Here is a 72,089-nt window from a genome sequence, read left to right as displayed (position 1 = left end):
ACAGGAGACAATAGTTATATATTAGCACCAGCTCCAAGAAATAAGCTACTATACATTTAACGTTTTCATAATTCGTGGACTTGTGGCTTATGCTTTCACGGATAACAATGTTATTTAAAATATGTTAATGTCACGAGTAACTTCAGTAACGCCCTGTAAAGTCTTCTTCATTTTCCTGAAGGCAATGGGCTTTATAATTATTTCTCTCCATTTTAGTATTCATAATAGCTTTCAAAATATTTTTTCCTGTATGCGAACTACCTTCTCTTAAAGAGTTCTTCGCGCTCCAATCGTAGTCAAATCTCAAACCATCGGACACTCAACATCGACTCAATAGTAATTGAGTATGATTATTGTCCTTTTAGATCCTACTTAATACAAAGTGGATTAAATTAATTGATGTTTCCCCGAAAAATATTTAGTTAGCAAATTTCCTAGCAAATCGTGCAATACCGAAAGAAAAATAACATCCATGAAGAATAAACCTATTGGAAATGCAACCACCAATTGCCCATGAATAGAATTGGGTTCAACACATATCTACGGCATCGCAGTGAATTTGAAAAACCTAAGACTTTAAGTGTTGTTCTTAGAAATATCATTGTCAGCCATATTATACTCTGTGTATTTGAGCCTCATTGTATTTTCCAGTACCTCTGCTGCTACTGCTTCCAGCTCTTCAAAGTCTCTCACTACGATAACCTCCGCAGTGATGCCATCTGTTGGCGTTCCAATGCTTCCTCCAAGCCCCAGCATTGGCATAGTTTGGTGTCGAGGCTCCAGAAGTTCGGCTGATTCGCTCCCTCTGTAAAAATAAATTAACACGTATAATAAACGGGTAGACCGCCGAAAAATGCCCTCCTCCACCCGTATGCATTCAGAGGTATGCGCTATTGTCCCGGTACCTTACATTATACCAGAACGTATATTCCGGAACATATATTTATGTGCATTCCTGTATGTATGTAACGTCCTTCAATTTCTTTAATTTTTTTTTCGCTTATGGATGTTGGAGACTGCAGTCCAATTCGCATGTCGCTTTTCGTTACTCCCTTGTACTCATAGATGGAAAATTAGATTTGTTATCATGGAAATAAGATGCACTTTCAGATTGTTTAAATAAAGATATCTGTGGCTGGGACATAAATCCTGTCTTTATACTTTGTAATGCCATGCTCTATAACAGTATAGAGTTATTTTCTGCAGCCGGAATACTTTCAGAGGCTTACGGAAGCTTAGTGTAGTAGAAGAAATGTACTTACCTAATCCAGTATGGTATGGTTGCATTCTCAGCGTGCACATTCTCCAGACCCGCATTCTCCAGTTCCCCCAGAATATAATCAATGGAATTTTCCAGAGCATCGCTACCGGTGAGCCGTGGTCCGAAAGTATCCACAAAATATCCAAGCGAGTCGTACACCTTTCCAGCATAGTCAGTAACGGCGCCGTCGATAATGCTTTCGGCAATTGAAGCCTTGCCACGGATTTCTTCAATCCATTCTTCAGGCAGATTACACTGAGGATCCGCAAGCAGCGCTGATCGCAAGAATGCGAGAATTAAGACCAATGCTAGTCTATTGAACATCTTGCAGGACGTAGGCAAGTGTAAGCTTTTCAAATTCAGACAGACGTTGGGAATCTCCTTGGCATTATCTAACATCTCAGGTAAGCATCTATTGTCTGTTGAGTGCTTGAGCGTCTGATAAGGGTAGTATAAAATGATAACTTTATGACATAACGTTTTTGTTATCGGTCACAAGTACACAAAGTAAGCGACCATTTGTGCAACTATATAGAAATACATCTTAGATGACTGCGGTGCTCGGCGTATATAATACATGTGGCCTCCATAACCATAAAGTATAAAATAATTCAATATATATCAGGTACATTTCTGTTAGATAGTCCAAATAAACAGTGTCATAACTAATAGGCTAAATAACAGATTAATATAATATTTATTATTGCTTTACCAATGTTCGAAGTGAACAGGGAGACCAACACCCACTTCGAGAATTATTTCTGAAACTCTAAATTTCGATTTCGTTTGCGATCAGGAAGGGAAAATTCCTCCTCTCTGAGAATACATATGTATTGTCATAGTTATGTTTATTATTCATCAATAACTTTCAGTTTTTAAATATAATTTGAAGGCAGGCAAGTTAAAATTATATTTCTGGGATCTGTCAAATATTTGTGAAAACGCGGGAATCCTTGAACCGCAAGTTATTATAAAAACTGTGTTATTTAAATCAAAAATGATTTGCAACTTTTAATAATTATTTATTTACTGATTGATTGAAGTCAAATTTGTTGGCGCTTCAGCAATTAAGCTATTTGCACCCTTCAGATTCTGCTTTATCATTCATTTTTAAAGATGATGACAGTGTTTGAAGTAATGTGTTTAGCTTTTTGAGAAGCACGGGCCTTTTACGCTGTCTCTGAGGAACATTTTAATGTTTCCATATTTTAAAATTTGTTCTGTCTGTTCTCTCGAAGTTTCCTATACAACCTTGCACTTTTAACCTTTCTCAAGAGATCTTTCATATACCCACTTTTTAACTTTTAGGTAGGAATTTTAGATAAAGGGATTCTCCTCGTGTTGTTGTAAGGGTGCAGAACGACCATATGTGCCAACAGACCCAAATATTTTAACTCGTTCATTCATACACATTTCCTGCATTGTTATTGCGACAGCGGATAAAATTAACAGCAGTGAGAAATTGCCGTGTGCATGATTCACGTGCATGTGGCAGCGTCGTTGAGTTATGCCAGCGCCCTTCATTAACTGCATGTACGCTTATTGGACATAGCTTCTCCCAGATAGTATGAACGGGCGTTGGGGCAGCTAACCAGAGTGGATCATTACGGATCGTGCTCAAAAGGGCTGTAAGTCATGATAATACGGTAATTTCCTACCTGGCATGCCTGGAGGAGCGATGAGGTAGGTTAATAATGCAAAGATTTGGATGTTCAAATCTGGAACGGATATTAGAGCGCTCATCAGCTACGAACAGAAAGGCCGCCGGAACAACCGCGGAAAGGATTAAGCGCCAAAGTGAAAATTCCACGCTTAGTGTTTCATTCTTTAGCGCTTCTTTTGTTCTCAGCTGTCCAGTTTGGGTTTAATCCGCTCCACGCTATCTTTCTTTTCAGCTTATTTTACGTCGCTTTTCTACATCTTGGGCTAAGGATGATTGATGAAACGCACCATGGGACAAACCAGGTTTCGAGCCTATGACCTCTTGTTCTAGCACATTACACTATCTCGTCACATAGGCTGTATTCTGGCTGGTCTGAGGTGACAATATCCCAGCCGATAAGGAATAGTTTTTTACCTGTGATGCTCATCACATCACCTCGAGATAGAAAATGTGTGGAAACTTAGCTCCACACGTTCCATGGCACGGTGCAATTCAAAGATCAAGGAATACCTTAACTTTTTTAATTAATCTTTTCGCACTTATTGTTTCTCAGTCATTCCTTTTTTCTTTCACGCTTCTTTTTGTAAGGTAGTAAATCTACATTCCAATATTTATTTCCATTTCTAGTGGGTCTAGTATCACAAAGTATTAGCATGAAGACTAATGCATAAAACGAATAAACCTTATTTACCCATTTTGATAAATACCCAAAGAATTTATCTAAAAAATATTTACCGGTAAATACAAACCCTAGTTGAGAGTGTTACCTTCTGTCCTACATACCAGCATTAGTCGTCACTTCTCTAATCCGCGTTACACCTTTCTTTACTTTTCGTGACTGCTGCCGGCAGGAGCTACCATCTATCTACCCAAGCATCATCATGTTCAACTACATCGGCACGAATGGCAAGAAACTCCTCACCAGCAGGGTCACCGTGATGGGGAAAAGAGATAAAATCCTCTTCAAGTTAAAATTTTCCTCGGGTGAAACTGCAGGAAACGTATTTGGGAGTGCACTTCGAACTCGACATCGCCTGTCTGTTTAACTCTGAAAACCAAATAATCTATTTAAAAAGACAATCCATGCATAGATGCGAAGCCGCAGTCAATGGCTTACTAGAGAATAGAGTACTGGTAGCGTATCTGACTTACTACACCTTAACCTCTTAGTTTTTTTCGTTTTGTTTTATTGCTTTGCTGTTATTTTTTGGAACGCACTCCAATTTCGCAAAATTTTAATAACAAATTCTGGGCACATATGAACGATTGCGAAAGTACTCGGTTGTGCATGCAAGATGACAGAAACCGCAAGAAGCTTTAAGTACATGTAACATCAAAACTTATGGTAGCCAGCACGGATGCTCTCCTAATAATACATAATTATGCTCTGTATGTACAGGGTTATTCATATGTCAGTGTCACATTTGGGGAACATCGTGTGTGTGATGTATGAGACGTGCGAGTCCGAATCATGTACGTGTGGAATCAGAAACTCTCTAAGTTTGTGTCACGTGAACAGCGCATGTTGTGGTGACGCGGTTGGTCGCTAGGCGGCAGCAGTGTACAATATGGCGTTCTCAAGTAACGAGAGAGCATTTTGCGTGATACATTGTTTCGGTGGCCGCCAAGATCCCCAGACTTCACACCTTGTGATTTCTTTCTCTGGGGATATGTGAAGGACAGGGTGTTCATTCCACCGCTTCCAGCTGATTTGAACGACCTCCGAGTTCGCATTACAGCAGCGATAGCAACGATAGATCGTGACATGCTGGTGCGGGTGTGGGCAGAATTGGACTATCGCCTGGATGTCTCCAGTGTAACCAAAGGTGCACACATTGAGCACTTGTAAGGTATGACAAACAAACTTTTTGAGATTGTTTTTCTTTTTTTATATCATTCATGCTGATATGTCATGTACTTATTTCACAATAAAACTCCGAAATGTGACATTGACTTATGAATAACCCTGTATATATTGGTATGTTATAAAAATTGTCCCCTGCAATGGTCTAAGCTGCTGACGACATACGTGTGGTCTCCGAGCTACTCCAAACGGTGTACAATTGCACATGATATTTTGAAGGACTCGAAAAGTGTTGCACAGTCTGTTACACTTCATTGCATAGAGTTCCACCTTCATATTACACTCCTCTGTACCAATGCCAGCACGATATGAGATTATTTGGAGGCAAAGGGGATTTTAAATGTTTAGGTAGCACTTTTTGCTTGCTAGGGGACGATAAAGGGGCAGAATTACCGACAATGGCGACGTCGTTTCTCTTGTACCGTCACTGGCTTGTACACTGTCTAGAGTGTATTGTACAGAGCAGTGTACAAATGGTTTATTCAGTTCTTTTCATGTAAATATTAAAATATGCCGTGATGCCTTTTTAATATGCAGTCTGTATGAATGATTTAATATTAAATTTATTTGGGAAATAGTCCAGTCACGTTACCAACAAGAAATGAATGTACAAACTAGGACATTTTGTGCGTGACTAAAATATCGAACATTTACATTTATCATGTTCTAAATTTAAGTTCACTTAAACCTTTTTTCGGCCAGAAATCATTTCCTGGGAAGGCATCAATTCTGGGTAAACCCTTGCACCTGCCGATCTGTTCAAATGACAATGAGGCCAGGAAGTGAGAATGAACATGTCCCTCCTCTCTAGAAAATACGCCAATAGCTAGGATTTCTAGTTCAGTTAACTAGCTCACTCTTGGAGTAAGAGTTTCTTTGAATAGCAGGTTTTTTATTTGCCTGGTAGAAATGTAGGGTACAGAGGTTGACTGGTGGAATAAATAATTCCACCCCTGATTTTGAATCTGATACTGTTATTGTAGTATAGCAAGCACTCCATTTTCAATAATAGAAACAGTACGTATAAATTTTGGGAGTAAATGAGTTTTATTCTGATTTCTGGAAGTACACTGTCATGGTGAATACTTGTACAAAGAATATTTTCGCAGAAGAGATTAACGTTGCAATCTTCGCTTACGGTTTCCGTTCCTTTGGAATGGTAAAAGACAAATCAGCTATTACATAAGCCACGACAGCGTTAACAGCGAGATTCAGATCGAGGTCCCTCGGCGTCTCCAGCGTCAGCATGTCGCCATTGGTGTGATGGAACCAGAAGTAGCGCTCGTTTTGGGTTTGAAGGGTGGCCGCTGGAACGCCTCTGTCCGAGAACACCTCAACGTCCGACCCTGCATTGCCTTCGTACCAGTCCATACTCGTGGCGTTGATGGGCGCTAGGAGGTCGAGCACCTCCTGCACCACGCAGGCTGCCTCCTCCGTGCCGTAGAAGCCCAGTCCGAGGGGTGTGAACGTGCCACTGTCCGACTGCAGAGCGAACACGAAGTCGTCCACCTCCTGCTCGTGGTCTTTGATGTACTCCAGCGCCCCCTTGATGACCTGCTCGTCCCCCGTCCATACGATGGCTCTGATCGTCCTCTTGGGCCTCAGTCCGAGGCTTTTCAGCAGAGCGAGGCTGTGCCACGACACGAAGGAACCTCCCGCGTCGTCATCGGCGCCTGTGCCCACGTCCCAACTGTCCAGGTGGCCAGAGACTACCACTACCTGTTCGGGGTTCGTGGTCCCTTGCAATTCGGCCACCGTGTTTCTAGATACGAATGGTGGCAGATTCTGAGCCTCCATCTTAAGTTTCACCACGACTGTTTGTCCTGCAAAGAAAGGATGCTCACTATTACAATGTGTACGTTTAGGGTAAAACTCAATACTTAAATATTACCTGACGATTTAGGCAAGTGTGCATTCGATTAGAATAGGCAATAAATCTAGAATAGATAATACATTTTTAAGGTAGGTTTCGTTATTGAGGGTAGAACGAACTAATTATGTTGTATTGTTTCCTTGAACGTTGAGTTATTATGATATAAATGAGTTACAGTCGACCACGGCAAAAGGTTCTGCGTGGAACCGCGTGTCCTGTGCATTGCACTTCCGCGTGGAGGGTAGAGTGGAAGATGTTACCTTATGGTCCGAGTTGAACGGAAGGAGGGGGAAATGCGCTAAGGCTAATAGGAGATTGTTCTTTTGTTTGTGGTCTCCCTATAGTTTCGTTGGAGAGAATGTTACCAATTTTCGCCTCGGTGGCTGGACATCTTGAGCTACAGTGTCACGATTTCAGCACCGGAGGCCATGGAGTCGAATCGCGTCCTGGGAGTTCCTCTGATCAATTTATCTTGAAGTAAATAGATATAAAACAAAAACAGGTTACCAAAGTATTCAGAAGTCACAACTATTACTATAATGCGTCCCAGGAGTCTGTGGAGAAATCGAACGAAAACAAGTCCTCTGCGCAAGTAATGACTCGAGAGGGCTTGACCAATGAACGCGTGAGAAGGATAGGGATTCCTCGGAGGGGGCAACGTGACTGCAGCTACCAGCCGTTTGAAACAGCACGCGATGCTTTGCTGCGCCTATTTGCTTCCTCTTCGTCTCTACCGTTATGTGCGGTGTTGGTCCTCAGATTCCTTGGACGGAAAAAAATGTTTATCTATACTGCTACGAGTGCACGTAATTATATATGGAGAATATTTCACATCACTTACTGGCATTGTTTCTCACCTCTGTTATACATCCTGTGCAACATTGCTGCATCCTCCACAGTAATAGCTGCTGCTGGAATTTGAGCCACGTCTTCTGCGTACCGCAGGGCTCCAGCGTGTGGACTGGCAATGGAAAAACCCGTTACTGATCTGACGAGAGCCGCAACTACTCCTAGTTCAGCTGCCCTGCTAGCACCATTGTAGCGGTAGGTGACCGCTTGGGTGTAATTTTCAAATTCGTAGTCGAAAAGCACTATCTTGCCCTGAACCTACAGGAGACAATAGTTATATATTAGCACCAGCTCCAAGAAATAAGCTACTATACATTTAACGTTTTCATAATTCGTGGACTTGTGGCTTATGCTTTCACGGATAACAATGTTATTTAAAATATGTTAATGTCACGAGTAACTTCAGTAACGCCCTGTAAAGTCTTCTTCATTTTCCTGAAGGCAATGGGCTTTATAATTATTTCTCTCCATTTTAGTATTCATAATAGCTTTCAAAATATTTTTTCCTGTATGCGAACTACCTTCTCTTAAAGAGTTCTTCGCGCTCCAATCGTAGTCAAATCTCAAACCATCGGACACTCAACATCGACTCAATAGTAATTGAGTATGATTATTGTCCTTTTAGATCCTACTTAATACAAAGTGGATTAAATTAATTGATGTTTCCCCGAAAAATATTTAGTTAGCAAATTTCCTAGCAAATCGTGCAATACCGAAAGAAAAATAACATCCATGAAGAATAAACCTATTGGAAATGCAACCACCAATTGCCCATGAATAGAATTGGGTTCAACACATATCTACGGCATCGCAGTGAATTTGAAAAACCTAAGACTTTAAGTGTTGTTCTTAGAAATATCATTGTCAGCCATATTATACTCTGTGTATTTGAGCCTCATTGTATTTTCCAGTACCTCTGCTGCTACTGCTTCCAGCTCTTCAAAGTCTCTCACTACGATAACCTCCGCAGTGATGCCATCTGTTGGCGTTCCAATGCTTCCTCCAAGCCCCAGCATTGGCATAGTTTGGTGTCGAGGCTCCAGAAGTTCGGCTGATTCGCTCCCTCTGTAAAAATAAATTAACACGTATAATAAACGGGTAGACCGCCGAAAAATGCCCTCCTCCACCCGTATGCATTCAGAGGTATGCGCTATTGTCCCGGTACCTTACATTATACCAGAACGTATATTCCGGAACATATATTTATGTGCATTCCTGTATGTATGTAACGTCCTTCAATTTCTTTAATTTTTTTTTCGCTTATGGATGTTGGAGACTGCAGTCCAATTCGCATGTCGCTTTTCGTTACTCCCTTGTACTCATAGATGGAAAATTAGATTTGTTATCATGGAAATAAGATGCACTTTCAGATTGTTTAAATAAAGATATCTGTGGCTGGGACATAAATCCTGTCTTTATACTTTGTAATGCCATGCTCTATAACAGTATAGAGTTATTTTCTGCAGCCGGAATACTTTCAGAGGCTTACGGAAGCTTAGTGTAGTAGAAGAAATGTACTTACCTAATCCAGTATGGTATGGTTGCATTCTCAGCGTGCACATTCTCCAGACCCGCATTCTCCAGTTCCCCCAGAATATAATCAATGGAATTTTCCAGAGCATCGCTACCGGTGAGCCGTGGTCCGAAAGTATCCACAAAATATCCAAGCGAGTCGTACACCTTTCCAGCATAGTCAGTAACGGCGCCGTCGATAATGCTTTCGGCAATTGAAGCCTTGCCACGGATTTCTTCAATCCATTCTTCAGGCAGATTACACTGAGGATCCGCAAGCAGCGCTGATCGCAAGAATGCGAGAATTAAGACCAATGCTAGTCTATTGAACATCTTGCTGGACGTAGTATTCGACAATAGTTGGAGATCTTCAGGTTGATATCTAATGACTCAGATAAGCAAATATTGTTTGGTCAGTGCTCAAGTGTGCGATAAGGGAAGTTTGTGTGATGAATTCAAATAGTCATTGTCATTACTTTTTGCTCGGCAACCGCAAGCTCTTTGATAAGTGGTGTGAAGTTCATATGATATTTGGGGCAAGATATACAACCTTTTGTATAAATATATAATGACACATTACTGTTAATTCAAAACTATTCACATAGTAACAGTGTAAATGCAGGCAACAAAAACTGTTCTCAAAATAAGTTGTTTACAGAAGGAAGTCCGCTTTGTTTACACATTTCTTTAGTTGTCATCGCCTTCCTCTTGTGCTGTTCTATCCAAATCAGCCACTAATATTATCTAATAAACGGATTGGTGTGTTAGAGAAAGAAAGCTTACAAATTTTTTTTATGTATTCTGTATATATATCTCCCTATTCACTGATAACATTGTTCTTATCCGAGTGTGAATATTGAGAGACAAAAGGCTATTCATCCCCTCTTGAGGTACTTAGGGAAATTGCCTTAGTCCACTCACTCCCAAAGTCGAGTACCATGCTTATCTGTAGAGAACGGATTTTTATGAAATTTCATATTCTCTATTTTTTACCGGAGATCTGTACCTACGTTCTGTATTCAAAGTTATGAGATGTACGAGAAAACAAAATTTCTTGTCCCCAATTATTTCATTAAATTTCGTTTTTACAAAATAAATATTCTCTCTATTTTTGCGATTGCGACTGGCCTGCAACGAGCCATGGAAACGTCGGGCCTTAGGCGAGTTTCCCTTCTATCCCCCTCCCCTCCCTAGAGTCGCTCTGGCCATACACAAATTCTGCATTGTTGCTCCGATTCTGGCTGATAAAATGAACAGCAATGAGGAATTTTCTAGCGTCCTGATGTAGGTCCTCATCATTTATCTGTATTCATGTGTGTTCATGCAGAAAAACCATTTGAAAATAAACGTATCTCTTCATGACAAATGTTAGTCTGCCGTACTGCCTGCCTTCATGAGTCGAAATGTTAATTGTATTCAGCTGATTCCTTGAAATAGAATGATAGAAACCAAAGTGTCATTTCAAACTAAACGTTTTATGACAAATATTGGTCTGTAGTGTGAGCTTCACCACAATTTTTTGTAAGCTGGGTTAGGTAATTGATAAAACTTGAATAGTACAAATAATAACATCAAAGATAATCATCATCATGGTTGCGACGGGTTCGATACCCGGTAGAGGCACATAGTGGTTCAGATTTAACTTTAAACTGTAGTTTCAGTCCCGATTAGACTTACTGTGCATAAAGTGAATTTAAAACACCAAATCAACCAACCAATCATCATTGCGATTGTAATTATACAATGGTAACTGGGCCTATTAATGCAAATGTAATATTATCCTTGCGAATACTTCTACTCGATCCACCAAATGAGTAAAAATCTGACACAGTTTTTTCATCATTTTTTTACACTTCATACAGTTAATGCAATATAATGCATTTGTTATGAATTTTTACACATCTAGTTTAAACAAAACATCTAAAAAATATTGTCAATTTATGTCAATTTTGACAAATTAAATCATACGTATTAGCAATTATTTTTATAATGAAGAACATGTCTGAATATGAATTAATGTCTGGATTAAAAAGAATGAATTGTCCCGACGTCTGGTAGCCTTGATTCAATGGTTCTTATACAGCTAAGTTACCAAATATTGCAGACTACAGACTTGTGGTGGACCCTGCCTCTCTCCATAAACAACCGATTCATTTATGCAAGAGCAAAACCAAAATTCTCGCAAAATCTGAAAGATTGCCTGTTATATTCATCGGTTTTTATAGTTTCACATTCAACATTTCTTAGTTCGAGGGTGGGGGGGCATGCCCCCACTCTTGGGTACGGGCCTGGCACAATCGTTAAGGGCATCCGGACAGTTCCCACGGAGCTCTTCCCAAGCTCTTTCCCCCGTGGCAGTGTTGCAAACTTAGCTCTCTTGTAGCCAGATGTGGCTCTTTCGTGCACTCGTTTGGCTGTGAACTGGGGCGCCTGACCCCTGCCCCACCATGATGCCATCACTGGTTCCAGCCCACATAGACCAACTTTTGTCATGATTATACGTTTTGCACGTGACGTGATATTGTTATATTGGCTGCGTCGCCCGAAGTCTTCTTATATCCCCAGCTATTTTTCTTTATGCCGCCGTGTTGACGTGAAATTGACATAATATTGTTATCAGGGAATCCATTATTTTCGGCTTCATACGACCATCAGTGGATTATTGAGATGGGAGATACCGCCGGATCTAGATGCTGAAAACTAAGAATGAATTGTCATCAATTTAAAATTAACGTTAATAGCAGCACCCCACTACATTAGGGGAAAGGCGGGCAGTATGGCCCGGCGGGGAGTACGGCCCATTGAGTTTTTCAGGATTTGACGTCAGGTAGCAGCAACGTACAATACTGCTTACGTGATGCCAGTGTCTGTCCGCCATGTGCAAAGAGTAGTGAATTCAGGCGGTGTGGCCCATACTGAAGTCGGGCGGTATGGGCCAAATAATGACAGGATTTTATTTCAGGGGCCGATGCCAAAGTTGAAGAAGAAGCCTGAAGGTGAAGGCCATGGGGAATGGTCTGCAGATGATATGAAATTAGAGAACAAAATGTCGGTTCGGACCTCGGCAGAACGGCATAATATACCAAAAACTACTTTACGCAGAAAACTTGATAGTGTTAAAACTATACCACGGGTAGAAATACAGAAGGTTGATCCGTCTATATGTGTCCGATTTTAAACCTTCACCCCTGCTCACAGAATCGACCGATCTGAATGATTCAAATAGCAGGAGAAAGCCAAAGGCCTCTAGTATCGCGCCAAGTTCGTGTGTGTGTGGTGTGTGCATCATGGTTCCCAAGGTGAACCGATTTTGGGAATGCTACGTCGTAGCACTTTTCCACCCCAAGTTTTCAGTGACACAGATTCAAAAACAGTGCTGGGAAAATGGATGTGCATTGGGGTTAACGACCATCAAGAACATAATTAATCGACAGAAACACCACGACGTTCCAGCACTTCGTTCACCCACAAAGGGGAGTAGAAAGCGACCGTGTACTGCGGTGACTCCACCTGTAGCTCGGAAGATGTGCCGAATGGCCCTACAGGAAAACCCTCCTACGCAACGTGTGATGCCAAGACGAGTGCACGTGGCACAGTCAACTGTGAACTGCAACCTACGTGACAAATTAAAGCTCCTGATGGTGTTTAAAAATCGTGGGCATTTCCTCACTGCGGCCCATCGGAGGGAGAGAAAGACTCAATGAAGGCGTCTCTACGAACGCCATCTATCCGGGGAAAAGTGGAAGTTTGTTGCCACACTCGATGAAGCATGGATTTATCTATCAGGTTGTGGCAAAATTCGAGCCGTAACGTACACCCCACGAGACGCAAAAACCCGTCCTGACTTCATCCGTCGGTGCAAAACAAGTTTCGCGAAGGGATTTCTGGTTGTCGCGGGATACTGCTATGACAGCAAGTTAACGATTCGGCTGGTGCCTAAAAACTGCAAAATCAACTCCTCATTTTATCAGCAACACATCCTCACACCAATTTATACAGACGATCTGCCCCGTTTGTATGGAAATGCAATAAATCAAGTCAGTGTGCAAATGGATAAGGCCTCATCAGATACATCTCGTTGTACACAGAGATTTCTGCAACAAATGGCGGCAGACACAGGCATCCAAGCTATTCCCTTCCAGGGCATACCAGTGAAGTCACCTGATGCCAGTCCAATTGATTTTTGCGGGTTTGGCCTATAGAAAAGAGCACTTGCATCTCGTCGTGTCACCACTGTTCATGGCCTCTGGAAAGCCTGCCAGGAGGAGTGGCTCAAGATTCCCGTTCCTGTACTTCAACGGAGCCTCCTACAATGGAAGTTACGGTGCAGGGCAATTGCCAGGACCCATGGTGCTCACATGGAGGGCAATCGATGGTGGTCCCGTGGTTTTTCCTAAAGTAGGTGAGACGTCAAAATCGGACACATATAGACGGATCAACCTTCTGTAAAACCTTAACTGGGTGGTTTTAATGTACAAGAACAAGCTTGTCACGCATATGAAAAACTTGGATGCTCGGTTAATACCATTGTCGAGAAATGAATTCTTAAAACTCACCTTTTGATTTTGCAGAATGTTTGAAACTGCCACATCAATTCAATAAAGAATAGATAACAGCAGGTAAAGATTTTTATTTAGCGTTCATGAAGAGGCAGCCTGGATATAGCCTATAGGAAACCTGAGTCCACTAGTCTAATTACTATTAATAAATAGTAATTAAAAGTTAAAACACTTTATTACCAACTATGTAAACTATCAAGTGATTAAATGAAACAATTTTGTGCCCAAAAATATGTTTCGTTTCACTTAATTGCTCTTTTTAAATTGTGAGCCATACCACCTGATACTAAAAAGTTTATCATAAATGCTAAAACGTTTATCATAAATGCAGATATAAACTAAAAGTGTGACTAATCATTTATTTCACAAATAAAAAATATTTTTTCAATACATATGTAAAACAAATACTTCAAAAAATGGTATTGCTCAATTTTACATGATTAACTTAGTTTTTATAGACTTTATATGATATTATCCTTAAGAGGGCCATACCGACCGTCGTTCCCCTACCCTAGGAAGCACTTTATCCAGTCTTCCTAAATCTAGGTCCTTGAAAGTCAGTTTTAATTCCATTTAAGGTGAAATTTAGCTCTTTTATGCGCATCAGGGTTGGCAACACTGCCAGGATAGCCGTAGGAGTCAAGGAGAAATGCATTGGGCTTATGGGAGTATTATTTGATTTGTTCTCTTGGGAATATCGAACTTCCGATGGAATAGAAAAATATATCAATGGGAAGAAGGCAGTTTGAAGATGCATTTCACCAGCGGAAATGTCGAAACTTCCATTTGATTAGCCGTGACTTGATGTTGAAGTCGGTTCCCCATAAGGAATACATGGGATTCCGAAAATTCTTATTCATCATGTTTTTCAATCATCGTGTCCAGCTTTGAGCCATTATTTTGAAATTCGAACAAAAAAGGGATATTTGGAAAGTTGTATTTTTTGATTGGCTTCATTTTTTTATACAGGGTGACTGGTAATTAGATGTATTCCCTGAAAGGGGTTGAAGTAGAGACAATTTGCAATAAATTTGACCATATGATACCTCGTCCGAAAATTAGTAGTTTTCGAGATAATCGAATTTCTATTATTATTTTAAAAAATGACAATTTTCCACATAAAAAGATGAATTGAGAAAAAACTGCTCATTGTATGGAACTTATTTGAGCGTTTTCTGATAGCTAACAAATAAGTGGTTCGTTGAAAAAAAAAGTTTTTTCCAAATAACAATCACATGTAAGTACCGGGTGGGTCTAAACTTACAAGTGATGATAAAAAATGCACTCTTAGTTTACTTGGCAACGTATTAATAACAAAAATGGTATGACACGAAGCGTACAAATTACTTAAATTACTTCCTTGTGTCATCTGCTATCCAACAAGGTACAAATGTTGCTAACAGTCATATTTGTGTACAGTGTCTCTCAAAAGTTTTAGGACAACGACATTTTAAACTAGGCAACCCAATTTACACAAGGCGTTGGTGGGTTGCGTGTAGAGTTAGGCTAAATTTCAGGGTTGCCACATGCACAATAGATGTTTGTGAAATACGCGAAAGAAAGAAATCCAAGTATCATTGTATAAAAGTAGAAAAAAAAATATCAGTATTACATTTGTGGCAAATGAGAAATACTTTCTGAAAGAAAGAAAATCGATTTTCTAGTATTTCATAGCTGATGAGTCTACACAAAAGAAAAGATGAGAGATGAAACAGAAGGGGACAACAGAGAGGAGAAGAGGGAAAGCAAAAGGGGAAGAGGAAAAGCAAAGGAGGGAAGAAAGTGAAGGACAGAAGTGGATAGGAGAAGTAATGAGGAGAAAGGCAAAATATGCGAGAAGAGATGAGGAAAATGGAGCAAAGAGGAGAGAAGAGAGGAAGGCAATCAGGATGAGAAAAGAGGAGAAGAAGAGTTTGGAAAGGGGAGAAGGAGACGAGAAGAGGGGAGTGGAGAATAGAGTGAAAGAGAGAAGAAAAATTATCGTCACATTATTTAAGAAGCCAAAATCCTAATTTTATCTAATGTAAACAGAAATATTTCCTGAAGGTGTGGGGGGGGGGGCTCGGGCCCCCTGATTTCCACTTTGGATTCGCGCTATTAACAGTAACAGGGTTATAGAACATTCTTCGTCTTGCATCGATAATTATTTCTCCTTTAAGTATCGTCACATTATTAAAAAAAACAAGAACCTAATATTATCTAATAATTGTGTACTGCTTCAAAGGCATTGACAAATATTAATGAAATAACTATTTATGTTTGTGGCAATTCAGGACATACTAATTTTATCCCCTTTCCCACTCGAGTTCAATGCGAGGATACCTCCGCAAATATCGAATGAAAAGCTTTCATCATGTGCAATTCTCCATTCAATGTTTTCGCCGATTCGTACTACCATCGTTTTCTTTGTTACAAACAAGTATTCATTGCTCATTACATGTAGGAGAAGAGTTTGATCTACATTTCACATTGGTCAGCTGCTTCTACCTGCTTTCAGAAGCGCAAGCTTGTAGGGTAGTGGATACCGTTAAGGATTGTCAACCTGACGGTCGTGGGTTCAAACCCCTCCGGTGGCATAAAATTTTCATAAGTTTTAGACATATCCCATTGTGCTCATTGTCCACGCCGAGTGAAACGTAATGATTCAGTTTGGAATTAACGATGGGGGGAGGGGAAATAACAAAATCTCCATTTCAACGAACCGAGAAGTGGAGAAAAATTGGATAATTCTTATAAATATTAAAATTACATTCATGTTTTTAGTGGTATAATCGCAGGTAAAATCAAAGATCTTACGTCGAAGATATTGACTTGCTCTGACCCAACCAAAAGGCATTTCGCACCCATCTAATACATTCTCCAATACATTTTAAAATGTTATTGAATGTTTCATGTCGATAATTTGATCAATGCATCAATTCTTGACGCCGAGACGATATTTGCTACAACTACATCTTCCCTCCTCTCGTCTCCAGTCTTTTCTGTTCTTCTCTTCTCCTTCTCCTCTCCCCATCCTTCTCCTCTGCTTTATCTCATATCGCCCTCCCTCCATTTCTCCCCTCTTGTCTCCATCCCACTCTTCTCCACTCCTCTTATCTCCTCTCCTGTCTTATATTTCCGACTCCACTGCACTCTTCTCCTCTTCTTTTCGTTCTTCTCTTCTTCTCTCTTTCACTCTATTCTCCACTCCCCTCTTCTCGTCTCCTTCTCTCCTTTCCAAACTCTTCTTCTCCTCTTCTCTCATCCTGATTGCCTTCCTCTCTTCTCTCCTCTTTGCTCCATTTTCCTCATCTCTTCTCGCATATTTTGCCTTTCTCCTCATTACTTCTCCTATCCACTTCTGTCCTTCACTTTCTTCCCTCCTTTGCTTTTCCTCTTCCCCTTTTGCTTTCCCTCTTCTCCTCTCTGTTGTCCCCTTCTGTTTCATCTCTCATCTTTTCTTTTGTGTAGACTCATCAGCTATGAAATACTAGAAAATCGATTTTCTTTCTTTCAGAAAGTATTTCTCATTTGCCACAAATGTAATACTGATATTTTGTTTCTACTTTTATACAATGATACTTGGATTTCTTTCTTTCGCGTATTTCACAAACATCTATTGTGCATGTGGCAACCCTGAAATTTAGCCTAACTCTACACGCAACCCACCAACGCCTTGTGTAAATTGGGTTGCCTAGTTTAAAATGTCGTTGTCCTAAAACTTTTGAGAGACACTGTACAAGAAATAATAATTCATTCATCTTCATGTGAATGGAATCAATGAACAATACAATTAAAGAACATTACACGTCTTGCTCAAAGTGGGCACCTCCCAGTGACGTGCACTGAGGAGTAGCTAGTCTAGCAGAGATAGATCAATCAATCTCACATCTCGAATTATATTCAAATCACAATATTTATTGTCTTGTTAAAGCCACCACAGCTCATACGCAACACTTCCTTTTCCACGCGCTTCTCGTCCATCGGTGTTCTCCGCGGGCAAAGCTGGCCGGATGCCCTAGCTCGCTCTTCTTCCGCCTGACCAGTTTCCAGGTAGAAACGGCCGGCCCAAGGAAAACGAAGATTTCTACCTCTACCTCTCTTGTCCCCTCGCCCCCCGCTGAAATGGTTGAAAGCCCGTGCTTTCAGGTCCCCCAGTCTATCTCCTATAGGACAGATAGGGGATTGGTTTCTCATAGATTTTTTGTAAATCCTGTAAAGAACTCAGGGTAAAATTTTCTGCAGTACTTATGTTCTCTGTATTTACACAACCTTTTACACGTTGTACAATATGTGCGTATGTATAATATGGGATGTAGTTTTATTATTTATGAAATGGGAACGTGTTATGTGCAGACAATGATGTTATGCTTTCTTTCTTTTTTTTCTTTTACAAATATGGAATATATAATGATTAAATTACAAATATATGCTCAGGCTCTCTCTGACTCTCGTTTTAGTAGTGTTTTATTTAAATATACTACTCTTGGTCTCTAACAGTCATAAATACGGATGTATTTATTTGGGCAAGAGAACGCGTGTTCATATTGTTGTTGGTTTGGTTTATTTTACTTCGCTTTTCTGCCACATTTGGTTATCGCGAAAATGAGGATTGAGTGATAATATGATGAAATTGGTTAAGGGACCTCATATGAACAATCCAGGCCAGGATTCGAACCCGTGATGAGTGCGCATTCTTGTCCTATGTGTTGCAGTGAATAATGAAATAATTTGGAATAAAAAATGTATCTCAGAACTCAAAAAGTCAAATGAATAACATTGAAGAAACTACAAAAGAGTGTGTTGTGTTTTGTTACCTGTCACCAAATCAACCAAGCGTGGGGGAGTGGTTATCATAGCGCGCTACGATAACCCTTCATCAATTTCATCGTATCTTCGCAATTAACCAAATGTGACAAAAAAGCGACGCTAAGTAACAAAAATGAAATCAAATCATTGATTGATTGCTCAATTTGGTTCATTTTACTTCGCTTTTCCGCCACCTTTGGTACAACAAAATAGATGAAGGAACACACACAAAGAACACAAATGGCCAATCCGAGATTCGAACCCAGGATCTCTGGCTTAGAGTCAAATCAAATAGTTTTTTACTTTCGAATGTGGGTGGGGGTTACGTGTACTTTTTTCTGGTACTCATTCATAATTTTGTAATCTTTTCCTGTTATTGACATTCTTCTTTTTTGTAGGAATACTGGCCCTAAAGGGAGGAGGGGTGTGACCCCCCCTTGAGCACGCCACTGACTGCTACCTCAAGTGTCGACGTCACCGCACGTCACTGGCACCTCCGTTACGAATGCAGGCACGCAGGTTTTTACGGACATTTGGTCTCTTAACTCGTGATGCGATGGTGACCTTGATGTGTTGACCAGATGTTAAGATCCTCTCCCTGAGTTCTTCTTGCGAGTTTACCGGTGTCTTGTCATGTGGCTCCAAATGTAAAAGTTGCAAGGAATTGCAATCGGGGGATCGAGCCGGCCAGGGAATCGAGCCGCCTCAGCCAATCCATTTCTTTAGGTAATTTTCATCCAGTCACTGTCGCACGCCCAGGCAGAAGTATGGATGGGCGTCATCATCAATCATTTTATCGAGCCATTTTTCCTGCCCCAAATCTTAAATGGCATCACTTATGAACATTTTTTGAGGAACGGGATGGCAATGTTGTTGGAGGATGTGCCTCTAGCTGCAAGACGTGTCATGATTTATCAGCATAATGACTGCCCAGCTCGATCTCCGATCGATTTGACGCCTTGCGACTTTTACATTTGGAGCCACATGACAAGACACCGGTAAACTCGCAAGAAGAGCTCAGGGAGAGGATCTTAACAGCTGGTCGACACATCAAGGACACCATCACGTCACGAGTTAAGAGACCAAATGTCCGTAAAAACCTGCGTGCCTGCATTCGTAACGGAGGTGCCCACTTTGAGCAAGACGTGTAATGTTCTTTAATTGCATTGTTCATTGATTCCATTCACATGAAGATGAATGAAGTATTATTGCTTGTACACAAATGTGAATATTAGCAACATTTGTACCTTGTTGGATAGCAGATGTCACAAGGAAGTAATTTAAGTAATTTGTACGCTTCGTGTCATACCATTTTTGTTATTAATACGTTGCCAAGTAAACTAAGAGTTTTATCATCACTTGTAAGTTTAGACCCACCCGTTACTTACATGTGATTGTTATTTGGAAAAAACTTTTTTTTTCAACGAACCACTTATTTGTTAGCTATCAGAAAACGCTGAAATAAGTTCCATACAATGAGCAGTTTTTTCTCAATTCATCTTTTTATGTGGAAAATTGTCATTTTTTAAAAGAACAATAGAAATTCGATTATCTCGAAAACTACTAATTTTCGGACGGGGTATCATATGGTCAAATTTATTGCAAATTGTCTCTACTTCAACCCCTTTCAGGGAATACATCTAATTACCAGTCACCCTGTATATTGAAGTAGGTCATGAGAAATTAATATTGTGCAATTTTGAGACCTTGAAAAAAATTTCCCTCCCCTATAGAAAATGTCGAAGTTCAAGGTTACTTTTCACTGTTCACTTTTCATGAAAAGTGAAACATAAGTAAGTTCGAAGTGCTGTATCTTTGGAAATCAACAACATCCCAAACTTTGGTTTTGATTTAATATGAGACTTTTTGCATATATACATTCAATTGTTTTGATGGGACATTGTTGCTTTCCATTGTTATGCGGCAACAAAGAGGGTCCAAAATGTAGTTTTTTCCTGTTTTCGGCCCTTAATATCTTGGTTAAGCAACAGTACCCCCAAAGATTTGTTTACTGGCCATTGAAGCTCACTGTTATGACAGCTACCTGATACAGCACATTACTGGGATATTGATGCTGTTAGCAGATATAACTCTTTGAATACTCAAAGATTACGAAATCCGCATCTTTAGAATTAGGCCTATCTCAAAACAGCATGAAAGGTAAAAATACACTAAAGTATGCCAACTTGTAGGTGAATATATGTACTAACACACGAAAATGAGAAAACTTTGGGGCCTCGTCCCATTTTCGAGAAATAGAAGTTTTAAAATATCAAAAAGTGGACCAACCCTTTCTCCTACTTTTTTCAGTTTTAAATGGAACAGACCATATCTTGACAAGTTGTGGGACAGTTTTCGTTTTTCTTTCTCTGATGGAGAGCTTAGTGGTAGCGTCGCAGCCTAGTAATTAAGGGGTCCCGGATTTGAGGCAAGGTTGAGATACAAGTTGTTCTGATCTCACGGTTACTACGCGTCCTGGAAATCCTGGAATTTGAAAATATTCCTTCCAGGCATGGAAATGTTATGAAATTTCAAATTTTTCCAAGCTATAATTGGAATTTTGGAGATTGTCCTGGAAATTCCTTTGCCCCGTTTTATTTGTATGAATTACAATAAGTTTTCATTTAAAACAGGCCAGTGTCATGACAATGGTTTATTTACTTATGTCAAGTTGCTGTGTACTGTAGTCATAGTTTTGTGATAAGTTTTATTTTTGTGATTGAAGTTTTATTTTTGTGATTGAAGTTTTAATTTTGTGATTCTAATTTTTTGTATTATTTTGTATCACTCAGAGGTAGAAAATATGATGATAATAATAATGGTTAAAAAAAAGGATTTGCTATCCTAAATATTCCAAGTTTTCTAAGGATATTATTCTTGTATATTTATAATACAAGATGGTAATTTTTTATAAACTTATATATATATATACTTGTGTTTATTTTTTCTACCTTTGTATTTTTTCTGTATTATTGTAAAAATTAAATAACCTTCATTATACTAAGAAATGAAAGGTGTGGAAAGGAGCAGGTCTAGGGGAGTTGGGAGCCTGCATTAAAAAAAATTAGAATTTTTAGTAAATAAAGAAAATATGTAATGGTGTGTATTTTGCCATGGTTACTTTCTACACTTGTCCTGGACCAATTGTAGAAAATCCTTGAAAAGTCCTGGAAATGTCCTGGAAAAAATTGCATAATTTTGTGTAGGAACACTGAAACTGCAAGTCCCCCAGTCCCGATTAAATAAAGTGGGCTTAAAAACAAACTCTGAATACAGTGGCGTACCAAGGACCTTCGAAAGGGGGAGAGGGACTATACATTTTTAGTGGGCAGCCATCTATTTGCGATCTTTTCCTGCCTTTGACATTCTTTTTTATTCCCCCCCCCCTTTTATCCACGCCACTGTCTATATTACAATAGGAGTATGTTTGTAAACGATTCTGTATTATTGTATCAAATAAAGCATAACTTTCTTGGTATAGATAACTAAAGATTAAAAAAATAATTCAGGTAAGTCTAAGAGCGGACCTTCGTGATGGAGCGGTTACCACAGCAATCCACGACGCCAGGCGTCCCGGGTTCAAATCCCGGGCTGGGGATTATTGATTGTTCTTTGTCAATGTCACGTCATCGATTTCATAATATCATCACTCACCCTCATTGCCATGATTAGTAAAAAGTAACAGATAGGCGACGTAAAATAAGCCAATATCAGGCCTCCTTGATGGCACAGTGGTAGCGTCGTCGCCTTGTAATCAAGGGATCCCGGGTTCGATACCCGGTGGAGGCACAAGTGGTTCGGATCCCACTTCAAACTGTAGGTCCAGTCTCCAGATTAGCCTTACTGTGTATAAAGTGGACTTAAAAACACCAAATCAACCATAACCCAATATCAGGCAATCAGTCTCAAATAGGCTTAGCAAAGGTAGGCTTAGGATACTTCCATCATCTTTAATATTGTTACTGCAAATAACCAACGTGCTTTTTTTATCATCATGGCAATTCTTTTAAAGACATTTTAAAACATCAGACACAAATTTATATTTTCGGGTGCTTCAGCTTTCAAGCATAATGAGGTATTCCAGATTTGCTTGGTTTTCTTTGAATTACCTTGTTATTCAGCGATTCGTTGAAATGGAAATGGAGTGATAGTTGATATAAGATCCGAGAAGGCAGGCAGGCGTCGCGGATTCATATTCTGAATTATGTTTGTATTTTATATGTATCTGCGTCGTTGCGTCCAATCCCGACAAGCCTCTGTACATGGAGCGCATTTGTTGAGTACCAATAGCATGATTAACTGATTCTGCATGTGCTCATTTCCTCCCTAAATCTGTTTCGACGCTGATACATGTCATTATAAAATGTACGACGATATTCGAATTCGCTATTTGGTTATTTGGCCGCGTTCGTTTCACAACAAACAAATCGTTCCATTACTGATTCCGGAAATTAGTTTGTGTGCTAGTTCGTCTGCAACTTGACGTTTGCAGCTTGCTTTGCCATCTGTCGGGAGCACGTTGAACTAGTTGCTAGACCCTTGTGTTTTGTGAAACAAATTGCTCACCAGATGGCAGCTTTGTTCGGAACTGCGTGGGACATTTCTTTACAGAATCGGGGGTGAAAACAAGAATATGTATCGTCTTATTATTAAGAAATACTTAACAAAAAGTTTTAAATTAGTGATGGCTGAGATAAAGTAATATAATAATTTCAATGCAAAAAGTTTATTGAACGGAAAAATCTACAACATTGTATATCTTCTTGTTTCGTTAGCGCCACAATAAATTCATACACAAGAAGAACAACCTGATTAGCTTTTAATTGACGTTCTGTGTTTCGATTACTGGAATGTGTAAAATAAAATAGTAAAAGTTCAATTTTCAGCAGAACGAGGAAATCACATATCTATGTGCAAGAAATGTGATAACAATTCGCGAAAGGGGTGTAAGGGGTACCTTCCACGTAGGCGCCCAAAAGTCAACCTCACTTCCACGTAGTGCACCCTGGACTGAAGACTAACGAGGCTCTGGCGACTGGCGTTATGGCCAGTATAATTTTTTGTGTTGTCCTGTTTTTTGTCCTTATGTGTGCTGAGTGCTCGTTTACAGCCTCAGCTTTTAACAGAAGTCACAAGATTTTAAGATTTTTAGTTGTGCAACGTTAGAGTTGTTATTTGTAATGATAAGGGACTGGCCCCCGTATAATGTGAAGGGTGCAAAATAGCCTAAGTGCTGACGCACCCAAAATTTTAAATTCAAATTCAAAAAAATAATTCGCGAAAAAAATGCCGACTTTCGTGGCGGAATGATTAGCACAGCGCGCTACGACGCCGGGGTTCTGGGTTCGATTTCAGGCTTGGGCATAGGTGAGTGTCCGTTCATCAATTTCATCATATATCATCGCTCATCCTCATCGTCGCTATTAGCCAAAACCGGCAGAAAAGCAACGTAAAATAAGCTCAGTCAATAAATACGCGTAAAAATAACAATCTCATCAAGTAATGGAACAGTGATATTCGGGAAAGATTTATGTGAGGAAATGGAAGGTTACCACTAAACCCTTAGGAAGGCCTTCTCATTTTTTTTTTACTTTTAATTAATTATTGTTACGTATTATTGAATCCTGTTACGAAATCATTGATCCAGGAAGGGATTCCCTAGCAACTCCTCTTAAAAGCAAAAATTTCCCCCATACACTCCATAGCTTGCAACACCCCTCCACAAATCAAATTTACTTCCCCTACTAACTTAAGAGGATAACGTCGTTCGACAAAACTGTAACAGTTCAAAAAATATTTTGAAAATTTCTAATAGTAAATTTCGAAACTTACAGCAGTATTATCACAATAAACTTCAAGTACGATATTACTTGTATAGTCATTTACATTCATGCACACAGTACCGTCACTGTTTCTTAACGTCGCGATTAGCGAAAAGAGGCAGAAAAGCGACTAAATAAGAAACATCAACTGAAACCACCCACAGACATTCACTATGTCACTGCCTAATCTTAACACAAGAAATCGAAGTTTGAAAGGTATCTACACAACAGCAATCATACGTGAAAAATGCGGAACTGAATTAATACCTTCAACCAGAATTTTTCTCTGATTCGTACAAGGTCCGCCCATAAAGAAACAGAACTGTCAAAATAAAATGAACCAAACCAAATAAAAAGGTACCGTATTCTGGCAACACTGCAAAGAGCTATATCTAAAATTCCCGTCAGTGCATGTTTCAACCGGTTACAGGCAGTCGGTATCGAAGCAAGCGTGTGTCAGATGCAGGTCGTGTGTAGGCGGCGTACAAAATATGCGCACCAAGATGGAACAACGTTACAGCATAAAGGTTTTTTATAAATTGGGTAAATCGTTTACCGAAACGTTACAGATAATACGGGCAGTGTATGGTGATGCAGCATTATCAAAAATACAGAGTGCGCAGTGGAAAGGCAGTGCTCGCCCGTAAAGAAAAAAGCACGGATGTCGAAATCGAAGACAAAAGTGCTGCTGATAGCATTTTTTGGATCCACCATTGTCCCTGAAAACCAGACAATCAATCAGTGGTATTACAAGGAAGTGTTTGGTCGACTCAAAAACAGGATGAAGCGGGTTAGGAAGGACCTCTGTGATTCTGGCAAATGGTTTCTGTTACACGATAATGCTCGGCCTCATACCGCATTGTCTGTACAACAATACCTTGCTAAGCATTCAGTGAAAGTGATCAATCACCCTCCATATTCTCCGGACTTATCGCCTGCTGATTTTTTCCCTTTATCCCAAGCTTAAGATGGCTATGAAAGGGCGAAGATTTGACGACGTCGCGGACATTAAATTAAGTGTTACGCGTATTTTGCGAACACTTACTGTCAATGACTATCAACAGTGTTTCCAAGACCTGAACAAACGCTGGTCAAAGTGTATTGCCTCCTCTGGTGATTATTTTGAAGGTGATAAAGTCATTTGAATGTTTTCTTTCCTAAAAAAAAAGTTCGGGTTTTTTATGGGCGAACCTTGTAGGGTTCAAATATGCCAATCTGACCTTCGTGTCGTATTTGTCAGAGTAACGCAGTATAAAGCTATAGGTTGAAATCCTGGTTAAAACATGAATGTACTTCTCAATGTATCACTTCTTCATTTATCCTTATCGTTGCAATGAACGCAAGTGGTAAAAATAAAATAAGCATAACATAACGGGACATTTAAATGTCACTACGTGCCACACCGGGTATCGAACACGGAACACAACCTAGATCGTACTGTTATTCCTGTTCCCTTGAAATCAGGAGATCTCAGGTTCGATCCCGGTGATGAGTTTTGTACCTGTGGGTTGTGTCCCAGTTTAGAATGTAGATCCCAAGTTGAAACCCTGGGTAGGGAATAGGCATCATTGTGTTTTCTACTCATCAATTTCATTAGTTCATCTTTCCTTGTCAATGTCGCGATAAATTAAAAATATATAAAAGCGACGTAGAGTATAGATAGAATGAAAGTAAACTTTACTGTCGGATTAAAAATGATGCATACCCCAGTTTGCACTCCAATTAAAAATTAACCAGTAGACCTACATAGAAACGAGTTACATCAAAATTTAGCTTCTTCATTTCTGCGTTAATCTATGCTAACCAAACTGTTTTCGAGTATGGCTGCTACTTTTTATTATCGTGAGAAAAAAAAATCGTTTTTTTAGTTTGGAAACGATCGCTCGCTTTGAAATTATATCAATAAAAAACGAAGTATGATCGTGATGAAATTTTAGTGCGGTGCAGGCAGAAAGGTTTCAACAAAATTCTTAATTTTCAGACTTCTTAAACACAGCGATGTCCACTGAAACCGTGGAATCTGCGGGCTGTCACGTGTCACTGCGAGCCAGTGCATGAAGTGTTGCCAAGTTCCACGTACACCTTAACTGCGTTGAATAAAAATCTGTACGAAATCGGTTTCGCAATCTGATTTGACAATTATAATGTATTTTAAAAACAGATCCAAAGAACTTCAGAACAAGACCATATTTGTAGGACTGCCCAATACTAAGAAAACTTGTTTCGCAAAATTGATGAGAACCTTCATTTGACAAATTTCAAAAATCTGAAAATTAAGAATTGTGTTTAAAACCTTTTTGCCTGCACGATACTAAAATTTCATCGCGATCGGATCACTCGTTTTTTTATTTATAGAATTTCAAAGAGAGTTTGCAAAACTTTAAAAAACGGCACTTTTTTTGTTCTCACGACGATAAAATATAGAAGTCATACTCTAAAAGAAATGGGTAGCACAGATTAACGCAGAATTGAATAAGCTAAATTTTGATTTAACTCGTTTTTATGTAGGTCTATTGGTTAATTTTTATTGGAGTCCAAACTGGGGTATCTATAATAATTTGTAATCCGACAGTAGGCGCAGTCACGATTAGTCTACGAGAGCATAAAGTGAACAAAAACAAGCGTTGGCAAACCTCTGCTTTGTAGGTAATTGTTCATTGTTCGTTCTACTTGTTCCCACTTGTCAAGTTTAAGCTTAAATTGCTTAACTGGGAAAAATGCAATTAAAGCCGAAATAACATATTTACACTGTTGTTTTAAACTTACAAGCCCAGTGTTGAAAAGAACACAGCGGCAATACCACACCACGAAGCAGACATTTTATCTACCTCTTATCAGATAACGTCATCAAGAGACATAGCTACATTTGACACATTGTCAGAGCGGGGTGAAGTGGATGAGAACTTTTCAAGAAATATCAAACACGGCGTAAATTATTTTCAAATAAATATTTTATTGTTTCAGAAGTACATAAAACTGATTGAACACAGTACAGAAACAAGTCAATTGATTCAAATTTATATTCAACAGAAAATATTATTTAGCTTTCAGCCTATCCTAGAAGGCGAAGCTTGAATTCATGGTTCAGCAGAACTGAAATATAAGCAAATGCATTAAATTAACTACTAACTATTATGTTACATTCTCTTTCATAGGCATAGATTCTACTCCAAATGTGAGATCGCAATGACACATTTGGACTATAACATAATGTCAGCTTAAAGCATAAAACATGAAAATTTTCAAAAGAACCTTCAGGTAGTTTTACGAAAAAAGACGAATTAACATAAAGATAGCCAAAAATATAAAATAAATTTGTCAAAACAAACATAAAAGAAAACACTTACCAAATACTCCTCATTAATCATAATCAAAGAAGGACTTCAAGACATCCAACACTTCATCCCATTTGAAGCTGGGTTTCTCATTGTCCTCGTTGCTCTTCTCCTTCTTCTCACTAGGTGCTGATTCAATTTTTTCTGAAGATTTACTTTTCTCCTTTCCTGCCTCCTCTTTCTTGCTCGTTTCTGATTTCTTAGAATCTTTTTCTTCTTCCTTGGTCTTATTCTGTGTCTCGGAATTCTTCTCATTCTTCTTCACTTCATCAGTGCTTCCAGTTTTTGGTGCTTTGTCCTCTCCGGGTTGTTTTTCTTTAGGAGTTTCGGTCGTTTCTTTACTGCTTTGATTATCTTCGGTTTTCTTCTCTTTGGGAGTTTCCTTCGGTTCTGTACTCTTGCTGTCTTGAAGTCCTGCTTTCTTCTCTTCTGAAGTTTTCTTTGACTCGTTGCTCTTCTCCTTCTTGTCAGTAGATGTTGATTCCGTTTTTTCTGAAGATTTACTTTTCTCCTTTCCTGGCTCCTCTTGCTTGCTCGTTTCTGATTTCTTAGAATCTTTTTCTTCTTCCTTGGTCTTATTCTGTGTCTCGGAATTCTTCTCATTCTTCTTCACTTCATCAGTGCTTTCACTTTTTGGTGCTTTGTCCTCTCCGGGTTGTTTTTCTTTAGGAGTTTCGGTCGTTTCTTTACTGCTTTGATCATCTTCGGTTTTCTTCTCTTTGGGAGTTTCCTTCGGTTCTGTACTCTTGCTGTCTTGAGGTCCTGATTTCTTCTCTTCTGAAGTTTTCTTTGACTCGTTGCTCTTCTCCTTCTTGTCACTAGGTGTTGATTCAGGTTTTTCTGAAGGTTTACTTTTCTCCTTTCCTGTCTCCTCTTTCTTACTCGTTTCTGATTTCTTAGAATCTTTTTCTTCTTCCTTGGTCTTCTTCTGTGTCTTGGAAGACTTCTCATTCTTCTTCACTTCATCAGTGCTTTCACTTTTTGGTGCTTTGTCCTCTCCGGGTTGTTTTTCTTTAGGTGTTTCGGTCGTTTCTTCACTGCTTTTATTTTCTTCGGTTTTCTTCTCTTTGGGAGTTTCCTTCGATTCTGTACTCTTGCTGTCTTGAGGACCTGATTTCTTCTCTTCTGAACTTTCGTTTGACTCGTTGCTCTTCTCCTTCTTGTCACTAGGTGTTGATTCAGGTTTTTCTGAAGGTTTACTTTTCTCCTTTTCTGTCTCCTCTTTCTTACTCGTTTCTGATTTCTTAGAATCTTTTTCTTCTTCCTTGGTCTTCTTCTGTGTCTTGGAAGACTTCTCATTCTTCTTCACTTCATCAGTGCTTTCACTTTTTGGTGCTTTGTCCTCTCCGGGTTGTTTTTCTTTAGGCGTTTCAGTCGTTTCTTTACTGCTTTTATCATCTTCGGTTTTCTTCTCTTTGGGAGTTTCCTTCGATTCTGTACTCTTGCTGTCTTGAGGTCCTGATTTCTTCTCTTCTGAAGTTTTCTTTGACTCGTTGCTCTTCTCCTTCTTGTCACTAGGTGTTGATTCAGGTTTTTCTGAAGGTTTACTTTTCTCCTTTCCTGTCTCCTCTTTCTTACTCGTTTCTGATTTCTTAGAATCTTTTTCTTCTTCCTTGGTCTTCTTCTGTGTCTTGGAAGACTTCTCATTCTTCTTCACTTCATCAGTGCTTTCACTTTTTGGTGCTTTGTCCTCTCCGGGTTGTTTTTCTTTAGGTGTTTCGGTCGTTTCTTCACTGCTTTTATTTTCTTCGGTTTTCTTCTCTTTGGGAGTTTCCTTCGATTCTGTACCCTTGCTGTCTTGAGGACCTGATTTCTTCTCTTCTGAACTTTCGTTTGACTCGTTGCTCTTCTCCTTCTTGTCACTAGGTGTTGATTCAGGTTTTTCTGAAGGTTTACTTTTCTCCTTTTCTGTCTCCTCTTTCTTACTCGTTTCTGATTTCTTAGAATCTTTTTCTTCTTCCTTGGTCTTCTTCTGTGTCTTGGAAGACTTCTCATTCTTCTTCACTTCATCAGTGCTTTCACTTTTTGGTGCTTTGTCCTTTCCGGGTTGTTTTTCTTTAGGTGTTTCGGTCGTTTCTTCACTGCTTTTATTTTCTTCGGTTTTCTTCTCTTTGGGAGTTTCCTTCGATTCTGTACCCTTGCTGTCTTGAGGTCCTGATTTCTTCTCTTCTGAACTTTCGTTTGACTCGTTGCTCTTCTCCTTCTTGTCACTAGGTGTTGATTCAGGTTTTTCTGAAGGTTTACTTTTCTCCTTTTCTGTCTCCTCTTTCTTACTCGTTTCTGATTTCTTAGAATCTTTTTCTTCTTCCTTGGTCTTCTTCTGTGTCTTGGAAGACTTCTCATTCTTCTTCACTTCATCAGTGCTTTCACTTTTTGGTGCTTTGTCCTCTCCGGGTTGTTTTTCTTTAGGCGTTTCAGTCGTTTCTTTACTGCTTTTATCATCTTCGGTTTTCTTCTCTTTGGGAGTTTCCTTCGATTCTGTACTCTTGCTGTCTTGAGGTCCTGATTTCTTCTCTTCTGAACTTTCGTTTGACTCGTTGCTCTTCTCCTTCTTGTCACTAGGTGTTGATTCAGGTTTTTCTGAAGGTTTACTTTTCTCCTTTTCTGTCTCCTCTTTCTTACTCGTTTCTGATTTCTTAGAATCTTTTTCTTCTTCCTTGGTCTTCTTCTGTGTCTTGGAAGACTTCTCATTCCTCTTCACTTCATCAGTGCTTTCACTTTTTGGTGCTTTGTCCTCTCCGGGTTGTTTTTCTTTAGGTGTTTCGGTCGTTTCTTCACTGCTTTTATTTTCTTCGGTTTTCTTCTCTTTGGGAGTTTCCTTCGATTCTGTACCCTTGCTGTCTTGAGGTCCTGATTTCTTCTCTTCTGAACTTTCGTTTGACTCGTTGCTCTTCTCCTTCTTGTCACTAGGTGTTGATTCAGGTTTTTCTGAAGGTTTACTTTTCTCCTTTTCTGTCTCCTCTTTCTTACTCGTTTCTGATTTCTTAGAATCTTTTTCTTCTTCCTTGGTCTTCTTCTGTGTCTTGGAAGACTTCTCATTCTTCTTCACTTCATCAGTGCTTTCACTTTTTGGTGCTTTGTCCTCTCCGGGTTGTTTTTCTTTAGGTGTTTCGGTCGTTTCTTCACTGCTTTTATTTTCTTCGGTTTTCTTCTCTTTGGGAGTTTCCTTCGATTCTGTACTCTTGCTGTCTTGAGGACCTGATTTCTTCTCTTCTGAACTTTCGTTTGACTCGTTGCTCTTCTCCTTCTTGTCACTAGGTGTTGATTCAGGTTTTTCTGAAGGTTTACTTTTCTCCTTTTCTGTCTCCTCTTTCTTACTCGTTTCTGATTTCTTAGAATCTTTTTCTTCTTCCTTGGTCTTCTTCTGTGTCTTGGAAGACTTCTCATTCTTCTTCACTTCATCAGTGCTTTCACTTTTTGGTGCTTTGTCCTCTCCGGGTTGTTTTTCTTTAGGCGTTTCAGTCGTTTCTTTACTGCTTTTATCATCTTCGGTTTTCTTCTCTTTGGGAGTTTCCTTCGATTCTGTACTCTTGCTGTCTTGAGGTCCTGATTTCTTCTCTTCTGAACTTTCGTTTGACTCGTTGCTCTTCTCCTTCTTGTCACTAGGTGTTGATTCAGGTTTTTCTGAAGGTTTACTTTTCTCCTTTCCTGTCTCCTCTTTCTTACTCGTTTCTGATTTCTTAGAATCTTTATCTTCTTCCTTGGTCTTCTTCTGTGTCTTGGAAGACTTCTCATTCCTCTTCACTTCATCAGTGCTTTCACTTTTTGGTGCTTTGTCCTCTCCGGGTTGTTTTTCTTTAGGTGTTTCGGTCGTTTCTTCACTGCTTTTATTTTCTTCGGTTTTCTTCTCTTTGGGAGTTTCCTTCGATTCTGTACCCTTGCTGTCTTGAGGTCCTGATTTCTTCTCTTCTGAACTTTCGTTTGACTCGTTGCTCTTCTCCTTCTTGTCACTAGGTGTTGATTCAGGTTTTTCTGAAGGTTTACTTTTCTCCTTTTCTGTCTCCTCTTTCTTACTCGTTTCTGATTTCTTAGAATCTTTTTCTTCTTCCTTGGTCTTCTTCTGTGTCTTGGAAGACTTCTCATTCTTCTTCACTTCATAAGTGCTTTCACTTTTTGGTGCTTTGTCCTCTCCGGGTTGTTTTTCTTTAGGTGTTTCGGTCGTTTCTTCACTGCTTTTATTTTCTTCGGTTTTCTTCTCTTTGGGAGTTTCCTTCGATTCTGTACTCTTGCTGTCTTGAGGACCTGATTTCTTCTCTTCTGAACTTTCGTTTGACTCGTTGCTCTTCTCCTTCTTGTCACTAGGTGTTGATTCAGGTTTTTCTGAAGGTTTAATTTTCTCCTTTTCTGTCTCCTCTTTCTTACTCGTTTCTGATTTCTTAGAATCTTTTTCTTCTTCCTTGGTCTTCTTCTGTGTCTTGGAAGACTTCTCATTCTTCTTCACTTCATCAGTGCTTTCACTTTTTGGTGCTTTGTCCTCTCCGGGTTGTTTTTCTTTAGGTGTTTCGGTCGTTTCTTCACTGCTTTTATTTTCTTCGGTTTTCTTCTCTTTGGGAGTTTCCTTCGATTCTGTACCCTTGCTGTCTTGAGGTCCTGATTTCTTCTCTTCTGAACTTTCGTTTGACTCGTTGCTCTTCTCCTTCTTGTCACTAGGTGTTGATTCAGGTTTTTCTGAAGGTTTACTTTTCTCCTTTTCTGTCTCCTCTTTCTTACTCGTTTCTGATTTCTTAGAATCTTTTTCTTCTTCCTTGGTCTTCTTCTGTGTCTTGGAAGACTTCTCATTCTTCTTCAGTTCATCAGTGCTTTCACTTTTTGGTGCTTTGTCCTCTCCGGGTTGTTTTTCTTTAGGTGTTTCGGTCGTTTCTTCACTGCTTTTATTTTCTTCGGTTTTCTTCTCTTTGGGAGTTTCCTTCGATTCTGTACTCTTGCTGTCTTGAGGACCTGATTTCTTCTCTTCTGAACTTTCGTTTGACTCGTTGCTCTTCTCCTTCTTGTCACTAGGTGTTGATTCAGGTTTTTCTGAAGGTTTACTTTTCTCCTTTTCTGTCTCCTCTTTCTTACTCGTTTCTGATTTCTTAGAATCTTTTTCTTCTTCCTTGGTCTTCTTCTGTGTCTTGGAAGACTTCTCATTCTTCTTCACTTCATCAGTGCTTTCACTTTTTGGTGCTTTGTCCTCTCCGGGTTGTTTTTCTTTAGGCGTGTCAGTCGTTTCTTTACTGCTTTTATCATCTTCGGTTTTCTTCTCTTTGGGAGTTTCCTTCGATTCTGTACTCTTGCTGTCTTGAGGTCCTGATTTCTTCTCTTCTGAACTTTCGTTTGACTCGTTGCTCTTCTCCTTCTTGTCACTAGGTGTTGATTCAGGTTTTTCTGAAGGTTTACTTTTCTCCTTTCCTGTCTCCTCTTTCTTACTCGTTTCTGATTTCTTAGAATCTTTTTCTTCTTCCTTGGTCTTCTTCTGTGTCTTGGAAGAGTTCTCATTCTTCTTCACTTCATCAGTGCTTTCACTTTTTGGTGCTTTGTCCTCTCCGGGTTGTTTTTCTTTAGGTGTTTCGGTCGTTTCTTCACTGCTTTTATTTTCTTCGGTTTTCTTCTCTTTGGGAGTTTCCTTCGATTCTGTACTCTTGCTGTCTTGAGGTCCTGATTTCTTCTCTTCTGAACTTTCGTTTGACTCGTTGCTCTTCTCCTTCTTGTCACTAGGTGTTGATTCAGGTTTTTCTGAAGGTTTACTTGTCTCCTTTTCTGTCTCCTCTTTCTTACTCGTTTCTGATTTCTTAGAATCTTTTTCTTCTTCCTTGGTCTTCTTCTGTGTCTTGGAAGACTTCTCATTCTTCTTCACTTCATCAGTGCTTTCACTTTTTGGTGCTTTGTCCTTTCCGGGTTGTTTTTCTTTAGGTGTTTCGGTCGTTTCTTCACTGCTTTTATTTTCTTCGGTTTTCTTCTCTTTGGGATTTTCCTTCGATTCTGTACCCTTGCTGTCTTGAGGTCCTGATTTCTTCTCTTCTGAACTTTCGTTTGACTCGTTGCTCTTCTCCTTCTTGTCACTAGGTGTTGATTCAGGTTTTTCTGAAAGTTTACTTTTCTCCTTTTCTGTCTCCTCTTTCTTAATCGTTTCTGATTTCTTAGAATCTTTTTCTTCTTCCTTGGTCTTCTTCTGTGTCTTGGAAGACTTCTCATTCTTCTTCACTTCATCAGTGCTTTCACTTTTTGGTGCTTTGTCCTCTCCGGGTTGTTTTTCTTTAGGTGTTTCGGTCGTTTCTTCACTGCTTTTATTTTCTTCGGTTTTCTTCTCTTTGGGAGTTTCCTTCGATTCTGTACTCTTGCTGTCTTGAGGTCCTGCTTTCTTCTCTTCTGAAGTTTTCTTTGACTCGTTGCTCTTCTCCTTCTTGTCACTAGGTGTTGATTCAGGTTTTTCTGAAGGTTTACTTTTCTCCTTTTCTGTCTCCTCTTTCTTACTCGTTTCTGATTTCTTAGAATCTTTTTCTTCTTCCTTGGTCTTCTTCTGTGTCTTGGAAGACTTCTCATTCTTCTTTACTTCATCAGTGCTTTCACTTTTTGGTGCTTTGTCCTCTCCGGGTTGTTTTTCTTTAGGTGTTTCGGTCGTTTCTTCACTGCTTTTATTTTCTTCGGTTTTCTTCTCTTTGGGAGTTTCCTTCGATTCTGTACTCTTGCTGTCTTGAGGTCCTGATTTCTTCTCTTCTGAACTTTCGTTTGACTCGTTGCTCTTCTCCTTCTTGTCACTAGGTGTTGATTCAGGTTTTTCTGAAGGTTTACTTTTCTCCTTTTCTGTCTCCTCTTTCTTACTCGTTTCTGATTTCTTAGAATCTTTTTCTTCTTCCTTGGTCTTCTTCTGTGTCTTGGAAGACTTCTCATTCTTCTTCACTCCATCAGTGCTTTCACTTTTTGGTGCTTTGTCCTCTCCGGGTTGTTTTTCTTTAGGCGTTTCGGTCGTTTCTTTACTGCTTTTATCATCTTCGGTTTTCTTCTCTTTGGGAGTTTCCTTCGACTCTGTACTCTTGCTGTCTTGAGGTCCTGATTTCTTCTCTTCTGAACTTTCGTTTGACTCGTTGCTCTTCTCCTTCTTGTCACTAGGTGTTGATTCAGGTTTTTCTGAAGGTTTACTTTTCTCCTTTTCTGTCTCCTCTTTCTTACTCGTTTCTGATTTCTTAGAATCTTTTTCTTCTTCCTTGGTCTTCTTCTGTGTCTTGGAAGACTTCTCATTCTTCTTCACTTCATCAGTGCTTTCACTTTTTGGTGCTTTGTCCTCTCCGGGTTGTTTTTCTTTAGGCGTTTCGGTCGTTTCTTTACTGCTTTTATCATCTTCGGTTTTCTTATCTTTGGGAGTTTCCTTCGATTCTGTACTCTTGCTGTCTTGAGGTCCTGATTTCTTCTCTTCTGAACTTTCGTTTGACTCGTTGCTCTTCTCCTTCTTGTCACTAGGTGTTGATTCAGGTTTTTCTGAAGGTTTACTTTTCTCCTTTTCTGTCTCCTCTTTCTTACTCGTTTCTGATTTCTTAGAATCTTTTTCTTCTTTCTTGGTCTTCTTCTGTGTCTTGGAAGACTTCTCATTCTTCTTCACTTCATCAGTGCTTTCACTTTTTGGTGCTTTGTCCTCTCCGGGTTGTTTTTCATTAGGTGTTTCGGTCGTTTCTTCACTGCTTTTATTTTCTTCGGTTTTCTTCTCTTTGGGATTTTCCTTCGATTCTGTACTCTTGCTGTCTTGAGGTCCTGATTTCTTCTCTTCTGAACTTTCGTTTGACTCGTTGCTCTTCTCCTTCTTGTCACTAGGTGTTGATTCAGGTTTTTCTGAAGGTTTACTTTTCTCCTTTTCTGTCTCCTCTTTCTTACTCGTTTCTGATTTCTTAGAATCTTTTACTTCTTCCTTGGTCTTCTTCTGTGTCTTGGAAGACTTCTCATTCTTCTTCACTTCATCAGTGCTTTCACTTTTTGGTGCTTTGTCCTCTCCGGGTTGTTTTTCTTTAGGTGTTTCGGTCGTTTCTTCACTGCTTTTATTTTCTTCGGTTTTCTTCTCTTTGGGAGTTTCCTTCGATTCTGTACTCTTGCTGTCTTGAGGTTCTGATTTCTTCTCTTCTGAACTTTCGTTTGACTCGTTGCTCTTCTCCTTCTTGTCACTAGGTGTTGTTTCAGGTTTTTCTGAAGGTTTACTTTTCTCCTTTCCTGTCTCCTCTTTCTTACTCGTTTCTGATTTCTTAGAATCTTTTTCTTCTTCCTTGGTCGTCTTCTGTGTCTTGGAAGACTTCTCATTCTTCTTCACTTCATCAGTGCTTTCACTTTTTGGTGCTTTGTCCTCTCCGGGTTGTTTTTCTTTAGGTGTTTCGGTCGTTTCTTCACTGCTTTTATTTTCTTCGGTTTTCTTCTCTTTGGGAGTTTCCTTCGATTCTGTACTCTTGCTGTCTTGAGGTCCTGATTTCTTCTCTTCTGAACTTTCGTTTGACTCGTTGCTCTTCTCCTTCTTGTCACTAGGTGTTGATTCAGGTTTTTCTGAAGGTTTACTTTTCTCCTTTTCTGTCTCCTCTTTCTTACTCGTTTCTGATTTCTTAGAATCTTTTTCTTCTTCCTTGGTCTTCTTCTGTGTCTTGGAAGACTTCTCATTCTTCTTCACTTCATCAGTGCTTTCACTTTTTGGTGCTTTGTCCTCTCCGGGTTGTTTTTCTTTAGGTGTTTCGGTCGTTTCTTCACTGATTTTATTTTCTTCGGTTTTCTTCTCTTTGGGAGTTTCCTTCGATTCTGTACTCTTGCTGTCTTGAGGTCCTGCTTTCTTCTCTTCTGAAGTTTTCTTTGACTCGTTGCTCTTCTCTTTCTTGTCACTAGGTGTTGATTCAGGTTTTTCTGAAGGTTTACTTTTCTCCTTTTCTGTCTCCTCTTTCTTACTCGTTTCTGATTTCTTAGAATCTTTATCTTCTTCCTTGGTCTTCTTCTGTGTCTTGGAAGACTTCTCATTCCTCTTCACTTCATCAGTGCTTTCACTTTTTGGTGCTTTGTCCTCTCCGGGTTGTTTTTCTTTAGGTGTTTCGGTCGTTTCTTCACTGCTTTTATTTTCTTCGGTTTTCTTCTCTTTGGGAGTTTCCTTCGATTCTGTACTCTTGCTGTCTTGAGGACCTGATTTCTTCTCTTCTGAACTTTCGTTTGACTCGTTGCTCTTCTCCTTCTTGTCACTAGGTGTTGATTCAGGTTTTTCTGAAGGTTTACTTTTCTCCTTTTCTGTCTCCTCTTTCTTACTCGTTTCTGATTTCTTAGAATCTTTTTCTTCTTCCTTGGTCTTCTTCTGTGTCTTGGAAGACTTCTCATTCTTCTTCACTTCATCATTGCTTTCACTTTTTGGTGCTTTGTCCTCTCCGGGTTGTTTTTCTTTAGGCGTTTCTGTCGTTTCTTCACTGCTTTTATGATCTTCGGTTTTCTTCTCTTTGGGAGTTTCCTTCGATTCTGTACTCTTGCTGTCTTGAGGTCCTGATTTCTTCTCTTCTGAACTTTCGTTTGACTCGTTGCTCTTCTCCTTCTTGTCACTAGGTGTTGATTCAGGTTTTTCTGAAGGTTTACTTTTCTCCTTTTCTGTCTCCTCTTTCTTACTCGTTTCTGATTTCTTAGAATCTTTTTCTTCTTCCTTGGTCTTCTTCTGTGTCTTGGAAGACTTCTCATTCTTCTTCACTTCATCAGTGCTTTCACTTTTTGGTGCTTTGTCCTCTCCGGATTGTTTTTCTTTAGGCGTTTCCGTCGTTTCTTTACTGCTTTTATCATTTTCGGTTTTCTTCTCTTTGGAAGTTTCCTTCGATTCTGTACTCTTGCTGTCTTGAGGTCCTGCTTTCTTCTCTTCTGAAGATTTCTTTGACTCGTTGCTCTTCTCCTTCTTGTCACTAGGTGTTGATTCAGGTTTTTCTGAAGGTTTACTTTTCTCCTTTTCTGTCTCCTCTTTCTTACTCGTTTCTGATTTCTTAGAATCTTTTTCTTCTTCCTTGGTCTTCTTCTGTGTCTTGGAAGACTTCTCATTCTTCTTCACTTCATCAGTGCTTTCACTTTTTGGTGCTTTGTCCTCTCCGGGTTGTTTTTCTTTAGGTGTTTCAGTCGTTTCTTCACTGCTTTTATTTTCTTCGGTTTTCTTCTCTTTGGGAGTTTCCTTCGATTCTGTACTCTTGCTGTCTTGAGGTCCTGCTTTCTTCTCTTCTGAAGTTTTCTTTGACTCGTTGCTCTTCTCCTTCTTGTCACTAGGTGTTGATTCAGGTTTTTCTGAAGGTTTACTTTTCTCCTTTTCTGTCTCCTCTTTCTTACTCGTTTCTGATTTCTTAGAATCTTTTTCTTCTTCCTTGGTCTTCTTCTGTGTCTTGGAAGACTTCTCATTCTTCTTCACTTCATCAGTGCTTTCACTTTTTGGTGCTTTGTCCTCTCCGGGTTGTTTTTCTTTAGGTGTTTCAGTCGTTTCTTCACTGCTTTTATTTTCTTCGGTTTTCTTCTCTTTGGGAGTTTCCTTCGATTCTGTACTCTTGCTGTCTTGAGGTCCTGCTTTCTTCTCTTCTGAAGTTTTCTTTGACTCGTTGCTCTTCTCTTTCTTGTCACTAGGTGTTGATTCAGGTTTTTCTGAAGGTTTACTTTTCTCCTTTTCTGTCTCCTCTTTCTTACTCGTTTCTGATTTCTTAGAATCTTTTTCTTCTTCCTTGGTCTTCTTCTGTGTCTTGGAAGACTTCTCATTCTTCTTCACTTCATCAGTGCTTTCACTTTTTGGTGCTTTGTCCTCTCCGGGTTGTTTTTCTTTAGGTGTTTCGGTCGTTTCTTCACTGCTTTTATTTTCTTCGGTTTTCTTCTCTTTGGGAGTTTCCTTCGATTCTGTACTCTTGCTGTCTTGAGGTTCTGATTTCTTCTCTTCTGAACTTTCGTTTGACTCGTTGCTCTTCTCCTTCTTGTCACTAGGTGTTGATTCAGGTTTTTCTGAAGGTTTACTTTTCTCCTTTTCTGTCTCCTCTTTCTTACTCGTTTCTGATTTCTTAGAATCTTTTTCTTCTTCCTTGGTCTTCTTCTGTGTCTTGGAAGACTTCTCATTCTTCTTCACTTCATCAGTGCTTTCACTTTTTGGTGCTTTGTCCTCTCCGGATTGTTTTTCTTTAGGTGTTTCGGTCGTTTCTTTACTGCTTTTATCATCTTCGGTTTTCTTATCTTTGGGAGTTTCCTTCGATTCTGTACCCTTGCTGTCTTGAGGTCCTGATTTCTTCTCTTCTGAACTTTCGTTTGACTCGTTGCTCTTCTCCTTCTTGTCACTAGGTGTTGATTCAGGTTTTTCTGAAGGTTTACTTTTCTCCTTTTCTGTCTCCTCTTTCTTACTCGTTTCTGATTTCTTAGAATCTTTTTCTTCTTCCTTGGTCTTCTTCTGTGTCTTGGAAGACTTCTCATTCTTCTTCACTTCATCAGTGCTTTCACTTTTTGGTGCTTTGTCCTCTCCGGGTTGTTTTTCTTTAGGTGTTTCGGTCGTTTCTTTACTGCTTTTATCATCTTCGGTTTTCTTATCTTTGGGAGTTTCCTTCGATTCTGTACTCTTGCTGTCTTGAGGTCCTGATTTCTTCTCTTCTGAACTTTCGTTTGACTCGTTGCTCTTCTCCTTCTTGTCACTAGGTGTTGATTCAGGCTTTTGTGGAGGTTTACTTTTCTCCTTTCCTATCTCATCTTTCTTGCTCGTTTCTGGTTGCAGACAACATTTCTTTAGTTCTTCTATTTGCTTCATTAGTTTTTCTATTGTTTTAGCTTGGCTTTCATTTTGATTAATCCCTTTGTTATATTCATCAAGGTCTATGTTATGGCTTTTCTCTATTTGAACGTTTGCTAGTTGGGCTGGTTTTGATTTGGCCCCTGGTGAAATCTGTGTGGAAAGGTGAGGAAGAGTGGTTTGTTAAAGATATTTTGGAACAGTTTAAGAATATGCGTGTTCATGTTTTGTAAGTTATTTTTGAAATTATGTAAGAGTTTAATGTGGACTGCGAAAGTGTGAGGATGACCTATGAGGAGGATTAAGATTTAAAAAGATATGTTAAAGACCCAGGACCCATAAATTACATCTGCATACCAACTGTTCGGGAGCAAATGGCGTCTCTTTAAACACTGATGACTGGGAATTTTCAGAATCATTCGAAAAGAGACCCTGGATTGAAATGGTTGCAGAAGAAGACAATGATATGCTTCAGTCTTCCGCAGATTATATTATGGAAGTATATGATTTCTGTTCCCAGAATTCACTTTCAGATATTATTGCAACTCATTTGCAGATGATGATGTTCTCGTTTGAAAAGCATTATCCTGAACATGAAGATCCCCGAAGGATAAGTATGTGGATTGTTAACCCTTTTGTTGAATCCAAAGAGACAGCCCTTAACCATGAAGAAACCCTTCGACTTATTAAATTATCATAAAGTACTGGAAAGTGCTTTCAATTCTTGAGTAATCAGTATGCGAATTAAATGTTTTGCTTCCCGGAGGGGGGGGGGGGGTATGCCCACACAGTGCTGTATTTATGATTTCATTTTCGGGGCCGGGAGGGGAGGTTTTTTAGGTATGCAATTTTGTACGTTTATCCAGTTAGTAAACTCTACTATTGCCTTCCAGTTCTAAGTACCTAGGACATTAAATCTTATGATAATATTTGAAACGTAATTTGGAAGCCAGTATATTTACATTCTAAAAATAAGAAAACCCAAACATGAGAAAACTTGACCACATATCTATTGCACGTTGAACTCAATGACGACGTGCGGCGAGAAATGTGATATACGTACCTCCAACAAATAAAGCTGACGAAATCAGCTCTTCTTGCAATGGCTGTAGGCTTTCGTCGATTATTTGACAATGGACAGATGCTTTACTCTGGGAACTTTCTCTAAAACCTCTGCACCCGACAATGAGCTATTTAAAAAGGTAACTATTTAGCTAATATTAAAAATTTCAGATCAGAAAGTGAAATGTCAATAAAGATTCCAAGAAATTAATTTAATGATGTTTGCCTCATGAAACTACATTGTTGCATTAGTCCAATGATAAATGTAATTTTTATATTTGTTAGTTTTTATAATATATAATTAAATATATAATATATACAAATATAATATATTTTATACATAATTAATTATTGATACTTATGTTAGAATGTACTTTAAAAATGGAAAAGGATTTATGAATAAATTTGTTGAGACCGGGCCCCGTCTTGTAAAAACAAAATATTTTACCACCCCGCGACCTCACAAAGGTTGAGAACTATAGTCTCAATTTCATCACAAACTGATCCAAAAACGCTTCCCTCCTATCCCCGTATGATGTTATCTCCCTCTGTAGGATTAGGCGTCTTATGCCTTCTTCCTCAAGACAATGGAAGCTTGTTTCTTGGGGTCTTGTACATACACCTTTACTTCTCCTCGTGTTGCAGTTGGGGAATGAATTTACTAGGGTCCTCCTTTCCCCTTTGTGCACCTGACGGCGGCACGCTTGGCGGCCGCCAGGACGCCAACTCCCGTCAAACGGCGTGCGATATCTCCGCTATGGAAACCGCTAGCTTCGAAATGACTTCAAGTTCTCAGAATTATGGTTACATGAGCACGTGAACTGTCACGGGGGATTTTGGAAAGGTTATCCTTGTGCATCCACACCTTTTTGGGCATGTTTTTAGGAAATTTCGCGTAGCTTTGGTAACAAGACACGCTAAAAGGGCACTTAAGTTTCCTAACAGTTCGTGGCGCCAGAGTGCCATATGAAACACATGGCTGTGAGCATAACTTGTGGATTTCTTTCTTAAACCCATTCCATTTCAGTAACTTAGCGATCTCAGTTCAGTCGTATTTTTAAAGTGGTTATATGTTATAAGTGTTCTTGCGATTTTCTATTGTTTTGTAAAGTGTTTGTTAGGTGTTAAGTGTTTGTAAAGTGTTATTTGCGTTTTTGCCATAGTTTTAATAATGGCACATACGTACACATTACAACAAAAAGTTTTTATATACGATTCGTATGTGATTACAAATTCTTGTGGGGACGTTCGTAAACGATTTTCAACAGAATTCCCAGGTGTACCTGTTCCACACAGAAATACCGTGCGAAACGTTGTGAACACATTCAGGGAAACAGGATCTATTCTCGATAGGACGCGAACGGTAAAACTACGTGTACTTACCGAGGATAAATTGTACGATGTCGGAGAAAGATTAGAACATACTTCTCAAAAATCCCTCCGACGACTTGCGCAGGAAACAGGAATTTCCGTAACAACAGCATGGCGAGCTACCAAATTTTTAAAACTGAAACTGTTCAAGGTCACTGTTGTTCAGGAACTGCTACCACGCGATAACCAGAGTCGGGTAAATTTCTGTAACTGGATTTTGGTTGAATGTTAATGGTGGAGTAATCGATCCACGTTTAATATTCTTCTCTGACGAAGCATGGTTCCATTTAAAGGGCCATGTTGCGTCACAGAATAACAGGTATTGGAGCTCAGAAAAACCCGATTTTATATATAAAAAAACTTCTTTGCATGACCAGAAAATCGTGTTTGGTGCGCAGTAAATGCATACAGAGCCCATGTTTTATGAAAATACCATAAATGCGCAGAGATACAGGGACGACATACTCACACCATTCTTCGAACAACTAACTGATATTGAATGCCAGTCAAAGTTTTTCCAACAAGACTCTGCCACCTCACACACAGCACAGGAGTCGTTGGATTTCATTTAGGAAATATTTGAAAACCGGGTTATTAGCAAAGGATTGTGGCCCCCATGGTACCCTGATCTCACCGTATGCAATTTTTATCTACGGGGAAATAGAAAAATAAAGTCTATGCAACATACCCCCACACATTAGAAGAACTGAAGGAGAATATCAGGAGAGAAACTGAAGCAATTTCAGAAGCTGAACTGTTGCGTGTTAATTGAAATTTCCTGAAAAGATGCCAGAAATGTGTGGATGCAGGACACAATTTCCAGCATCTCTTGTGACACGGTACGTGCTTATTTTGATTATAATTGTAATTGACACTTTAATGTTTGTAACTGTATTTGTTGCAGGAATGAATTTGCAATAATTATCATAACATAGTAGGTCATTACAGTAAAAATTGGCATATCTGAGAGTCCAACCTGCCACCTTCCAAAATATTTTTCTCAATTATTAAGGGCCGTGCCCTCCCATCCCTACGCTTTGACGCCGGTATTGCCATGAAGCCAGAAGTACACACAGCGTAAAGAAATGATTGTAGTTTAGTGAAAGCTTATTCCATGCCAAATCAACTGATAAAAAATATTTTTGAACCTTAAGAATTCAGATTTTTTAGATATTTTGTTTATACATGGCACCTATCAAGAAGACAAAAACTGCAAAATTTCAGATTTTTTTCGGCTCTTAGTTTTTAAGTTATTAACTTTCAAAAAAGCAAAAATCTCAAAATTTGACGACATTTTGAAATCTTTAAGCAGCTGTAGATCAAGAACTATTTGACCTAGAGAGCTCAAATTGGAGTCATTCTCTTCTGCTTTTAATGAGCTTTAATTTGAAATACTACTTGACTGTGGTATTTCATTTTTTTATTTTTTAAGAAACTTAAAAGGTTTTTTAAAAAATCTCAAAAACACAATTTTTAATTTATTTTTAAAAAATATATGATTTGAAGACATGAATTGACTATTTGTGTGCAAAATTTCATAATGGGATGGCAATGGGTTCCTATGGAAATTAATTTTTTGTATTGTAATGTGTGCGAAATATTCTAAATTTGTTGACTTCCTTGTTATAACCACAACTATATGCTGAGTGGTTGATGTTGAAGTCTTCATGTTAGTCTATTTTATAATTTTTGGACTACAAATAACATGAAAATACCTAAAATTTATCACTTTTAATATCAGGTAAGAAAATTGAAAAATATACGAGGGGAAGTCATTAAATAACAGGGATTTTATTCTAAACTTCATGGAGATTTAGGCACAAGGAAAATTTGTGTTTCGGCACTGAAAAAGGTTCCTTAGCAACACGCCATAAAGGTGTCGTGACAATCGAGAAGTATGCGCCTGCACATGGCTGCTCCACTGTTGACTTGAATCGTAGAATAGCTACGAAGTGTTATTCGTTTTTTGTGGTCAGATTAAGTGAAACCTTCTGAAGTCTAGAGCTGAATGACAATTTTTAAGTCAGGGGAGAGTATATGAATGTGTGGAAAGATTTAAAGACGGAAGACGAAATGTCGGCGATGAACACCGGAGTGGGAGGCCAGTTTGCGTGGCAACTGAGGCAGTGAAACAGCAGATCGATCAGCGAATTCGTTAATTTAGTACACACTCCACTGACTTAAGCCCCTATCACACGGAACTGGATTTCCAGTAGGAATGCTCTAGTTGACACTGGACTGGCTACCCATTTGCTAGTTTTCGCCTCACATGGTACTTGTTACACCGTACTTGTCGATAGTCTTTCGTTCCCATGATGGCGGCCGCGCGAGATGTAAACAACGTATCACCTCACATTTTTAAAACACGATAATTGTTCAACCGAGAGGAATTACGCTTCGTATGAAATGGTTTTAGGTATAGAAGCATGGCGCTGATTAAATATATACTTTACAACATTTACTATACACGTATGGAATAATATTTTAACTTTTTCAATTGTAAACACCGTACACTCACCATAGACGGTGTAACTCGACATGCCTTTCGTGCTGTATGCACTCGGAAACCACAGACAAAAAACGCTACTTTGCAAACTCACAGATTATCTTCACATGGCCAAACTTTGCTCTGATTGGCTGTTCCACAGAATCTAGTCGAAGAATGTTAGTACCATTTAGATCATGTCCTGTTCCTCAAAAGCAGTCAGCCAGGCGGCCATGATTTCTACCTAGAAAGTCAGTTCAGCGCCAACTAGGGCATGCCTACTAGAAATCCAGTTCCGTGTGATAGGGGCCTTAAACAATTGTCTCCGTACTGAAACTTCATTCTGCTGAAGATTTCAGCATAGGCATGCGCAGACCCTCTGATTGGTGGGGGAAGCCATGATGAAAGTTCATTTGGAGAAAGAAAAACTCATTTCATCTCATTGTTTTATTGTACTGATGGGTATGGAACAGGGACGTAGGTCCGGGACCACTGAAAAAAAAATCTGCATTTGAAGAATACACACTTCCATGTCACCGATGTTCTTTACCTCCTCTATTATTCCCCCTAATTTACATATGGACATGGTTTCATACAGCAGATTCAAAACAACTGCACATAATATGTTCATTTCTAACAGTGATGGCCATTAGAGGGGCGGTTGCTCCCTCACTTTTTGCCCTTAAACTAACTCTAGCCTCTTAATGCTAAGCCTTGTCTGCAAAGGAAAAGGTAAACTGTCCTTGCCCCTCCCCACTTTGTTACACAATCGCTGCTACCGATTTCTAATGTATGGGCAATTTATTCTTGGAAACACATAGGTAGCAAAACTCACAAATAAACTGTATGCGAGTGTTAATAACAAGAACTTTGCTAGAAAACGAAGTTGGATAGTTCAATTACATAGGAAATAATGCATCTTACGTAGTTGCTTGGTAATTTCATCGGCTTGAAAATACTTAATTATGTAAAGAGCATAATGTCGTTTAATAACGATGATAAGATTCCTCTGCACTAAATTCCTAAGCAAGAGTATTAGAGGGGACTACTGCCCCCTCTTGCCCACCCGTGCGTACGCCTATGGATTTCAGAACGCTTCAATTCCTCTGACCACAAAAAAACGAATAACACTTCGTAGCTCTTCTACGGTTCAAGTCAACAATGGAGCAGCCATGTGCAGGCGCATACTTCTCGATTGTCACGACACATTTATGGCGTGTTGCTAAGGAACCTTTTTCAGTGCCGAAACACAAATTTTCCTTGTGTCTAAATCTCCATGAAGTTTAGAATAAAATCTCTGTTATTTAATGACTTCCCCTCGTATATTTTTCAATTTGCTTACCTGATATTAAAAGTGATAAAGTTTAGGTATTTTCATGTTACGAGGGCCGCACTGAAAGTTTCAGGAATTAGGTACTGGCAACTATGCAATCTGTTAGATTTTGTTATATTTATAAACTGTGATATTTGTCGACTGTAAATATAAGGACTGGTGTAACACGGATTCTTTTTCGTTTAAGGATAGAAGTTTGAAGTGAGGTGTTTGTAAAAAAAAATGGAATTAGCAAGAGAGAACTTACGTGCCATGATTTATTATGATTTTCGGCAAGTTTTAACACAGCATCAGTGTGTTACTCGAATGATCGAAACTTTTCACGAAGATGCCCTATCAAAGACGACAATTTATCGCTGGTTCCAAGAATTCAGATGTGGCCGGGTTAGCCTTAGTGATGAAATTCGTGAAGGCCGCCCATCGACAGCCATTGTGCCAGAAAACATTGATGCAGTTCGTGAACTAATCAACAGTGATCGACACGTGATTTATCGCGAAATTCAGGGTTCCTTAGGTATTGGCATGAGTCAAATACAAACAATTTTGCACAATCATTTAGGTGTGAAAAAGCTTTGTGCCCGTTGGATCCCACACAATTTAACAAAAGCACAAAAAGACGACCGTGTGAAGTGGTGCAAGGCTATGATCAAACGGTTCAAGTCGCGATCACCAAATCTTGTGTTTAACATCGTCACAGGCGATGAATCATGGATTTACTCTTATGAACCTGAAACAAAGCGACAATCTGCTGTGTGGGTGTTCCAGGATGAGCCTAAATCAACGAAAATTGTTCGTGCACGCAGTGTGTCGAAAAAAATGGTTGCCTCTTTTTTCGGCAAATCAGGTCACATTGCGACTGTTGCACTACAGAATCATAAAACACTTAATGCAGAATGGTATACCACAATTTGCCTGCCACAAGTACTCCACGTGCTCAGAACTTCAAACCCCAATCGTCGAATCATTCTGCATCACGACAATGCCAGCTCGCACACAGCATGTGACACAAGGAACTTTCTGGATCATGAACAAGTTGAACTCATGACTCATCCAGCTTATTCACCTGACTTAGCCCCATGTGATTTTTTTGTTCCCAACAATCAAGAACAAGTTGCGTGGTCAGCGATTTTCATCCCGAAGAGGCTATCGAAGCATACGAAATGCATGTCTCGCAGGTACTAACTTCAGACTGGCATAACTGTTTCAACAATTAGTTCGATCACATGAAACAATGCATTGCTGTAAAGGGTGAATATTTTGAAAAACAATAAAAAATTGATGTACTTTCATTCTTCTTCTTTATGTCATTTTCCCGAAACTTTCAGTGCGGCCCTCGTATTTGTAGTTCGAAAATTATAAAATAGACTAACATTTTGACTTCAACATCAACCACTCAGCATATAGTTGTGGTTATAACATGGAAGTCAACAAATTTAGCAAATTTCGCACTTATTACAATACAAAAAATTAATTTCCATAGAAACCCATTGCCATTCCATTATGAGTTTTGCACACAAATAGTCAATTAATGTCTTCAAATCATATATTTTTAAAAAAGAAATTAAAAATTGTGTTTTTGAGATTTTCGAAAAAAAACATTTTTTTAAGTTTCTTAAAAATTAAAAAAATTAAATACCACAGTCAAGTAGTATTTCAAATTAAAGCTCATTAAAAGCAGAAGAGAATGACTCCAATTTGAGCTCTCTAGGTTGCTCTTTAATTTTGCCTTAGAATATGCTGTTAGGAAGGTAAAAGAAACTAAAGAAGGACTAAAATTAAATGGTGTGACTCAGTTGTTAGCATATGCAGATGATGTAGACTTACTGGGGGATGATGTGAATACAATTAAGAATAATGCTAAAATATTTTTCAAAACTGCTAAAGAGATAGGTTTGGAAGTTAACAAAGAGAAAACTAAATATATGCTTACAGGCCGAAACCAAGTGTTAGGTAATAATCAAAATCTAATTATTGATAACAACTCGTTTGAACCAGTTTCCAAATTCAAATACTTAGGAGTAATATTAACAAATGAAAATGATATTAAAGAGGAAATAAAAAGTAGACTTAATTCAGGAAATGCATGTTACTTCTCTCTTCATAAACTTTTGTCTTCTCGTTTAATATCTAAGAAACTAAAAGTTAAAATATACAAAACCGTAATTTTGCCTGTAGTATTATATGGATGTGAAACTTTGTCAATTACATTGAAAGAGGAACATAAATTGAGTGTATTTGAAAATAAGATCCTTAGGAAAATCTTTGGACCTGAAAGGGATGAGGAGACAGGTGAGTGGAGAAGGTTACATAATTTAGAACTACATAATTTGTATTCATGTCCAGACATTATTAGAATAATTAAATCAAGAAGACTTAGGTGGGCAGGCCATGTGACACGAATGGGAGAGGAAAGAGTAGTTTACAGGATTCTTGTTGGGAAACCTGATGGTAAGAGACCTGTAGGAAGGCCAAGACGAAGATGGAGGGACAACGTTGAGATGGACCTAAGGGAAATCGGTAGGGATGGAAAAGAGTATATAGAAGTTGCTCAAGATAGGAGGCCTGTGTTGCTGCAGCCATGAACCTTCAGGTTTAAGAAGGCTAGAGAGTTAGTTAGGTCAAATAGTTTTTGATCTACAGCTGTTTAAAGATTTCAAAATGTCATCAAATTTTGGGATTTTTGATTTTTTGAAAGTCAATAACTCAAAAACTAAGAGCCGAAAAAATCTGAAATTTGGCAGTTTTCGTCAACTTTACTGGTATTACCACTGCACTAAAAATTATTAATTTCGGAGATGTCAAGGTTCAGACCCCGGTTGATTTGGAATGGAATGACCCGAAACAAAAGTAGGGGACAGTGCCAGTGGCGCCAACTTAAATGAACCGGTGGGGCTCGAACCCACACAATAATTTGCCTGTTATATTTTTTTTTAGAAATAAAGTCTCTGCGATTAAGAAAAGTTTTCATTGTTATAGACTGAAATAATTCTCGTAAGTTTAATTACTAACTGTTTTCAAAATGTTACATATTTTTTATATAAGATTTTTCAGTGTCCTATATTATTTACACTATCCACGGTCATCACTATTACAATTCTAAGGGAGGTTAAATAAGGGCTTTTAAACAGGATGAGGCTTGATAGGCACTAAAAACTCGCAGAATAAGCAGTCAAATAAGAACAAAATACAAAATAGGTACTAATTGTTGTGTACATCGGAATACGACGCCAGGGGTCCCAGTTTCGATTCCTGGCCTAGGCATGGATGTTTGTGAGTGTTCATTCATCAATTTCATCATGTCATCACTCATGTTCATCTTCGCAAATTAGCAAAAAGTGGCACAAAAAGCGAAGTAAAATAAATTAAATCAAATCAAACTAAACGTGCTGAACATTTTTCACAATTTTCATGGATTAGGCACTGAAAAAGCTGTTATCTTCGAAAGAAGCACTTGTGACTAAAACAGTCACAAAAGAACACTATAACTACGTATGAAACATGAATACCACTCACTCAGTCACATAGTGGTTCTGGTAATTTACAATGCATTACAGAGAACAACGATAAATTGCGAGGGAAGCGGTCAAGGAAAGTTTTGGATCCAATTTTTTTGCAGGCTGTAATCAATATTGATTTAATAAGGCGCAAATGATTTCACGGGACGCCAAAGCATTCTCTCCTTTACAACGTTTGTGCCTTCCCGATGGTGTAGTGGTAACATCGTCGCCTTGTGATCAAGGAGTTCCATACCCGGTGGAGGCACACTTTAAACTGTAGGTCCAGTCCCGATTAGACTTACTGTGCATAAAGTGGACTTAAAACACCAACTCAATCAATTAATGAATGAATACCACTCAGAAATGTCACGAGACGGATTTTAAACATAAACGCGAACATTATCTGGCCAAGGAACAAGAAAAGGCATTTTATGAGAAATCGTTAGCCTATTATTGCATAAAATTTAAAACAAATCTTCGGGATCAGCACATAAATTTCCTAAACCCGTGCCAAAAAAGAGTGGATCCACGAGGACAACATTTCCAACATCCCCCTTGGCAATTAACGTGTTTATTTTGAATGTAATTGTAACCATAATTCTGAGAACTTGAAGTCATTTCGAAGTCAGCTGTTTCCATAGCGGAGATATCGCACGCGATTTAACGGGAGTTGGCGTCCGGGCGGCCGCCAAGCGTGCCGCCGTCAGGTGCACAAAGGGAAAAGAACGACCATTCACCAAACCACGGTTGCACGATAAAACGACATCAAATGACCACAGGGATTCAAGCTGGTTGATGGCATGGATTGCACTTTGTCTTTGTTCTCTAGTGTATATTGTAGATTTCAATGCCGGCGGTCATGTTGTATTCAGTACGGTGATAAGAAGTTCTCGATGTTTTAATTAATTTGTAAAAAAATATAGTGGACTGGATCTTGGGTTTCCCAAATCAATGCAACCTATTCTCGGTTACCTGTTTGGCAAATTGTTGCAGGAAGGAGGGGAGGAGTGACGCCGATAACCACACAAACATGTCTTCCACCTGCCCCTAGCCTGAACAAGATCAGTCTATAATTGACCATCCTAACCTACCCTCCCTGCCAGTCTAAAACGAAGAACTGTAAAGGTTTTTATTAGAAAACTGTGGCTACATGATGTTCTAGAATGTGTCCGAGTTTCATTCATAAGCTCTAAGAATATAAGTCTACACAGAATATAACTCTACATTGATGCATATAACATGATGCGTGGGTTCAGATTCCACAATGAAGATCCCCTCAATAGTATATTTTTACTTTGGAAATATACTACTAGACCAACAATACAAACAAAACCCTGCTTAACATGAGCTCATCCTACAGATACTGTAATACGAATAATTTTCATCAAAAATTCTTCTCAGACCAAGAAACAACGTACCAAAAATCCAGAAATGTCCAGGGCTGATATGTACATTGTTCTGGTTTTGTTATTTTGTTGTACACCGAAACATATCGACATGCAAAATCACCCGCAATACCGTAGGTACAGTGGTATCTATGATGAGTATTACCATGCAAATTATCCATGACTATTTTTATTAATTCTTACATCCTATGTATGCTGGTGCAGAAGTTGTCAACAGCTTGTTTTGAGTATTCTTTTAATTCTTGAAGATCTTATTGGGTCAAGTAAAGTGCACGAACATGGTGATGGACAAATTTGCATGGTAATACTCATGGATCCCACTGTACGAAACATTGAAAATACCGAAAGTATGGTTTATGGATTGATTCAGTGTTTATGTCCACTTTTTGCAGAGAAAAGCAAATCAAGACTGGACCTACAGTTTCAAGGGGGACCCGAATCAGTGAACAATGTGCCTCCAGCAGGTACCGAACCCAGAACCACTTGATTACAAAGCTACGACGTTACCACTACCGAAGATGTGGATATAACAAGCCGACCGTCATGGTGGAGTGGTTACACAGCGCGCTAGGGTACCAGGGGTCCCGGGTTCGAATCCTGGCCTGGGCACGGGTGTTCTTTGTGAGCGTCCCTCCATCAATTTCCTCATCATCTCTGATTTCCATCGCCGCAAACCTCTCCATCTTGCACCGCAACAGACAAAAATATTTGTAATTACATGGACATTTACTGCAATATCACATTGCTTATCGGTTTCGGATTCCGCGGTAAACTCTAGGTCAGGGTCCGATATCACTGCAGATTGGTGGGGGGGAAGGAGCAGACACACACACACACACAATATATTATATGGACTGTACTTCATTCAAAATTCGATTGCAAATTGAAGATTTTAATTTTTCTACTAATGCAATGAACGGTGATTTGTGGGGCAAAAATTAAGAGACATTAAGAAGATAATAGTTTCCTCATAAAATTAACATTTAAATGCCATTACATTTGTTATTTATAAATGTATATACTTTGCGTTAGCTGACGAAAGGTAATGAGAAATGTAGAAGAATTGACAAGCCGGACTAATTTCTGTGTTCTGGGTTGTAGTGGCCTCAGTGTCCTTAGATTGATTGATTGATTTGGTGTTTTAAATCCACGTTATGCACTGTAAGGCTAATCGGGACTGGACCTACAGGTTAAAGTAGAATCCGAACCACTATGTTCCTCCACCGGGTATCGAACCCGGGACCCCTTGATTACAAGGCGACGACGCTACCACTGCACCATCAGGGAGGCCCCAGTGTCCTTAGAGATGAAGCTCTTTGTTGTTCGTTCTTTTTGTGCGTTTTCGATATTGTTCCAGTAAAGTTTATTCAACTTCAAAAATAATTGTTTACCTTTGTTGTTTGAACAAAGACTCTCCCCCCGGAAAAGTTTGGTGGGGGAAAGACTCTCCCCTGTCCCCCCCGGGATATCGCACCCTGCTCTAGGTCCAGTCGTGATTAGTCTATCTTAGCATAAGGTGCACTAGAAATTGGCTAAAGAATAAATCGAAAATGTTGTGCTTGACCTTCGAATTATTAAGTAAACATTGCCAGCAGCAAGACGGAGTATGTTTGGTTGTAGAAATTCGTTACGGGCCACAACATCTTCCGGAAACGAATTTAATTGAATTGAGATTTTAAGTCCACTTTACGCACAGATATACCAATCGGGACTGGACCTCCACTCTGCAATGTGTCTCCACAGGGTAACGAACCCGGGATTTTCTTGATTACAGGCAAGGCAACGACGTTACCACTGCGCCATCGGGAGGCCCTCTTTCGGGAATGAGTTGGTATACTGTCTAAGAGACATGCTATGTGGGGTTTTCCTTTAGATTGAGGAAACAAAATATGGTTCTCTCTCTCTCTCTCGTTCTTCCCCCCCTAGCTAGACACACCAGTGGCGTAGCGCAGTTTTCTGTACCCCGCGCAAGTAAAATATGAGGCCGCTTATTGAAAAGAAATTTACGAGAATATTATAACTAGAGACCGGATGTTTAGGCACTAAAAACATATAAAATAGGCAGGCAAATAAGCACTTATAATTTTCAAAATAGGCAGTAAAATAGGCATTAAAATACAAATAGGCAATAAAAAAGGCAATGAAATTTAACTCAAAGTAATGAAGATAGACATACAAAAAGAAATAGGTGTTTAAATGATATAGAAACATACATTCTTTATAGTTGCTTAAAATAAACTAGGAGCTCATCATTAGAGACAGCAGTCCAATATTGTACTTAATAAATCACTGCAAACAGGAGTCACGTCAGCCCAAAATTTTCCATTGTATAATGGCTACACACAATAGTCTGACAAAAGAAATTGTTGGCTACTTCCAACCAGTACGCAAATTATTTAAATATACACTTTATCACTGCACACGGGGTTATTTCAGTTAAAAAAATTACACTATATATTCCACACAGCAGTTCGAACTAAGAAACTGTTTAAATGCATTTCAAGTTTGTACTGTACGGTTTGGCAGTCTCTGAATAAGAAACACTAATTGTGGTTGCACATCACAACAAGGTATTTCTTCAGGTGATCAACCGACAAGTTATGTCTGCAATCAGACAACACATTTTTTAGAATTGAAAGAGATCTTTCGACCTCCACAGATGTTACCGGAGCATACTTAAAGCACGCGAGAACATGTGGATCTAACTCAGTTTGTATATTTTCACCTTTCAGAACTTGTTGAATTGCCCTTAATTTGTCCAAGTCCTTATTAGCTGCAATAACTCGCTAACTGTTATTTTTAAATTTCTTGGAAGCATCGGAAACTAATACTGGAACAGGAAATTGTATGCACAGAGTTCAGTCTGTCCCAATGTTAAAGAAAATGCCTAAAATAGGCAATATCTGGCATTTATGAAATAATATAGGCAATATCGTATGAAATAGGCAAAATAGGCAAAGTTAAATTGCCTTTAAATGAAGCTAATCCCTCCCCCCTGGCCTTCGCAACATTCGTTTTCATCATATCTCTAACAGGAAAGAATAGGCATTTTGCCTAACATCCGGTCTCTAATTATAACGTATACACCATTGAGGACGTCAGAGAATGACGGAAGATCGTAAAATAGTTAGGTAGTCCCGCCTCCTGCACAAGAAATTAACTTTTACCCTAATACTCTGCCTTCCCATTTTCTTACATATCTGCGTTAAATTTTCTGGAAACTACATCTGTATGGTCTGAATCTTTGATTTAAAAAAAAAAAACTGAAAGAAATTGGAAAGATTTCCTTTTAGTTGGAGGGGGGAGGAGGCTTTAAGCTAACAAATATTTTGTACATGATCCTTTGTATTTTCTAATTGACATCTTTCTTAAAAAATAGATTATATATAATACATACAAATATTAAAAAAACAATGGAGGAATTTCATTAATGGATAGTAAGACGCTCCACTTTTAAACTTTGAGGTGGGTGCGCCTACAGCCCCACAAGTCATCCCCTGGCTGCGCCAGGCCAATATTCAACGGAAGTTTCGCGCACATTCGCCTTCTAATACTGATAGTAACAATCTGTGTAAGCAAACTCATTTCATATTTTGGGGTTGAATTAAACTTCTAGGTTGTCGGTGTTAACCTAGCATCACAAGGTCGATTGGAATCTACTAGAAAGAAATAGCGCGGACTCCAGTCTTGAAAGACAGATAATAATAGAAAGGCTATAGGACTCTATTCACTGAAAATTCGTCATTCAATGAACGGTCGATCGGAAGGACTTGACCCCCAAACATTTTTGGCACACGGACAGTGTTTACTTTTAATGTTAGTGGACCTCGATATTATTAATCGCAATTTTAAGGATGCCATTTCTTTTTGCTACACCACCTAGCATATATTTTCGTTGAAGCAAGACCTGTTTATTAACAGATCATCAGTGCGAGAGCGCTATTCCCCAGTTAAGAAAATTTTCATAAAACATCCCCTCCATCAAGGATAATTTGCATAAACATCCCCTACTTACTTAATTTCCTCCATGGTGATCCATACAAGCATGGCACTACGAGCACAAATTCGTAACACACAGGAGGAAATATGTTAATTCAGAAGGGACCCATATGTGAAGTTGCCCTGGCCCCTCTGACTGCCTGCTTATTTTCACATCGTCGTATTATATGTTACTGGGAACCAGATTTCTGTTTCGTAAATCGTTTATATATATATATATATATATATATATATATATATATATAGAGAGAGAGAGAGAGAGAGAGAGAGAACATTGCGGGGCCCCTACATCTCGGAGCCTCCCCGCGCTGCGGTGGTTGCGGGGACGACCCATACGCCACTGACACACACACACACACGCACAGACACATATCGTTGGCTGGGTGGCCGAGAGCGACTTCTGATTTCGCCACCGAAGTTCCTGGGTTCGTGTCTTGGTAGGCACATTGCTGTTCTATTCGTCAATCTCATCATTCATACTACTCATCGTCGCGATTAGCTAAAAGTGGAATAAAGCCGGACGCTAAATAACAAAGAATACAAAATACACACTATGTCACTATGGATAACGGGACAAACACAATGATACATCCATGGCTCTCTCTGCCCCTGAAATTTTATGTAGACCTAATCCCAGAAATTCAGCATTTAGTTTCACTTATATATATATATATTGTGGAACGATTCAAGGGAGACTCTGTAAAAAGGGTAAAATCTCTCGCCAGACATCAGTGCTCGGTCAAGCGACAATTTACAAACACAAGGTAACATTCCACAAATAGCGGAAACACATGACGTCAGGAGACACGGCATTCTTCGATACTACCGGGTTCAAGCCCGCCATCGGCTGGCAAATACGGAAGTGCTGTCCAAGCAGCTAGGAAGTATTTGCTAGCAGCTTAAAAGACCTAAGCACCAGAATTCGAGGCTCAGTCAAGGCTCAGAATTCAAGGACCTCCAGAAGGATACCAACTACCAGGCGAAGACCTCGACACCTTTCAGATCTCAGCCCGGCTCGGGAAACCGAGACGAAGCTTTCGCCTAAAGACAACCGCAGTACATTACAGCGTCATCACTTCAGTTCGCTCTGCAGTGTTGCCAAGCAAGTAAACATGGCTGCGACACTGTCCGTGTGCACCACAGAAGAAAAGCGTTCTGTAATCCGTTTTTTGTGGTCTGAAGGTGTACCAGAAGCTGAAATCCATAGAAGACTTTCAGCACAATACGGTGACAATGTTTTACCGCTGCGAAATGTTTACCAGTGGATTGAAAAGTTCAAAATCGGTCGAACAAGTGTGAAGGACGAGGAAAGAGCAGGTCGTCCAGCTACATCCACTACTGATGACAACATTGAGCAAGTCCGTGAGCTGGTTCTGAATAACCGACGAGTGACTGTTGATGAAATGGCAAACCATATGTACGTTAGTCATGGTTCTGCATATGAAATTATCGATAACAGGCTCAACTTTCATAAAGTCTGTGTGAGATGGGTCCCTAAAGAACTCACTGACGAGAACAAGCGAAATCGTGTGAGAATCTGTCAGCAATTATTGGACAGATATGCTAACGAAGGTGAAGCCTTTTTGAAACGAATCATCACTGGAGATGAAACATGGATCCATCGAACCTGAGAGCAAACGCCAGGGCATGGAATGGAAACACCCTGAATCTCCAGAAAAAAAAAGTCACGCGTCAACACTCTGCGGGGAAAGTGATGCTCACACTTTTTTGGGACTCAGAAGGGGTAATTATGAAACATTATGTGGAAAAGGGGACAACAATAAACAGTGAACGATACAGTGATATGCTTTCGAACAAGTTGAAGCCTGCAATTCGAAGCAAACGACGAGGTCGATTGCCAGAAGGCATTATTTTGTTGCATGACAACGCGCGTCCCCATACCGCCGCCAACACCGCTCAAACTCTTCAGAATCTTGGCTTCGAGTTGTTAGAGCATCCTGCATACAGTCCCGATCTCGCCCCGTCGGATTACCATCTGTTCGGTCCACTTAAAGATGCTTTAAGAGGCCGTCGATTCGACACATATGAACAGGTGAAGGAAGCGGTGCATACGTGGCTTGCTGCTCAACTGAAAACCTTTTCTTCTCAGGGTATCGGAAAGCTTGTGGAACTTTGGACCAAGTGTATTGAAGTGCAGGGGGACTATGTTGGAAAGTGATATCATTGGAAGTTTTCTATTGTTGCTGTGAAAAATAAAAAAAAGATTGCATTTACTTTTTGACTGGCCTAATTTATTTACGAAACAGAAATCTGGTTCCCAGTAACATATCATACGACGATGTGAAAATAAGCAGGCAGTCAGAGGGGCCAAGGCAACTACGCATATGGGTCCCTTTTGAATTAACTTTGGCTGCGTAACACGTTTGGCTTGCTACTCAGTCACGAAGGCTGATTACAGATTCTTATTGCATTAGTTGTTCATGCACATAGATGCTCCATCATAGAAGCACAAAAAAATATGTAAGCTCGATGAAGACATATACTAGAACCTGTAGACGAGAGTCCCCGATGGCGTAAAGGTAAAGTTGTCACAAGGTAATCAAGGAGTCGGTGACCTGCCCAGGATTTTTGAAACGGACTGGTTATGTATACTTTTCTTGGTAGTCAACCCTCATTTTGTCACATTTTCCTACTTTCGACTTTCTATTTTTAGGAATACGGGGCCAATGGGTGGGGGGTATAACACCCACCAACCCCCCTTGGCACGCCACTGCAAGGAGTCCTGAATTCGATCCACGGTGGAGCCACATCTCATATCCCAATCACATTAACTCTCAATATAATCGTTAGGTCTACTTCAGATTTGCCCATTTGAGCATAAATAACATAGTTTTAAGGGTAAACTCTGACAAAGACGTACGAAATCGAAAATGTGTGCTTAGGTCAGGGTCCTCAGAGATTCCTACGAATGTTGGTTTGGTTTGGTCACGGAGTGCGTTAAGTGGTCGACTTTCTGAAGTATTCGGTTCGACTCTCGGCCTTGCCATGGGTGTTCTGTTATCAATTTAATCTAATCGTCCGTTCTCATCGTCGCGATTATGCAAAATTTGCAGAATAACAACGTAAATTAACAAAAATTCAAATATAAATATCTCTGGTTAATACAATGGGGTGATATGCCAATGATTCGGGTTCTAGTGTTCGTGGCCCCAAGTTTTTTTGCTCAATTTGTTGATTTGCGAAAAAATCCTTAGAAATTAAGAATGAAGTTAGCGTTACTCTTTATTTTCCACATTTACATAAATAATATGAACATGAATGTCATCGTATAAATAAGTCCTTACAGGACAACATAATATTGCATGTCGGAATTTCAACGGAAGTGTCCTTTTAAAGAATGGTTTTCTGTTATCCAGGTATTAACATTAGTTGAATTTCTTGGATATTAACTGAATATTTGGTACGGACATAACACTCATGTCAGCTGCAAATGGCTCATTTCTTTCTTGCAGCAAACTTGTTTGTAGTTCCAGGAGCATTATGCGCCAAGGCCAATATCTTGCTTACCTGAAAACAGAGGCCTTGACTTTAACTCGATGTTCTTTTTGGAACACCTATGTACGAAGGGAAGTCAGTAAATAGCTCACAATCTCATGTAGGATAGATGAAAATGGTAGTGAGTAGTTTCTAAAAGTGTTATTAGGTGGCAGCACCATCCAGACTTATGATATTTACTTAGCAGTCGCTAGGTAGCAGACGCACGCGTGGGCAGCTCAGTTTAAAAATTGCAACAGTACTCGAGGACTGTACGTGGAGATGGCGCGGGTGGAGGAGATGATTCGAGCTGACAGCATTGCAACTGAAATAGGGTGTTCTCGTGGTTTAGCCTACGGCATAATGCTTGATTATTTGAATTTTCAAAAAGTGTGCGCACGGTGGCGGCAAACGTTTCGCGGTTGATGATGATGTTGAACGTGAGGTGCGACTGTTGCTGAGACAGCAGCCCAAAGACTTTTATGCAGTAGGTTTTTGGGGACTGAGTGTACTGATTGAGAGTGTCTTGTGTTGTGTGGTAGTCGTCCGTATTAACTGGAAATCGAAGGGTTACTAGGATACTAGGATGATACATTGTGAAAATAGAGGGGCAAAAGAGAGAAACGGAAAGTGAAACTGTGCTTTTAGAATTTAAAAATGTTGAAGGAAGAGACGAGGATTGCTTGAAGGATTTTTGTCACAATGTGTAGCATCTTTTAAACCAGGGGTTCTCAACCTGGGGGGAAGGGGGGAAGAATTTCAGGGGAGGCACTAATGAATGAAATGAAAGCAATGAAAAATATATACATGAAAAAGTTGTGGCAAACACAAACCCCTTGTGTAGGTCTCAGAAAAGAAACGTCTCCAAATAGTTCTCGGTCACGCATTAATTGTGTTCTTAAGAAATAAAACCAAATGATATAGCATGAAATTTTAACTGCAGTGAGGGCAGAATGCTTTGTAATGTAGGTCTATTAAGCACTTTTATTAATTAATGAAAATGTTCTATCAACAAAACAAGTATTAGTATTTTTTAATATCTGTAATAATAAAAGTATTGTAAAATATTCTTTCAGTTAGATTTATTAACCCTAACAGCACAGTTTTGTACATCAATCATTACGCCTAGAGGGACGAGGCGTGGACGCAGGCCCAAAAGGGTTGAGAACCCCTGTTTCAAACAAATCTCTTACTGTTTGCTGTTTATAAATGATTTTGAGGAAATATTTACCCACCCGTAAAAAGTTGCCTGCAAGAACTTCCTTTTTTTTTTAACATATTGCGCCGGTCTCCGTGGCGAAGTGGTTAGCATAGAGCGCTACGACTCCGGAGAATATGAATTCGAATCCCGGCCTGGGCATGAACGTTCTTTGTGAGTGTTCCTTCATCATATGATCAGTCATCCTCATCTTCGCATACACGTCACTTTTGACTAATCGCGACGATGGAACTGGTGAAGAGACACTCACAAAGAACACCCATGCGGGATTCGAACTCGGGAGTACTGGCATCATAGTAGCACGTTGTGCTAACCACTCAGCCACGGAGGTCGGTGCAAATTCAAACAAGTAAGAGAGAGAGAGAGAGAGAGAGAGAGAGAGAGAGAGAGAGAGAGAGAGAGAGAGAGAGAAGAAGAGATATAGAATGAGGCCGAGAAAAAGGATGGAATAAAATGGGATAATGATGGAGGTGAAAAAAAATATAAATTGAAGTAAACAAGAATGAACTAGTTATTAAGCAAGACGACGGGGACAATAAAACGGAAGAAAATGCTCACAGGTAGGGATGTGACGAAGCTGAAAATTTACCGATGCCGATGTACTCACCGATAATTTTTGGAACCGATACCTATGCCGATATTTAACTGATTCCGATACATAAGATTATTAAACAGAAATGGGATGTTATTTTCTGCATGACCAAAATAAATTTCGTATGTACATTTCTATTGCATATCATATGTATATACATATTGAACCTAGAGATTTAACATTAGTACACAAGCATTTCTTTGAAATGCAAAATGCATTCCTGTTCTGCCAGATTCAACTTCAGAAATACGAGATTTGGAAGCACTTCAGGAAGTAACCTACTTCTTCTCTTATCGCAAATCTGTTCAGCAACACTGAACACTCAATCACTGAATACTGATGCAGCAGGTATGCCCAAGTATTTTCTCAGCACTTGCTTCAGGTTTGAATACTCATTTTTGAATTTCCAATACAACAGCAGATCCTGGTTCAGAAATATACTGTTTTATTACCGATTTATAGTTAGGTTGATCCTCTGAATGAGAGTTTCCAATAATTTTATTACAAAAACTCTACAATAATGACGAATCATAACCAAATTTTCATTAAATCTTACAAAACTAGAATATAAAACTTATTAGAAGGTAAAACTCTAGTATAATCTGTACCGGTTTAAATATCGGATTCTTCCCGATTCCGATACCGATGCCGATATGTCAATTTCTGCCGATTTTCATACATCTGTAATCGGCTTCGACACATCCCTACTCACAGGTGACAGAAGATATAGGAAAAGAAAGACAGAAAGCGGAAACATCAAAGATAACGGAAGGACTCTATATCTCCCCATCTTGTAAAGTTACATAGAACGAGAATCCTAAAGAACGTAAACGCATACCTGTACGTTTAACAACCAAAAGCCTAGGTACAATAATACATGGACAATAATTGAAACTTGTGCGTTCTGTAGACTTATAAAATAATAACAGTGCAGTAGAAGAAAATTTCTTACCAAAAGACATAGCCAACAAATGAATTGCAGCCTCGTAAACGTCATCTTCGGCACCCTCCACATGAGAACGTAGCTTGGGACTGGTGCCTGTAACACAATAGATAGCCGCCTCTTGCCTTCGGATTTTATAGGAGAGTCGATTCAAGGACACGGGGATCAAGTGATGCTGATACGCCAACATATCAAGCGGACATCGTTATACTCTACAAAAGCCAAATACAGGTAGCAATCATCTGTATCGCCAACTTATATTACTATGACGTCCGTCCATAGACGTTTTCCTCTGGGGAAGCAATATGATTTAATGGGATCATTTATGTAATGTTCTGGGTTGTTTGCGATTGAAGCCTACGTACCGGAAGATGTCAATTACTTCTTCCTGTATCTTACGTCGTTTCATGGCTACAGTATCGGACTGAAGAGTCAGGTGTCTATACTGAAATTAATAAAATAATAGGAAAGGTCCACAGGTTTGGAGTTAGTGAAACTTTGAAACAGGTTTAGGTTTACTTTATATACATCTGTATGGTCTATTCCAGGAATAGTCAAACTCCTCTAGGGAGATTTCAGACCGGAACGACAGGCGACAGCGGGGAGTTCACACCGGCGACACGGGCCACTTCCACTCTATAGCAAGCATGCGCGAACAAACCGAGGCGACACGATTCACGCCATTGACAAAACAGCCCAGTCCGAGCGACACGTGTTGCTTGTCGCCTGTCGCTTCGGTCTGAAAGCTACTTCCATGGAGCTACTTCTCACTTTCGAAAATACATGACTGGTGGAGTGATTTCAAACAATATTTTTTTGTTACCTAAGAACTTTAAGATATAATGGAATTATTGTTTATTTTAATTTGGTTATTTTACTTCACATTTCGGCCACACTAGGCTAATCGCAATTGAGTGATTGATTTGCTTTACTTCGCTTTTCTGCCACTTTTGGCTAATTGCGAAGATGGGAATGAGTGATGATATGATGAAATTGATGAAGGGTAATACAAATGATACCCATGCCCATGTCGGGATTCGAAGCCTGGATAATTTTAATAGAATGCAATAATAAGAAATAAAAATATATATCGCGACCACACAGGTAGTTCGAAATAGTTTATGTTGCCATCCGATAATAGATGGTAGGTCTATCAGTCCAATGAATTGTTTCGTTATATAGTTCCTTTATTTGACCATTGTGTCGCTAGAAAGCGTTTCGCCTGGCGGCTGGAATAACGCCGCTGTTACTGATAGCGTAACCCTTCATCTCAAGAGCATAGCGCATTCGATAACTTTCCAAGCCGAGGCTTTGACAAATTTCTCCTCTGTAAGCACACGGTGACTTATTTGCGGCATGTTATCGAGAATATGTCCCAACTTCCTAAATTTATTAATCTAAGGAGACACTGCGGATTCCCTTACAAATTGGCTCCTCACTCTTCTACACGAGTGTGAAGTTCGTTATGTTTGTTTAAAGTCCATTATAACCAGTGGCGTAGTAACATATTGCGAAGCCCTGGGCAAGGTTAGAATGCGAGGCTCCCGTCCTTTCAATTTGAAATCTAAATGTGAATCGATACAAAATCTTCCTGGATACGTCAGCAAATCATCATGTGTAAATAATAATAAATTACTGACGAAAATTATATTTAATAATTTCAATCACCCTAAAAATGTCTTTCTCTGTTTTCCGGGATCTGAAATATGAAGCTGCAGGGAGGAAGGAAGAACTGCTAATATTAGAGAAGAAGGCCTAAATATGGGCGAAGGTTTAAATATGGGTTTTGGAGTTATCAGCGCTCCCAGGTGCTGCAGCCTGGCAGAGGCTATTGGAACTGGTTATCTCTCAAGGACAAAGGTTGCGGCGCCAATTCGCAAGAGAAATTGGTGGTTAGTTTCGGCCTTAGACGCTGTTAAAACTTTTTGCAGGTATGATTTAACTCAGCGTTTTCTAAATTCTCATCTGCTTTGCATATGTTATGATATTAGCGGTACATAAAAGAAATGTGGGCTTTTATAATGCCATGATTTGTTTGCGAAATATGTACCACAGAGAGCGAAAATAAATTGAAGAAGAAAAATAGCGTGATGGTCTAAATATGGGCTATGACATGAGGTCTAATGCTGAGATCACATTTTCAACAAATATTTGGATGTTTTTCTTAATTTCGATTTTTCCCATTCCGCGTGATTTTCAAAACAACAGATTATTCATAAATTTGAATTTTATAATGTTTTAGCGATAAATGACTGTTTTTTAAAATTTTAATTGCTTTTTATGATATTGCCACTAGTAGCCCATATTTAGACCACAATTTTGAAATACATCATTTTTACCATTTTTTGGATTTTTTTTTAAATGGAGACCTTCTATACTTTAGCATGCTATTACATTTAAGTATATATTTCATAGATATGCATTTTAGAGGCAGATGATCGATATATTATTTTTTCTCCGAAAATGACAAAATAAAAAGGGGGCTTATATTTAGAACTTTTCCTCTATCTATGCCCTCCTTCGAGTTCGAAACAACGCATTTGCCTCACACTTCCAGGTCCTTTATTGTTAACATATTAAAATCGGAATGGCAAGGCCAAGAGAAATAATAAAAGACAAGACAAAAGTGCTTTTTATTCCAGAAAATAATCAATGGGTAAAAATGTCCAAGCAAGACATTGTTAATTTTTGCGTAAATGAGAAATATGACAATAATTTTTACTTTTTCGGGCCCCTTAAGCTTAGAGCCCGACCACCTGTATTTTACGCCCCTTTTTTGACGTATATAACATTAAACTAGAATTTAAAGCCAGATAAAAACATAATGTTTTAATTTTATTGTCTACAAAATTTAGCCTTTTGCATATCTTTTTTCATCACTTCAATTTAATCCATTTTTGTATCTACCCCATGAGACGCAAGTACAGTACAGTGGGATCCATGAGTATTACCGTGCAAATTGTCCATCACCATGTTCGTGCACTTTATTTGACCCAATAAGAGCTTCAAGAATTAAGGGAAAACTAAAACAAGCTGTTGACAACATCTGCACCAGCATACATAAAAATCCATCGCTTAAAAACACATAGGATACGAGGGCTGCTGGAAAAGTTTCTGCAATCAATATGAAAAAAGACATGTGAAATTCTGGGAATGGCTTTATTGTTTTCAAAGTATTCACCTTAAGACCGATACACTTTTGCATACGGTCAAACCAATTTTGAATGCATTTTTTCCACTCTGAAGCTGATACGAGGGTTGCTATTTATGTGATAAATAAACAAATAGATAGCTTCAATTGCAATCATGTATATAAATTGAATGTAGTCTGAAAAATTAAGAATATACGGTACATTGTACCTTCTCTAGTAGGTTAAACAAGTTGTTTCCTTTCGTTTTTTCCTCAAATAAGTTATCATTCAGTTTTGGTAACCCTGAGTATCTCATGCTTTACCCTGGCCTAAGCCGGACTGGTGCTACCCTCTCCGGTCCGGGATGTGGCAGTTGACGAAAGTATGAACTAAGTCAACGATACTACTAGTGCCATCTGTTGACAAAAGTATGAATTAAGTCAACGATACTACTAGGGCCATCTGTTGACGAAAGTATGAACTAACTCAACAATACTACTAGCGCCACCTGTTGATGAAGGCATGAACTAAGTCAACGATACTACTAGCACGTAAATTGAATGTACGTGCTACATGACAGGTTGGTACACTTCGCAACACCTTATTTGACCGCCCTGAAAAATTTCAAAGTCCGGAATTCGTAAATTTGGCAGCATAGCGCTTCAGAGCCAACTTTGCAACATTTCTTCTTCCTGAATGAAAACGCTCGTGATTTTTTTTTCATTCTTTCACATTCCATAAAGTAAAGACACCCTAAAGCTGTAATAAAATATATGAGTAGACAAAAAAATGTTAAGTAGAAATACGAATGTTGAAAATATTTCAAGATTCTTCGTTCTGAATTTGAAAATAGGAAAATGTATGTGCATTGTGAAACACTGAACAGGTTCTCATCCACCTGGAAAGAATTGCGGTCACATTTGAATGCAAGATGGCAAATTTATGGTGATTTTATGCGAAATGTTTAGTAAAGATACCTTGCCCAACACCAAACGATTCTGCAAAGTGTGTCTTTTCCTTGGTTTTTGGCGAAAAATGGTTCGAAACTCCGGCACAATGTTGCTTCAACTGAGATTAACTTGATTTAATGTGTTCTTTGTTAGCAATCTCCTGGAGTAGTTGGTTAGATGACTGCATTTCAGTTTTTTTACTGTTTTCATCAAGATCGAAACATCGTAGGTTCAAATCCCACCCTTTCCTTATTATTTTTTCCTTTTTATTTACCGAGTACGAAGTGTTCTAATAACGTAATATAATATTATATGATATTACTGTCAATATTTATACGATGCATGCTCAGTGGCGGCGATTGGGTTTCAAAACTGATGGGGCAAGGTGGGAGGGAGGGGGGAGGGCAAGGACAGTTTCTTTCCATTTGTAGATAATGTTTAGCATAGTGCTGGGTCATCTGCCCCCCCACACCCCATAATCGTCGCCACTGTGCATGCCTCAAGTAATGCTTCTACTAATGTTCTTAATCTTTCAGTGATTGGCAGGATTTTAGGAAATACTTTTCCTTTCATTCAGCTGTTATAAGTTAACACATATTAAGAACTTACATGTCAACTTTCTGCATCCGGAAATGCTGGACATAAATCGCATAAATATCAACGGAAATATCCAAGAAACGTAGATAAGCATTCTCGTCCAAAGTCGTTTACTTCCCGAAAAAGATTTTGCAAAGAAGTAGGTTTGAACCCATGACCTTCCATGCCATAAGCAAACGATCACCCTACACCACACGGTTCACGTTATTTTATGCACTCGGTTCGGATCCCACTTTAAACTGTAGGTCCAGTCCCGATTAGCCTTACTATGCATAAAGTTGACTTAAAACACCAAATCAACCAATTCATCTCCTTTCAGAGTGGGCCTTCTATGATACTCTAGTCGGCCAGCATCCGAAAATACAGTTCTGCTTCGCGTATACCAGAGTGTAATTGCATTTAATATTGTGACTAATTTTACTTTAAAACTACAGATTAAAGCGATAATAGTGTCCAGAAAAAGAACCTCAAAGTAGATCTTCACACAAAGTATTTTAATCCATTGCCAAACATTTCAGTTAAGAATAACATTCTGCTTTTCCATTGACCGTATTTTCGATTCATGGTGAATTTGCTAAAAGGACCATGTCAAGAAATCTAAATTTGTAAGTTTTACTAGTAAATGCATTTAAAATGCACGAAACAACAGGGGAGGAAAAAAATAAACCTCAAAAATAAGTAAAAATGCAACAAAAACTGTTAAAAATACTGACAAATACACTAAAATCCAAACAAGGCCGAAAAATGAAAAAAAAATGTAAAATAGAAAGTGTTTTCTGGCTCTAACTGAAGGGAAACGGACATGATATCAGGTTTAGCATTGTTTTTAATGGTCAGAAAAAAAGTTGATTTTTCATCAACTTTCGGACCCTAATTAGTAATTATGACCATTGAAAAAGTTGGAGGTAGCTTACTTAAAATTTTTCTTGCTGAGGGATCGTATAGTCCCATATCTCCACTTCATAATAAAGAAAAACATCAAGTTCATATTTCGAAAATGACTTGGAGTTTTCCACCACGAAAATATGTTCATAGTTTGAAGTTCGTTAGTATTATCTTTCAAGGTTTCCATTGTTTTAATTTCACGCATATTTTATATTTCATACGTTCCTCTCTCTTTTCATACAGTCTTTGGAAAAGAGCTGAAGTTTCTTGTCAAACGGGGTCTGGTTCAAATGACTACTTTTCGCTCTCCTGTTCCTACTTTAAACAAACAACAAAATACTTCGTAACTAAACGATTGCTTGTTCAAAACACGGAATTTTTACACAATTTACAAAATATGACAAAACGCCAATAGACATGTTCATCATTTTTCCCTTTCAGCGTTTCTCGATTTTATCTGAATTTGTTTCCTCATGAAAATTGCCATGAGGAAATTATTGATATGACATTATGTGTGAATTGGTTTCTTCAAACTGGTAGCAAATTTTAACATGAGCTACCTGGAGAAGAGGTAGCGTACTTGATTCTTACAAGGGAAGTCGTAGGTTCGATTTTCCACCTAGGCAGGATTTTTTTCAGGAGTATATCGTTGGGTGTAAAGTTTATCCACCGTGCTAAGAAGTTAACATTGGTCTCTGTATTTCACGAGAGGAAAGGAAATAGTAAGAGAAAGTTATTTCGATGATAGGAGGAAGTCATATGCCACGTGGAATGCGCAGAATCAAGTTACGTAGAGCTAAGTCTGTAATGGTGGTTTCGAATATTGCAAAGTTAGTGCGGAAAGTTTGTTATATCTGATACTCGTACTTTCTGTTCAAAGAAGACAAACATTTTAGATACAAAGCAGTGATGAATTAACGATCATTATGAGGTTTTGAATTTTTTGTTTGTCACTCACTATATAAATACTTATTAGTAGTTTCTTATCGAATCGGCCTTCGTCGCAATAACAATTTACTTACATTAATTAGCGATTTACTATTAGTTTTAGACGCATGGTAAGATGGTGGTGAGGGGATTCAAAACAGTCATTACGAAGGAACGGACATAAAATTACCAATCTTAGCAATTTGAACTCATTAAACGCTCTCCTTCGTTACAGTACTGCACTACATCACTACTTAACATAACTGTATATATATATCTTTTTTTAGTATATCGAAATCAAATAATCAATATTTTAGGTGTCAGTGAAGAACAAACACATTGTTGCATCCTGAATACATATATGTGATTTGTGAATTAATCATGATGTGTGTGTTAACACAACATATGAACAATAACTAAAAAGAAAAGTTTTAACTTTAAATCCTGGAAATCTCCAACTTCTAAGGGGAAATATGCGCAGAAGGGACGTCCCTCAAGTGTGCATCGGATTCATTTTTTAAATATTCTAATATCAAGGGTATCTGTTCAGCAAAGAAAAAAAAAGAAAAAAAAGAGGAGAGGTTAGGATTTGAATCCGCGACCTTTCACGCTTTCTGAAAAATGAGGATATCAGCGCCTAACCAACTGCTCTACGTTAAATTACTGACGTTATACCCTTAAAAACATGTTGACGTTTATGAAGACTCCCACCTTCCTGTGTTTCGAGCACATTTTCTCGACAAGTCGTGTAAAATATATGTTTTTGAGAACTGTTCGATATTATGCAAGGTATTGTCAATAAAATGTCGCATAAACTCCTCACAAATTTGCTTCTTTCTGCACAAACTTGATGGCAATTTCCTCCAGGTGGAGAAAAACTCTATTCAGTGTTTCAAACCCCCCAAATTTCAAGGTTCTTTTTCCAATTTATTATTTCTGTTTGATTGTGTATTATAATAGCGGTTTATAGTTTCTAAGTTCATGTAAAGTGTTAAATTATAATCATCGCAGCGTTTTTCGTCTAGTGGAAGGACCTACTCAAAGTTGGCTACTAGTGTTGCCCACGGGACGAGACGGGACAGGCTTTTAAAAATTCGAGACGAGACGAGATTCACCATGTGTCATAAGACAAACTAATATTTTCGAGACGAGACAGCATTTCCACGAGACTCCACGAGACGAGACAGGCCAAAGTCTCGTCTCGTGGGCAATGGCTACTCTCAGCTGGAGCTGAAGTGCAATGTTGCTAAGTTTACGATTTCGGGACTTAGAATTCTTTCGGGGCTGTCAAATAAGATGTTGCGAAGCCAACAGAATGATGTCAATCCGTTCTTCCTTCGTTAGTGGCATCTCTTTTTCATTGGTTCACCTGCCTGAAAATAAAAAATAACCCTGTATTTGGTTACTTTAGATAATGACCACCAAGTACACTAAAACTTACTTTAATTTAGTTTGGGCTACAAACAGATGCCGCTCACAGTAATGAAATCCATTATGTTTGCGGCAAATTAAGTTAACAGATTTCCTGGTTTCATGTTTCAAGCCGCTGACTCGTATTGCATGTCTGCCAGTCTCTCTCCCACGATCCTACATAGAGGTGAGGAGACAACCAGAAGTGGGGTGACGTGGGGTAAGCACGTCGAATCCCCAGCCGTTGTAGGATATTTCCTAGGCCGGGTTACGCTACTCACTTGTGGCTCACCCAATTTCCTCACGATGGTGGGTTGCCATTGGCCCTATACACAAGCCGAGAACCCAGAGACTGAACCCATGCCGTCCCGCAGTCGGAGCCCAAAGCACAACGTCTTAGACCGCAGGGCCACGTAGGAGGACCTAAACATACACATGCCTCGTGTATTTTGATGTTCAAATTTATGTAGCCAGTTATTCTAAAATACGAGGGTCACTATTTATATTTTGAGCCTAACAATGAAAAAACAGGAATTTGGCATTGAATACACTTTTGCATTCGTTCGAACCATTTGTCAAAGCAGTTTTTCCAATCTTCTTGAGACACCTCCAAAATATGGTTTTTGAACGCATCAACGGCGTCTTCCGCCGAAGAAAATCGTTGTCCACGCAATTTATTCTTGACATTCGGGAACAAGAAGAAGTCAATGTCATTGGGTGCCAAATCAGGACTGTACGGCGAATGACCCATCAATTCGATTTTTTGACTGTTCATAAAGTCGGTTGTTAGACGAGATGTGTGACAGCTGGCATTGTCTTGATGAAGAATGATCCGATGGCGTTTGTTTGTTTTCCGTGTTTGACCGAAGAAATCTGGCAAACAAATTTGTTGTGTACCATTCAGAGTTGACCGTTCTACGTTCCTCTAAAGGCACAGTTGCCACATGACCAGTTTTCCCGAAAAAACAGGCGACCATTTGTTTCGATGTGCTTCGAGCGCGAACAACTTTTGTTGGATTGGGTTCATCTTCAAACACCCATACAGTCGACTGCTGTTTACGTTCCGGCTCATATGCATATATCCATGATTCGTCACCTGTTAAAATCTTATATACGTCTTTTGAAGCACCACGATTGTATTTATTGAGCATTTGTTTGCACCAATTGACGCGAGAGTCTTTTTGAGTTTTTGTCAAATTGTGTGGGATGCAACGAGAACATACCTTTCTCACAGCTAAATGATCATGTAATATTTTATATATGCTGGTGGAACTAATGCCTATGGTTGCCTCAATCTCACAGTATGTCACATGACGATCTTGCAGTATTAGGTTTTGCACAGCATCAATGTTTCTTGAACAACAACTGATTTTGGACGACCTTCGCGAATCTCGTCGGTGAGCGAATGGCGGCCACGATTAAATTCGTTATACCAGCGTTTCACAGTGGCAAACGATGGGGCTTCATCGCCAAATGTGGAAGTAAGTTGATCGATGCACTCTTGTCTTGATAATCCACGTCGAAAATCGTAAAAAATCATCGCACGAAAATGTTCACGAGTTAATTCCATTTTATTGTTGTCGCGCAATCTCCAAGGCAACATAAACAACACAAATCAAGCTATTGACAAAACATTTGAAGTACGTTATGGTCAATAATGCCAGACGATTCCGTGCACACGTCAAATCGCGCCTAACTTCAATCAGTGTTGCCAAGGCTCAAAATATAAATAGTGGCCCTCGTATTAATGTTACTTACCAGTAATTACACATGTGCACTGTTGTTAACGATTCCTCCTTCGCCTGAAAACAAAGCTACGCCGTTCAAAGATTGTTATCTATGAAAATCAAAATCAAAATGATTCAAAATAGATTTCAAATAAGCAACTGTAATATTATAATAAATTTCAGCGTAGACTAGTTATTGTATGTTCAATAATATCCACCTCCGAATAAATACCATGCAATTTCATTAAATTTATTGCAGAAAATATAAACAGATTTACACACTATATTATTACACGACCTGGTAAGCACAATATATTGTACAATAACTGTCAGACAAACTGATATGTACAGTCTTTACACAAACTGTCTTGGAAGCTCATATTCTATTATCTGTTAATGTATGTAGTATACAATTTCTTAATATTACATTTCGAAATAAATTACGTTTTTTATATTAACCTACAAGTTATGTCAGCAATACCAACAGAATGGAAACATAATTCGCTTTAGAAACTTTCAAATATTTAACAAGGTTTCAGGGTTTCACTAAAAACTACACTTTAATAACATTAAAGTTCAAAGATGACTTGACGAACTATTAAACTATTAACGATGACTGCAAAGGTGCAACCACAAATTTTTGTCTGAGAGGGGGGAGGGGTCAAGTACCAGGATAACCGTACCAACAATAATAATAATTTTAATGTTAATTTTAATGTATTATCTTTTACAACTTTTGTGCCTCCCCGATGGTGCAGTGAAAACATCGTCGCCTTGTGATCAAGGGGTCCCGGGTTCGTACCCTGTGGAGGTACAGTGGTTCGGATCCCACTTTAAACTGTAGGTCCAGTCCAGATTAGCCTTTCTGTGCATAAAGTGGACTTAAAACCAGAAATCAATCAATCAATTTTACAACTTATTTTTGTTTAGATCGTTCTGCACCCAGGGCTGACCCCCGCCGCCCCCTAGCTACACCAAAAAAAAGGGGGGGTTTGCCCCCTAAAACAGTTTTTTAGCCGAAAAAAATACGTATTTCTTCCTTTGGGCCCCTTTATACACCTGCCAAGCTTCATGGAAATCGGAGGGGGGCACAAGAGTCAGATCCTCACTTCAATTTGTCCTCATCTTGACATTTGAGGGGGGGTTGCCCCCTAGAACCGTTTTTTAGCAGAAACAAAAAAAACACGTATTTCTTCCTTTGGGCCCCTCTACACACTTGCGAAGTTTCATGGAACTCTGACGGGGGGACACTTAGATAACCTCCCTTGTAGGTCTTACACTTTGTAATTATATAACACTGCAGATATTATAATGTTTTATTTTAATTTTTAAAACTGTAACTGTAGAACAATTGTATAATTTTTGTATAACATTTCTATCTTGTTAAATGTGTTAAAGGTTTCATCCTGGAATGGAATGTCTCACATTTATGTGTGTTTCCATTTCCAATACATTCGAATGAATACATACATATTCGTTTCAATGGCATTTACAAAATCACCTCTGACATTTTATGTTAAACAAGTAAGATTATTTTTGTGCAAACTAACCTCCCACTCCGGTGTTCATCACTGACATTTCGTCTTCCGTCTACAAATCTTTCTACCCATACACTCTCCCCTGACTTCAAAAAATTGTCTCCGTACTGAACCTCCATTCTGCTGTAGATTTCAGAAAATTTCACTCCCTCTGACCACAAAAACGATTAACACTTCACACTTGGTTGATCTTCAACGGTTCAAGTCAACTGTGTATCGGCCATGTTGTAAGAGCTACTGCGCAGGCGCATACCGTTCGACCGTCACGACACTTTTAAGGCGTATTGCTAAGGAA

At 39.1% G+C, this 72,089-nt stretch overlaps 3 protein-coding genes across 3 annotated transcripts in view; all 3 read right to left on the bottom strand.

Annotated features, from left to right (window-relative positions):
- The window catches only part of LOC145980727 (carboxypeptidase Q-like), a 3,491-nt gene extending 1,899 nt beyond the window's left edge, over positions 1–1,592 (bottom strand). Inside the window, exons 1-2 of the mRNA XM_083113788.1 lie at positions 1,263–1,592; positions 655–805 (exon numbers count right to left, since the gene is read on the bottom strand). Of these exons, the coding sequence (XP_082969914.1) occupies positions 655–805; positions 1,263–1,585 (474 nt within the window). The 5' untranslated portion in view covers positions 1,586–1,592. The remainder of the gene's footprint in view (positions 1–654; positions 806–1,262) is intronic.
- Positions 1,593–5,871: 4,279 nt separating this feature from the next.
- LOC145980831 (carboxypeptidase Q-like) lies at positions 5,872–9,355 on the bottom strand. The gene is made up of 4 exons (XM_083113920.1): positions 9,033–9,355; positions 8,425–8,575; positions 7,519–7,768; positions 5,872–6,611 (listed from the first exon to the last, which is right to left on the bottom strand). The coding sequence occupies exons 1-4, from the start codon at positions 9,353–9,355 to the stop codon at positions 5,923–5,925; spliced, it is 1,413 nt and encodes a 470-aa protein (XP_082970046.1). The 3' UTR covers positions 5,872–5,922.
- A 17,769-nt stretch (positions 9,356–27,124) lies between these two features.
- Positions 27,125–60,832, bottom strand: LOC145980830 (uncharacterized). The gene is made up of 3 exons (XM_083113918.1): positions 60,639–60,832; positions 35,681–39,380; positions 27,125–35,332 (listed from the first exon to the last, which is right to left on the bottom strand). Exons 1-3 carry the CDS (start codon positions 60,699–60,701, stop codon positions 27,552–27,554), a joined length of 11,544 nt encoding a protein of 3,847 aa, XP_082970044.1. The 5' UTR covers positions 60,702–60,832; the 3' UTR covers positions 27,125–27,551.
- Positions 60,833–72,089: the final 11,257 nt, after the last annotated feature.

Source organism: Lepisma saccharinum, chromosome 28, assembly GCF_977018435.1.
Source record: "Lepisma saccharinum chromosome 28, izLepSacc3.1, whole genome shotgun sequence".
Lineage (NCBI taxonomy): Eukaryota > Metazoa > Arthropoda > Insecta > Zygentoma > Lepismatidae > Lepisma > Lepisma saccharinum.
Note: the sequence above shows the minus strand (reverse complement) of the source record. Positions and strands in the feature narration are given on the sequence as shown.

Excerpts from the sequence above, each read along its gene's own strand:
- LOC145980831 (XM_083113920.1), bottom strand. The coding sequence starts at position 9,355 with ATGTTCAATAGACTAGCATTGGTCTTAATTCTCGCATTCTTGCGATCA. Across the intron at positions 8,576-9,032 it reads ACCATACCATACTGGATTAG|AGGGAGCGAATCAGCCGAAC; the intron begins GTAAGTACATTT and ends TTATTTTTACAG. Across the intron at positions 7,769-8,424 it reads TGGAAGCAGTAGCAGCAGAG|GTTCAGGGCAAGATAGTGCT; the intron begins GTACTGGAAAAT and ends TGTCTCCTGTAG.
- LOC145980830 (XM_083113918.1), bottom strand. The coding sequence starts at position 60,701 with ATGTGGAGGGTGCCGAAGATGACGTTTACGAGGCTGCAATTCATTTGT. Across the intron at positions 39,381-60,638 it reads TTTGTTGGCTATGTCTTTTG|ATTTCACCAGGGGCCAAATC; the intron begins GTAAGAAATTTT and ends CTTTCCACACAG. Across the intron at positions 35,333-35,680 it reads AGGAAAGGAGAAAAGTAAAC|CTTCAGAAAAACCTGAATCA; the intron begins CTTCAGAAAAAC and ends AGAAAAGTAAAC.